We start from the raw sequence: 67,111 nt of genomic DNA on the forward strand, positions 1-67,111 counted from the left end.
CATTTGGTTGTCAGTTTTTTGTATTGTAACACTTGCAATAAACTGGATTATCATCTGGGACAGCAGATTAGCCTTTCATTCCTTTCAGTATTTGATTTTGACTTTATTGCCTTAGACAATCCAAACCCAGCTCTAGCTTAGATAAATTTTTAAAACCACACACTTTGGGGCTTTTTTTTCTATAAATGACATGGACAAAACGTTTTTACAGTGGTTCTATATTAACAAAAAAATTGCCACTCACTGATGTAAGAATCTCCACATTTCAAGATAAATGAACTGATATGAGTGCAAGTACCCATTTTATTGAAAGCTCTCTACTTTCCCGACACACACTAACAACTACATGGTAAACATGTACAATTAATACTTTATAAAAAGAACATCAAATTCTGTGAAAAGCCTTTACAGCCAGCCCAAAGCTTTCTTTTGTCGGCCCATTGTTTTTAAAAGAGGCTCAACTGCACAGAAACAAGCCCAATATGGCAACACTGCTCACAAGTAGGTTTCACTTTAGCATCGGCACTGCTACTAACTAGAACTTGCAAGATTTAGGCACTGATAATACAACTAGTTAAAAAATATATAAGCCAAATTATCCTCTTCCTATATGTGGGAAAATAGCAGGCACCCTTTGTTAATTCCAACATAAAATGTTTAGGAATGATTGATTACCATATATCTACAAATTCTTCTATAAAAACCTAAAGATTGTATTGCTCATTATTTATTACTCTCCAAAATGTCTTTTTTAAAGTGTAAAGATGAGCCATATTGTAAATATAGACTTCAAAGGTCTTAAATAAGTTAAACGTTCAATTAATTTCAGTATATAACAAAAAATGTTGATTGTTCTTTGGAATTGCAAAAACATTACCGTTTCAATTACATTAATAGTCAGATGTAAAAAATACAATCTAATATTATAGGTAATGTTTTATCTACTATAGGATGAAGGGGTTTAGAATGAAAACAAAATGCTACCTAAAGTACTGTGAAATTAAGAACTTAACAAATAATAGGATTTATTAAAAAGATAAATAAAAAGAATAAACAAAAACATTTACGGAGTGTAGAATGGTTAACCTTGGAGGATTATAGGTTTCCTAACATTTTCACTCTTTTAAAGCACTTACACACACACACAGCACATCTAGAGCACAATAAGGGCGGTCAACGTATTCCTCTCTGGGAGAGTGCCAGTGGTTAACAGTACTTTGCGTTGAAGAGGAGGACAAGAGGAGGGCTCACTCCAACACATGACTATTTCAACCTAAATATTAGCGCAGAGTGGGGACTCTCCCACTCTGCGAGCGCACATCCCTTAGTGTGTCTGTGCAATGGAGTAAATGCAATTTTGAGCAGATGAGAGGCTGTTTGGGGGTAAATAGAGTTGCTATTATTCTTTTAACCTGTTAGATTGTCAGGCTCACTGCAACGCACTCAAATGGCTGGGATAAGACAGAAAACAGAGATGAACACATAAGTACTGCATTTAGTGAGAAGCAGAGAAAAACATTTAACTCAAAACTAAATGCTTAAATTTCATTCATAGTTTTTTACTGACAGAAAGGGGATTTTGGTGCTCATTTTAATGAATAGGCTTTATAGACTGCATGTCTTTATAGACTGTATATTTGAAATGCAATATAATTTTATGCATTCAGAATAATAACTGTGGTGTGACACTGAAAGAATGAAAGAGCAGCGCAGGAGGGAATTTATGCAGACATATGTTTTCTAATGCGTTTCCTTTTATTTTGAAACCAATTTAAATGTCCAGGCTCTTCTTAAGGTAAGCGATTCTACAGCTGCAATACATGATATCCTTAGTGTAGTCAGCCGTTTGAGCAGAAAGTGGTCAACTTTAAGAAATACAAAACATAACATAACATTGCATAAGCTCACCGGTACTTTTTAGTTATTCAATATGATATTAATGAGAGATGAAAGATGGATCTTTAAACATTTCTATTTCTACAATATATATATATATATATATATATATATAAAAACTGTTCCAAATTTATATATATATATATATATATATATATATATATATATATATATATATATATATATATATATATATATATATATATATATATATATATATATATATATATATATATATATATATATATATATATATATATAAATTTGGAACAGTTTACCGTTGAACCACCATATGATGAAGCATTTTCAGGTTTTTGGTGAACACTACCAAATTCTATTGTTCTTTCAAAGAGTTCATGATGATAAATGGTCTTATAAAGCTCTCAGTGCATGTACAACAGAAAACAGACCCACAGCATCACAGTTCCTTCATCATACTTAACAATGGATACAAAGTGCTTTTCTAAATACTGTATATACATCACAAGCCCTGGTTTAGAGTCCATATAGCTTATATAGGGTTTTTAAAAGTAAAAAGAATAAAAAGAAAAAAAAACTTTTGGTATAATTGATTAGCACGTTGCTAACATCTTATAGTGGTTATGGAGACTCAGTGACCCCAATTTTCTACAGTATTTAACTCAGTTTATTCATTATACAGCAAATATTGTCTCAAGGCACTTAAAAAAATGTATTCTGTTTATAATTCAGACTAGTAAAAAGCATTCTAAGGAAACCAAGTCTACTGCACTGAGTCTTCAGACATCTCTTAGACTGAGCATGTATGAAGGATTTGTAAAGGAAGGAAGAACTTTTTCTTAACAGGAAACCAAAAACAACAACAAAAATCCTGACTTGGTGTGACGAACTGAGTGAAAAGATACAACTATTTTCTACTATTATCGATTAGTGAGATTTTTTCTTACCTCGTTTACCATCCTGCTGCCTGTGGAGTCAAAAAATACACAACAGTTTATCAAATTTGAGATTCTTTTGAATTTCTGCCCTGACTGAATGGGCACATCTGACAATCTCCTCCCATGACAAATGGGCCCATTTGTCATATTTATACTTCATGCAAACAGGAAGTTTTATAATACAGTTAAGCCTTCGTAACCACCTAAATGATTTAAATATAAAATAAAAATAGCTTAAATTAACTTTATTTTAAAATAAATGATAGATACAATTATAAACTCTGCATGGGGATTTTATAAAAAAAATATGACAATGCTAGACTTTAGAAATGTATTTGAATGACATATTTGATTATTTCTCATCTTGATATTTTCCTTCTTAATTAAAAGATGCATTTATTTAGAATGGATGCTTATAAAAAGAAGCCAGAATTGAAAAATACATTGAGAACAATGTATTTTTAAAGTCTTGCAGAGATTTCAGGTGTAAAATATCCCTCTACGACATATGCTTTGGCACCGTCACTTACATCTAGGTATGCACACAAAATGCTAATAATGTTATCGGCTCAGATCACCAGCTCAGCAGATCCCATCGACGTCCCTTACAATAACTCAACATATGCATGCACACACCTACACACACAGGCACCGGGTTCCATGGCCTCTGTCAATAGGACGTTAAGGGTTTTGGCACTAATGACCAGTGTAGAGATAAGAGAGGAGAGGTTAATGTGTTGCTGTGGGTGATCAAGATAAGAGCGATCCCTTCAAGTCTGCACACAATGAGACGGTGAGAGACAAAAGTGAGAGTGGACACAAAAGCAGAAGCTCCAAGTTAAATGAACATTAAGAAATAAGTGAAAAATAAAATTGTTTGGATTAATTTTTAGGTCTGATGGATATTCATCAGTAATGTGAAGTTTAACATACATAGAGGGAAAAAAAGAACCACAAAAGACACAAAAAAAGCCCCCCAGCTCAATAGTCACTGTCAATCCCACGTTTCCCTGAATGGGTTATCGGTTCAGCTCAAAAGACAAACCAAATATATGACCCTGTCCTGCATACAAAAGGACTTTATTTGACTGCTTGCTTTGTGCGAGTCAGGATATATGTGTTCACACATGAATACGTCTACATTTGGTGTGTGTTTATCTCTGCTGATGCCTTTCTTTGGTGTATTGTTAGCATCAGGGTGCAGGCAATTTGTTGTGATTGCTGCTCCCTTTTCAGTTTCAAAGGCAGTAAATGTACATATACTATATATATATATATATATATATATATATATATATATATATATATATATATATATATATATATATATATATATATATATATATATATATATATATGCATGCATCTATTTCCACAATGGACACACATCCCCACCCTTTAAGTGAAAGTAGCATAAAATCCCCCCCACCTTCCAAACACACACACACACAGACCCCTCCTCCATCTGTGTGGCCAGGCTGGGTCGGCTGACATTTGGACACTTGTCAATCATCTCTTTCAATAGCCAAGCAGCAAGAAAAACGGAGTCAGGGGGTCAGCAACTCAGTGTATCGCCATGGCAACAACTGCACTGAAGTTCATACGCCCGCTGGGCCTGAAGTCCTGAGTGTGCGCGCGTTTGCATGTGTGTGAGAATGTCCATTTTGTGTCTGCCCTAGAGTGTGTGCGTGCCTGCATGCCAGCTTACGTGTCCAATTGTTCCCCATCAGCCGGAGGCAAATATTCCTCCCATTTTAGCTCTTCCACCTCTCACCTTGCTACCTCGCATGCAGCTTTAGCCTTTTCTACCCTCCTTCCACTTGGTCAAGATTTTTTTAACCTCTCTTCTCTAACCAGCAGGTCAAGGAACAAGGCCCCGCAGGAAGTACAGCATCCAAAAAAAGAGAGAGTACTTAACCTTTCACCACCTCCGCCTCTCCCTCTTTTTTGCCCCTCTGCCTCTTGCCGTTTCCCTCCTTCTCTCCAGTGTGTCTCTCTTTCTCTCTAAATCTAATTGTTCTCTCACTCTGCCGTAGTTGTGCATTCATTCTATTCACCTGTGTTCCATTTGGCCTTTGTTTATGAGCGGGTTAGAAAAGCCTGCATTTGTTATCCCATCTTGAGTGTAAGCAGTCCTGCATGCAGCCAAAGCAGAAGAAAACAGAGACTGAGGCACAACAAACTATGTTGAGCCTGCGCCACCGGCGGTCTGTTTAGGGAATGAATGCAGAGGATAATTTGGGTTCTCAGTCTGTGGAAAATAGCTCAGAGGACAATCTGTGGACCTGTTTGTGGAACAGTTATCGCAGAGAGGTTCACCGGCACTATTCATCTCTCTGGAACCCTAGCAGACACGCTATCTGCTCAGAATTTAATGACAGCAGGATAGACACCGACAGAAACCACACAATGAAAACTCAAACCGGTACAAAACTTTTAGCTCTGGGGGAAACAAATAAGGAAAACTAAAAATATCTTACAAAAGAATTAACTTATATGGCACATTCAGAGAGCTTTTAAAAAGTAAGCATCCACATTTTGTCATATCTAAAGAATATTAAACTTATTTTTGTGGGGGTGTTGATGTATGTAACAGGCCCAAATATCTAGAGCATAATTTTTCGAAAAAAATCCAAAAATATTTTGAAGTAAACCTTTGATGGTTCTGGTGTGCATCTGTGTTTAACAACATTTATGCTGGAAGGCAATTTGTTAGAATATAAACTCTAGTTGTGTGTATCTTATCTCATTAAGGTACACACCAATTCTTATGTGAAGGTCTCAGAAGTTTGGTCAGAGAACAATCTCAGGCAGACAAAGGAGCACAGCAGACAAGTCAGGAATAATAATTTAAAAAAAAGTACTGCAATGTTCAAAAACCACAGCAACAACCAATGCAGCTTCTTCACCTTAATTAATAACCTGAGCAAAAGAAGGGTTAAACAGAGCCCAAAGTTACCTCTGGAGGAGCCTCAGAGATCCACAGCTCAGGTGGAAGAATCTGAAGTTATCAGTTGCAACTTACTAAGCCTCACTGCAAAAAAAACTTTTTTTTAACTAAGCAGTTAAGCGACTTATCACTTTACCAATGGAATAAGACTAGATTAAGAATAATAAAGAACACCTTTATTATCCGATTTCAAGTGCTTAACATCTAATTATCCTATTTTAAAGGTGAAACAACTGATATTATTGGCAAATCATCTTATACACCTGCTCAGATTAAAGGCAAGCACACTTTTACTTATATTTAGATCTTTTTTGCAGTATAAAAGGTTCCTGCAATTATCCACAAGCCATGTGGCGAACACAGCAAACACGATGAAGAGTGTGTTTTCATCAGATTGTAGACAAAATAGTCTGTGGTTTGGTTTGCATGCTGAAAGTTATACTCTGAAAATCGAAGTCCTTCAATTTAACATCCCTGCACTGAACCATGGAGTTGATGGGATAAAGGGGGGAAGCAGAGAGTCCTGGAAGAAAACCCTTTAAGAATTTTCCATAAGATCCACCAAACTCAAGAGCTAAACATAGAGGCAGAGAAACGGGGGGCAAGATTTAGATAAAAATTTATTAGTTAATAGATTTGGTCAGAGTCTAGATCTAAATCCAATTAAGCTTGAGCTTTATTTGCAAAGAAATGTGAGTTTAGTGTCTATATGTGTGAAACTGGTAGAGACTTACCTCATACCATTACAATATTAGGGTTGTAATGGCAAAGAAAGGTACTTAAAGGGCTTAAACAAAATGCACAGCACACTATTTACTGATAAACATTTTTTTTTTTAAATATTAGATTTTTACCTCATTAAATACATTTATAGCAGAGGTTTTTGTACAACAATGTGAGACTGTTTGTGTGTTTTTGGGGTCTAAATACTTTTTATTGTAAGATTTTTGCGCTAAAAAAATAAAGTTTTATGCTTCCGCCTCTTGAAAAAAAACAAACAGACAAAAATAACTGAGCAATAGTGATGTAAAGTGAAAGATGCTCTTTAGTTTGCATTTCCTCGCAGCATAACCAGTGATTTTACAAGTAAAATCTGCTGGTAATAGCTGTTTGATGTGGATTAACATGCTCCATTACCCCAATGTACCAACACTGCCAGAATCATTAGAGACATGCAAACACTGTTACACTATACAGAGACCAATTTCGCTCCATCCAAATCTGCCCTACAGTTTGTGTGTAACTGCACCCACACACACCCCTACTCAGTCCAACGCTCTCCCTCTTCCCAGTTGCCATCAATGGTTACTGGAATGGTGTAATTCTGGGGGATAATTCATGGATAATTTTGGGATAATCTCCAGCAAACCATTCGAAACGCCGCCACCCAGTTTGCCCACAGCCTGATTACCAGGCACCAAATGCCAGCCACTTGTAGTGACCAGCATCGCCAGCAACCACTCTGAAGCATGAAAATAAACAAAAACAAGGCAGAAAAAAAAGAGGAAACACCCAATGGGGAAACATCAAGCTCTAGTTACATAGAAAACCAGGAAACAAAAAAAAAAAAATGTTTTTTCTTTCTGTTATCTCCGTTAGTCTTTATCTGCTTCCAAGATGAGTCAAATCTAACCTCCAAATACAAAACCAAAGATTCCAACAGATGACACCATGATAAAGAAAATGGTGAAATATAAGCACACTCCAAAAACTCTAAATAAGCAGAGTTCAAATCCTGTTTAAATATATTTCAATTCTGCAAACCGGCCACATTTCCTTTGCAGAAATCTATATATTTTAAAAGCTCTTTTAAATTATCAAACACAAACTAGTGCAAATTCTCACAGATAGTTATGGGGGGTTTTATTATGCATCATTGCCATCTTGTGGAGAAGTTAAAAAGGGCATAAAAGAAAGTATAAACATATACACAAACGTAATAAATTGCAGAATAACACAAAGCTTTTATCTAATATTTAAATGAGACACTGAAATCTGCAAAATAATAATTATTCGAGCATTGAAATGAGGCATTAGAGTTTAAATTCACCTGCTAATATGTGTATCATGTACTTTCCTGACGCATTTGATCCACGGTTGCTGGAATTTGGTGCACAACTTGATAAATGCTGCCATCTAGTGGATTAAAAAAGACTCACCTCCTCAGGTGGTAAACACTTCCGTTTAAATTGAGATTCGCAAAAACAAGAAAGACAGGAATATCTTCACTACATTTCATGTGATTAATGTCTAATTTTGCTCAGCTTGACTCTCAATTTTAATATTTAAAATTCGTCTCAAAGCTAAACATACATATTTGTACAAACCAGTAGCATGCAAGATTTATTGTAAAATCTTAGTTAATGAGAAAAACTTGAAATTGCATAGAATCACAAGTCGTTTAGTATAAAAGCATGAGACTGTTGGGTGTGTTAACCTCTAACATGTGAAATATTTACATTGCATTCTTCTACAATGTCAAACCAATTCTGTCAATTTTCTGCTAGAATGTGTGGCTTGATCAAAGATGGCAATCTACACTATCTACACTATTTGTACAATGAAAAGTGATCTAAAAAGAAAAAGTTAAAGTTTTATAGTTTCTCACTTTGTGCAAATATATTGATAAACTAAAACACATGGCTGTTATAAGATCTGCTAAAATGATACCAAATTCAAGTTCAAGTGCAGTTTCAGGTCACTTACTGTTTCTAAAGATGAAGTGTAGTCCTCTGTTCAGTTTGAAGTTTTCATTTGAAGCAGTGTTTTCAGGTATTATCCAGAGTATTTTTCCAGGTAAAAGATCTTCTTGGTCAGATATTAAGTGTCAAAGCAGAGTAGATCCTCTTCAGGAAGCAGGGGTCCCCTCGGTCAGCCTGCATCACAGCACACATGTCCAGCTCTGTTTTCTTGTGTCCTTTCAGAAGGATTAAACTCCACATAAATATGCAAGACAACAGAAAGGAGATCATCCTCGCAGATGGATGAGCAAAGAGGAAAAAAGGCTCACCTTTTTTTGCTCCAGGCAGTAAAAAAAAAAGAAGCCTCCTGCCTGATTTCTAAGCTTTAGTGGTAACACCAGCCTCCTCCTGCCACCGCTTCCTCTGCTCCATCCCTTCACTTGAGCGCTCCTCTCTATCAGCTCCTGGCCACTCTAGTTTCAAAGATACTTTTACGCACTTGGCTTCCTCCAAAACCAGTCACCTGTAGCCGATTTCTCCCACCCACCATCTCTTGCTGCATCCTTATCTTGTCCATCTCACTCCTTCCTGTCAGTTTCACCTCCCTCACTCCCACTCACTCTTGCCCACTTAAAGTCCTTTCACTTGCTCTATTAAATCCTTCGCCTCTACCCAACCATTACCAATTTCCCTTGACCCTCTGTTTGCTATCAGCCCCTCGTCTTCCTCCTCCCCTCCACTCTCCATCCCAGTCTATGCCTATCCTCCTTATATATCCTCAGCCTTCGCTTTGCCTTCTCCCCATCTCCAGCGGCATGAATATATTATTATCTACACAATGGAGCCCTGCTTATTGTTTATGAATTACCAGCCTTGCGGCCAAACAAAGCCTATTTTCATAAGAAACCTCCATTTCATTTCAGCTCCAATTAGATTGGGGGCTAAAGAATAGGAGTCCTCAGGCCTCAGCCCCTAAGGATGGCAGGTCCATTCAGCTTCATTCAATGGGGCCTTATTGCTTTCCCATACAAAAGAGCACGTGGATGGGCTTTCAGACTGAAACACCAACCAAAAATGACTGAGACAGTACTGTACAATAACAAATCTTTAAAGAAAGGACACAGAGCGCTTATCCTCCCATCCATCAATTCATCCCTCACTCTTTGCTTTCTTCCTCTCCTCTGTTGGTACATTGTAAGACCTGGACATTAATGACAGACAGTTGAAAGAGGAAAAAAAAAGGAGAGAAAGAAAGTGAAGAAGAAAGAGGCAAAGCAGCTCAGTTTTTCACAATACATGTCAAGTCTAAATGATCACTGGCTGCTGAATAGACGAGGGGAAGGGAGAAGAAATGAGTCGTGTGCTTGGATGTGTGTGCGTACAGCTGATTGATTCTCTGCTTTGAGAAGAGGGAGAAAAAAGTGAAGGAAGGAGAGTGGAAGACCTTGATGCTTTTTCCTTTTTTTTATGAGCTGTGTAACAGTCAGAGGAGGCTGGAGTGCTATTGTGGAGCAGCAGCCTTGACAAGCTGTCACTCCATCCTGGTTACAAAACAGAGTCAAAGTGAGAAGATGGTGGGGCAAGTCAGAAATTTGACAATGAGTCTCTTGACAGGGAGAAAATGGCTCTTCGTTTTGTTTCTGTAAAGTTGGAGTACATTTTTTGCTACAGTGGTTGTAAAAGTCTCTTTTCGCAATTTTGTCACCTTAAACAACCAATTAACTCTATATTATAATATACATCAACACTATGTGAATGTTAAACGTGACAAAAATAATTCCTGTATCTAGTCCTCTTCCCTTTAATATTGCTAAATGAAAACCTGCAAAAGCTATATCATAAACAGACGTAGTGGTACACAAATAAAGTTTTAAAGTACTTTTCAAAGCTTTAAACATCTCAAAGAGCCCAGAGATAGAGTGTGGCACAACAAATTATCTACAAAGACATAGCCAACCACATAAGATGGGATGATGGACAATAAGAACTGAACTCAAAGCTGCAAAGGTCTGTTTGCCTTACCGGGGGGAGGAACTCTGGTCAGAAAAAAAAAAAAACGAAACAAAACCGAGGGTATGAAATTTAAGATTTCTTTCACAACAGGGCAGCTTGCATGTGGGAGAAAAAGGGTAAAACTTAATCACAAATGTTTGCTTTAGATCAAGGTATCTAAAGAGCCATTAAGAGCATAACTGAATCTGAACTGATCAGGGCTGTGCAGGAGTTTGGACAGCTTCTCAGCACGCTTCCTTTGGAGGTTTTTCAGGTACGTGAAACTCTGGGACAACCTGGGACAAAAAATGTGTCCCAGAGACTCTGGAACCTTCCTGTAATAGGATTTCCTTCAAACCCCTGAGAATGAGCAGGAGAGTTTAATTAGGTCAAAAGACATCAGGGTCTCTCTTTTGGATCAGTTACCTTTGCAACTGGATCTCAACTACTTACATCCAAAACAACTGGATAAAGGGTTTGTTTGTTCACAGCTAAACTGGACCTTGTAGAACCAACAATGGTAAATGGCCTGTACTTGTATAGCGCTTTTTCAAGTCAGGAGACTTGACTAAAGCGCTTTACACTACATTCAGTCATTCACATACACACTCACACACTGATGGTGGCAAGCTACATTGTAGCCACAGCTGCCCTGGGGCTCACTGACAGAATTGGGGGTGCCATACACTCGCGCCACCGGGCCCTCTGACCACCATCAGTAGACAATGCAGATGAAGTGAACCAAATACAGAAAATAAAAAGGCTCATGAGCTGAAATGCAACTGGACAGTCAACCTCTTCTGGGAGACAATCAGCAAGTCAGAGTGTGGCAATACAGAGGACTCTTATCTTCCAAGATCTGCTTTCCAATACGAATGTGAATTGTTTCTTTGTTCCGGTGAGAGAATAATAAGCGTGAAACAAAAGGCGCCCTTGTTTTCATTACCTGTGAGGGACAAGGTGAGCGTCACAGTGAGAAGGTTGACATCTGCGCTCATTCATCGGACCAAAGAATCGGATCATGTCTTTCACAAAGCTTGACACAATTACCCGGACGCACAATGGATTTCAAAACCCTCCCAAAAGAAGGAAAACAACAAACTAACAGTGATCTTGTGAACATACATAAGACTCAATACATGCGACAGCCACTTCAGTCTATTGCTCTGCACTTTAGCTGATTCCCTCTAAAGAAACATGACCCTTTAAGGTAGGAAATATAATTAAAGTGCTCCAATAATAAAGCACCGCCCAGGCAACAGTAATCCTGACCTATAAATGTTGGTCATCTCATGAAACTAGTGCAAGTTGATGATGTAATGGAAATCCATATGGGTGAAACAACAGGGCAATAACATGGCAGGTACAACATCAGAACTAAACCCATTTACTGTGCCAATCAATGAACGGATCAAAAAAGTTGTGAAAATGATGGATAATTGAGGACAAATCAATAGACTTCCTCTCAGCTGTCAGGACATTTTTTATAGAAAAAATATCAAGCTCTCTCTAAAGCTCTTAGAAACCCTTCATGCTAAAAGGCTTATTTACCAAAATGTATTCTTAGTCCTTTTTAATTTAAAAAATGCCAAACATCTCAATAGTGGATTTTTATAATAAGCCATGAACAAAGTAATTCTTTATCTTTCCACATAAAAAAAAAAATCCTGTTTTCCCAGAGGGAACTCACTAAAATCCACGATCCTTCATTTTTTAACACTTAAGTTAAAAAAGTTAAGTTAAATACAACGAAACAGGCATTAAAAAAAACTAAATGCATGATGGAAAGGAATGAAGACAGGAATGCAAGTAAGACACAAAGATGGGAAGTAAAGAGATAACAGATGGAAGTATCGTCACAACAGATTTGGAAGATGGAGAGAATACAGGAGGAAAGCACAAAAGGAATATATAAAAAAGACAAAGGAAGAAAGTTCAAATGAAAGAAGATAAAACAAAACTAAAATAGGAACATGAGGGAGAAAGGAAGGACGTAAGGAAAAGAGGAAGGAACAAGCAAAATGCAAAAATGATCTAGACAGAAGTTAAACTTTCTTAAATTAGGTGTATTTACCCGTAACCCTCTCCAGGCAGATGTTGCAGATTTGCAACAGCTAAATGCCACTGAGCTAATTACTCCACATCCATATTTTAAGAGCTTTTGTTACTCAGAAGTACAACAGAAGGACTTAGTTGTGCATTTGCAACAGTTTCTCTCCAGCTCACCAGATAGCACTGCTGACTCACTTTCAACATGGCTGAGTCCTTGGTGTCACAGAAACAGATTTTCTAAGCACCAATTTCATGTAAATTTCACTACCAATTTCCATTATTTTGAAATCAATACTACATAAGATGAATCATGAATGTGTATAGATATGACACATGCCTATTAGTAGATTTTATCTCCTCTGGGTTTTTCAAAAGAGGCATCTTGATTTCAATGTTGTGGATTCGCAACGTGTGCCCAAACAGGTACCAATAAATGCTACATACTTTATCTACTAGTTTGCCTATATTTTGAGCAACAGTTTAATAGAAACGGCCTTCTCAAGAGGTTTTGAGATGTCGGTGGAGAAAAAAGTTTGGGAAAAAGTTGTCTCTCATTTTGTGAAATTGTTTTTTTTATTTTGTTAATTTTTTGTTTGTGACATTAAAATAAAGTTAACTTTCATATCAGATTCAGTCTTCTGTGTTAATTTACCACTCCGGGCCACTGTTGCAAATCTGCAACATCCCAGAATTAATTGCATGTGAAGGTCTCTCTCAAAAAAAAGTCTGAATTGTACATTACTACCCCATTTGATAATTTTCACCAAATATCAGATTTTTCCTGCAACTACAACTTAATTTGAGCCTGAGAGGGTTAATATAAGCAGGTAAATAAGATGATCTGCCAAAATAATTAAAATAATTAGATAATATGCACCTGAAATAAGACAATACAATTGTTTTCTTATTTAAATTTGCAGTTTCACACTTACCTCCTCAATTAAAAAAGTGCACTTATTTTATAGAAAACTGCCTTTTTTTAGATCAAAATTTTTTGCAGCGAAGGATCCACAATAAGGAAATATAGAATGATATAAAAGGAAAAGAAAACGCAGGAAAGAATGAAGGACAGAAGGAAATATACATGAAAAGAAGGACTTCGTTCTGATAAACATTTATTTTCCAAAGGAAAGGGCTCATGTTTTAGCAGTATTTACATCATGCAGTAACAGCTTCATATCTGTACAATTCACTGAGAAGGCCGTACTGCAAAGTGGTCAAACAACAAAAACAACAGATGAGAAATAAAAAAGAAAAATCAGTAAAGGCTTATAAAAAACAACAGATCTAGGCTGTATCAAAGATCCCTGCAAAAATTATTCAATAAAACATTAAATAACATTAGAAAGGTTATTAAGTGGAATTGTTTAAGTAGAAACTTGTCCAAAGCCTGAGGAACCATAAACACCATTAAAGTACCGTTTATGTAGCACATGATGGTCGTCCTGTCAGACTGTAAACAAACGGAGGGAAACAAAAGTCTCTTTTCCAGTTGATCCTGGTGGTAGATCTTGAAATGATAAATCGGAAGAATTATTTTTTTCTAAATACTTTCTTTTTGCTTAAAGGAATGTAATTACAGGGTCAACACAAATTTCTGTCCTCATTGACTGCAACACCTTTTACATCTAGTCTTTATCCTGCTGACAGAACAAGCTTGTACCTTTTTTAAACCAGTGTGCACAATATAAATTTTGCATCATGTCCACTTGACATTTGTTTCTTTGCCAAAGCTACAGATGGATCGGACCGATGAAGATCAAAGGTTAGTCTCATCCCACGCCGGGTCGTTAATACTCTTCAGCACTCTCCGTACGACTTTCTCCAGATCTCTGCGCGCTCTCTGCTCCTCTTCCAGCGACCTCTTCATCTTCTTATTGTCCTGTGACAAGAAGAAAGCACTTATCTTACAGGAAAGCTATACCAAATCTCATTTTTCACCAACAAAATTGTTCATTATGGAATGGTCACTAATGTTTTAAATGGTCTCACTAAACCAGATAATTTTTACTGTTCTCAGGGGGTGTTGTGTCTCAAAGCATCTGTCAGGTATGTAGAGCATCACATTGTTCTTCAGACTCTGATTTCTAAATATGTTCTACTTCCTGTCCAAAATGATCACAGACTACTGATTTTATTTTTTGTCAAAGTTGCTTATTTCCGCTTTATGAATTGCTCAAGCATATAAAGGTTCAAACACATAAACCAGTATTGTGGAACATTAAAGACCTTAAGAACCATTTCTTTTGAAAAAAGAAATCTTTCGTCATGTTATTAAAAGCATAGAGAAATAAATATTAGACACTTGCTCTTAGCTCCAACAAGGTTTCATCTACCATCTAAAACTCACTGAACAAAAATAATGCGATCCAAGTGGAGCCAGTCTGTTCAATTTTGAGCTTGATATTATGGTGCTTTAATAGTTTTCTATATGATGGTTTGTTTTTTTCCAACAAACTCAAAGGCAGTTGAACTTTTTGGGTCACTTCGGATCACTTAACTTTAACCTCAGTGACATCCTATCCTTAATAGGATAGATAGAAGAAAGTGAGAAGAGTGGTGAGAACTGCAGAGGATCATCAGGGCTCTTCTTCCCTCCATTAAAGACATTTCATCCCAGCGCTCTGTGTCCTGAGCGTGTTAACATCATCAATGATCCCTCACAGCCCCACCAATGGACTGTTCTCCCTGCTGCCCTCTGGGAAGAGGCTTTACAGCATTCCATTTAGGACCAATAGATTATGCAACAGCTTTTACCCCACTACCATAAGAATGTTAAGCTGGTGAAACTAATTTGTTTCACAAATCGAGACTCTGCATCACAATGTAAACATCATATTTGCGCTACATGCAAAGTTTTCAAATCCCTTTAAATAGAACTCCACTTAAATGTTTCTACTGCATTCTGCACCATATTCCTATGATCACTGCTGCACTTTATATATGGAAATGATTTCACTGCTGGGAAAGCTGTATGCATGGACATTTTGTTTTACTCTGTGCATACAAAATGACAATAAAGTTTGTCTAAGTCTTTAAGAAGCTAGAATAACTTCAGCTCTCCTGGAAAGACTTCCCCCGAGGTTTAGGAGTTTGTTTATGGGGGGTCTTTTTTCAGGAAAACATGCATGAAGTCAGACACAGATGTTTGATGGAAAGGCCAATAGATTTATGCTCTAAAGCGAACCTGTCCTGTTCGTTCAGCCCCAAACTCATGTCTTCATCAATATTATATTGTGCACAGATCTGACGACATGTTGAAACGTTAAGACAGTTAATCTCCAAACTATTTGCACAAAATTGCAACACAAATTACAACAGAATTACAACGATTAATCAATTCTCTTTTTAGCTTCTACAAACTAATATGAAATGTCCTCAAGAACACAAATGTATTAATTCATTTAAGACTACCATGTGCCCTCTAACCTGTCCCATTTACATATGGTTTCTCCATTTTACAATACAGTTTATTCACTGCAAATCGTTCGAGTCTGACGTCTGCTTTTCTCCTCTATATCTGCATTTTTATTTTCATGGTTAGTCCTGGCAAAAGGACTGGACTAAACATAAACTCTCACTGATTATCTTTGAAAACATCTGCCAACATTTACCTGTTTCAGCTCTTGAACTTCATCCCGTAGGGCGTAAACCACATCCACCAGACTCCTTCAATGAGATCAGATTCACATGAATCGTTAAATAAGTCAGTATCTGTCATATTCAGGCTGTGTTTCACAACTGATCAGACTGATCAGATATTTACATCACCACCTTCATAAATGTCACATATTGGTCTTCTTTAAATAGTCGCCCAACAATGGGAAATACTTTGGTAAGGTTATCTTACATACAACATGTCTTCTGATATATTCTAAAGATATTAGGCAGATGCAGCTCTACAATACAGCTTCTGAATCAACAATATCCTGGTATATTTTTAGTAACAGGCCACTCCTATTGGTTATCATGGAGCTCATCTAAACAGTTTTTCTTTAAAACCTTTTTAAGAGAATTAAAGTTAGTCTGCTCAGAATGCTCAAAAGCATTCACATGTATCAAGCTTTAACCTGACAAATCTCAAGTGATACCCTTGGATGGAAAAAAAAAAAAGATCCCTTCATAGACTGATCAATATAGGGCAGATATCTGACCCATTTGCTCAAAAAGTCAAAATGAGATCCAAATGTTTAGCATATAGGAGGTAGCATTATCCTGGGGGTTTGTTTTGAGAAGACGAATACTTCTAAATGCTCGAGTCTTCCCTCTAATCAGCTGCTAGATGGGGGAGACTTAGACACGATTTGGCAACAAACCAAATTAAACCAAAGATCCTAAAGACTTATAACTGATAGATTATGCTTTCAGGTCTGAACTATTTCAGGAAACCACCCAGTAATATGGTTCTATAAACTGCTGGAAAGTATGTTCAAACATCAAGCCTGAGGTACATTGGAGGGTTATGGCCAGCTGCACTATAATTTTAAAAAGTTTGTTGAAAATCTACATTTAAAGGGGGGAAAAAGCTAAAATTCTGTTATTAAAAATTCTTAAAGTTGTAATTTGTAACACTGAGCCAACATAGAAAAGAAAAGGCTAGCATGCATCAGTGAAATCAACAAAATAAATAAATATAATGCCAAGGAAAAGTGCCTGTAGAAAAAATGTCTGATCACCACCGGCAGTGACTCTTACTTTTCTTCCAGTGCACTTTGTCCGTTGCGATTTGGATCGTCTAGAAAAACTTTCTCGTCACTAGGGATGATCACATGCAGCCCCGTGTCGGGTCGCGATCCTGGGTCAAAACAGAGAAGGAAACAACCACTGGTACTTCACTGTCTGATCTGGTTTTGGTCAGCGAGTGGCAGTGGAGCACCACTCTCTGCTGGGGTTACAGGAAGCATGCTGGTACTAGCACGTTAGTCAAGATGTGAAAACAAGAGTAAGGAAAGTAAAAGACCTGAAAAGTAGGAGAAAGGATCTAATAACCAACAGAAGGCCAGTTTCTATCAACTGATAGATTTATTAAAACTGATAATACAGCATTTGGGACTTTTAACACTTCAGTAGTGTAGAACAAATACACTGTAGGCTGCATTAAAAGAAAGGACACGGTCAGGTGGAACTTTAATGCAACATTAGAGCACACAGAGGACAATGTTGGCTAAAGACAATGTTTGTTTTTCACCCTGTCTGTCCAAGAGGTTGACTAGATTAACCACAGAATACATCTGTCACAAAGTTCAGCACATGATAGAAGAGCAGCCATATTCTTAGATCTTTTTTTCTTGTTGCTATTTCTTTTTTTGGCTGCAAGACAACTATTTACAAAAAGGGACATAATGTGCTCTTTATATGCCAAGTCCACTCTAACAGCCGTCTGAAGTTAAAATAAATTAACTTCTTCATTTCTAGTTTGTTCTGATTTTTTTTTTCTATCTTCAATGCCATCAAACCATTGAAGGAGAGCATTTACACTACGAATAAGTATTCACTTTACAATTACACTGAATACTTAACTCTATCTTTAAGATTATATCATAAAGAGTCTTGGTAGACACTAAAAAGTACTGAATTTCATTGGGTCCACACCTGTTACTCCCTTTCGCGAGTCACATGATTGTGCAAAATAATTAAAACATTTCATTATTAGTTGTAAACTTTAACACAGATCAAATAAAACCGATCAGAAGGGGAAAAATATTCTTCCAGAGATCATTTTGTAAACATTGACATACACCGTTTCAAATCTACAGATAAATAATAAAAAAAGAAATACTAATATCTGTACAAAATTATACGAACAACTGTACCATGGACCCCTTATATACACACATATCTTCCTCGTGTCATTCTATTTTTGCTCACTGTATAAGGATGCTTATGTTGTACTTTTCATAACGATACTGGAAAAATACTTCTTCATAAAAATAGGTATTAATGAGAGAAATAATGGGAGGCCTTACAAGCTAACAACTGTAGGTGGAGCTGATGAGGTGCTACAGTTTTCTGATTTCTGCAGGCGAATTGATCTGACAGGTTAGGCTTATATTTTTTATTCTCGAACAAAAGCAGTGAAAGATGGGATCCATGATGAGCTAACCCACAATCGACACACAGCTTTCAGCTTGAGCTTGTAGGTTTAAAGAGCAGATGCATTTTCCTGCAAACTTTGAATACCATGCTAAACAAATTAGTCCCTCTGATGGAGAAGATCATATATTAGGATGAATTTCTGTCCATAATCGGTGTTCAAATAAAGTGCATTGAGGAAGTATTCACATCAGTTAAGCTTTTTTATTTTTTCACGTCACAACAGCAAACTGCACTTAGTGTCCATCTAACAAATCTTTGTTTAGTTAAAAAGTCTCTGAACCAGTTTTGCGATTAATATACTGAGCAAAAGCGGATTCTGTTAGATTATTAATCTTCTTCTGAGAAGATTTTACATAAAATATGGGCAATAAACTGCAAGTACAGAAAGATCTCTTGTTTTCAGAATATATATCATGACTTCAAGACATCTTACCAAGTGTAAGTGCAACTCCATTTACTTAATTTAGAGAATTTTCTCTAAATTATATTAATTTTCTAACAATCTGTTTTTGCTATGTATATTAATCTTAAAAGAGGATTAAAAAATACCTTTTAGCTAGATATCAGATTGTAAGAATTGATTAGATGGACATTTTTTGCAGTGCAAACTTTCTGTTATTTCAGTAGGAATTAATATGATAAGCTTATGTTGATACTGAAGGAGCAGCAGATTCGTTGTTCAAGAGGAAAATTTTGCTGTAATTCTCTCCACACGGATAAACTTTCTTTTACGGAAGAAAGAAACTACCAGTATTGAAGCTTAAAACCAATTAACCATCGTGTATAAAGTTTGCTACAAGACATGTCGAATAAACAGCGAAAGGATCCTGTTCAGACCTTGTCTTTACATCCATATTGGTTGATTTAGTTCCAAAAGGGCAGCTTTAAGCCCAACTCTTCCCTTCTAGCAGAATCAATCTGTTTCTAGCAACATTACATTATAGGCATTAGCTGAACAAACAAACAGGACAACAGGCCGGATAAAATTTTTAGTGGAATTCCACCATTATCCGTACAAATCAAGTGACTGGTAGCATTTTTCAGAAGTAAATAATCGCAGCAGGTACAGCTATTTCCAGAAACAAATACGATAATGTAAGGAAAACTAAAGCTGTTTTATGTTGACCCACTAAGGGATGTAATCCAGTCCCATCGATACACATTCTAAGAACAAATATTGAATTGTAAAAAAGCTTACTGATGACATCAGATGAAAATTTAGACAGAACAAATTGCTGGAATGTAAATTACTACTCCAGAAAATGTGCTTGTTGCAACACAATAAAAGAATTTACCAAAGAACTACTGCTCTCATTTCAGGTTCGATCACAGACAATGATTTGGAGATATTCACCATTTGTTTTTTATATGTGATTTATGCAAGAGTGAGGAAGAGTTTTCTACATTTTTGGTAAACAAAATCCCAGCAAAATACTTTGAAGATAGTTGTGACTTGAAAAATATATTTTTAGGATCAATGCACCATGAACACCTTTGCAGCTTTATTTTGTGTATTTTAAAATTAGCGACCAATTGCAATAGGACCCATTTTTTACGGTCTATCAAAGAATTCAGCAAAATGCTTACCTGCTCTTGCACTTAAAGAATCTTGATTCAAACTGTGGATTTCAAGGAATCAGATTAGCTCTCAGGATATTCCTGAATACCTTGTAGGAAAGTGCTATAAAAGAACGCAATGATAATTACTGGCCTTTATATTTAGCAACAGATTCACTAATCAAAGTGTGTTATTTTCCTACAGCAGTGGGGTTTTTTTTGTCAATTCAACATTAGGTCATGAAAGACTTAATGTAAAATACAGAGAATCTGCATTTGCAAGCTTTATTCTGCAGACAGGAGAGAGATTTGTGCCTGAACACGTGTGCCTGTTTAGCATGTGCTATCTCTGAGCAAACGTACCCCAAAACTACATACTGAAAAAGAACAAATATATGATCAATTAAAGACACTCATTCTTGAATTGCATCTGAATATCAGACAGGAAAAAAAATAAGTCCACTGTCACTCCCTCCCCTAAACTACTCAGCAAAACATCCATACTCTCCAATCAGAGTCCACCCGATTTATGGCTAAACAAAGAGAGTGGTCACATTCAAGATAAATGAACAATAAATAGCTAACACTTACTGCATGACATCTACAGAAAGAGAGGAGGCACAAAAAAGGGAAAGGCAACAGGAAAATGCAGAAAACATCTTCAAGCAAGCTGTCGAAAAATAATTTAAAGCAATAAATTACCCAAATAAAAGTACAAAATAAATTTATAAATTAAAAAAAATCTATTTCTTTAATACATCTAAGAGGTAAGCGCACTCTACGTTACATTATGTTACAGCCGGACGGCGCAGTACATTCTCTAGTTCTGGTGCGAGATGCAACTCTTTCGCGGCACCGACCCCATCCTGTAACTGTGGGTGGTCCAGATGGAGTCGTAGTCAGAGTCCTCCGACAGGTCGGAGCTCAGTTCTGGCCGGGACACGCTGCTGCGGCGGCCTGGCGAGTCCACGCAGGACTGATCCATGTCGGCGAGCACGTGGTTGTGCATCAGGTCGGTGCCCTGCCAGGCTGGTGGTGCCGGGTTTTTTTTTTTTTTAATAAATGTGGAGGGAGGAAACGGGGAGTTGAAGAAAAGGGGGATGGGGACGGTGTTCGCAAAACACAACAGATGGCAAATAAAAGAAGGAATGAAAGATGCAAAAGGTAAAGATGGAGGGAATTATGACAGGGTATGGTAAATAAAACATTAAAATGGGAAAAAGGTGCTCAAGATAAATCAGGAAAAAAAAGCCAAAAAGAAGGATGCAGGAAAGAGAAAGAAAGGAGAAATTGTTAGAAGGAGCAGCTCAGAATACCAGCGTTAAAGATAGGCAGAGAATAAAGGTCATGTTTCACCAAGCTATGGGCTGACTGATGCCATTAAAATACATCAAGCTTCAACAACAATGTAAAAAAAATGCTCCATAATAATGTTCTTAATTAGACTGCACTGCAACAAAGGAAATATGGATCATACTAACACAACAAACACCAGAATGAGTCTCTATTTCTCCTCTAAATGAACATTTATTAGATTTCTATTCGTCTTACTGGAGTTGAGAGTCTGCCTGGTTTTGGCGCTGGTGCAGTATGCTTCGATGACTTTCAGGATCTGGGCGTCCTCTTCCAGAGCAGCCGTACCTCAGAGGGGGAAAGCAAAAACTTATTTTACTCCTATATTTACAGTTTATGAAAAATAGAAGACAAATCAACAGTAAATAGTGCTGTCACTTTTTTTTTATTCAGATTTCTTGCTTTAGGACCTTTTGGTCAACATATTGCTTTCCTGCAGCTTCTAACTCAACCCAAACAACTAAAAACTCATCTAACAGGGTAGAAGAGACCGCATTCACTTCTCAAGGGGTCAGACTGTCACTTTCTGGGAGAATTAGAAGCACAGTAATAATGACGCTTAAGAGTCAGCCTTTTTATCACTTAAAGAACATTTCCAGGATTAAAGGTCTAATGTCCAAGCAGAACCTAGAAAAACGTATTCATGCATTTATATTTAGAATTGATCACTGCAACAGTGTCTTCAAAGGTTTGCCTAAAAAGTCCATCAGAGAGCTGCAGCTGATCCAAAACGCTACCCATGTTCTCACTAGAACTAAGAAAGTAGAGCACATCAGCCCAGTTCTGACATCCTTCCACTGGATCCCTGTAGCTCAGAGAATAGACTTTAAAATCCTTCTGCCTATAAATCACTGAATGGATCACCACCTCAATACATAACAGATTTGTTGTCAGTGTATCAACCTCTCAGACCACTCAGGTCTTGTAGATCCAGTTTACTCTGTACACCCAGAACCAGAACCAAACATGGATAAGCAGCATTTAGTTTCTACGGTCCACTGATCTGGAATACACTATCAGAACAGTGGAAAAGAGCTGAAAGCCTGAGTTATATTATTTCAATGTTAAAAAATATATATATATATATATATATATATATATTAGAACTGCCTTTGACTGTTAAACTGTTAACTGAGGTATCATCAGTTTGAGGTACTGGTCCAACAGTTTTATTTGATTTTACTACCTTTTTTTTAACTTTATTTGCTGTTATTTTTCTTTTTTTTTTATTCATTAAAAGCACTCTAAGTTTTCTTTGTACTGAATCATGCTTTACAAATAAACTTGCCCTGCTTTTATGTATGAAGTTAGAATAGAAATAAAATAATACAACAGAGGCATCAACACTGAACTTCGGTCTACAGTTTAGAAAAAAAGTCCAAAGATTATTGACACATACTCTTCCTCACAGCAAATTCCTCCTCAGACTGTTTTCTCTCAGGTTTACGTTTAGGAAGGAGTTTCTTCACACTTTTAGGACTTTTACTAAGATCCTGCAAACAGGAAGCAGAAAATATGTTTTATAAGCAAGATTTTCCAAGTAAATGATAAATGAAAAAGGTCAAGCTTAAAAAGAGTCCCTTGCCTCTTTGTAGCAGAGTGCAGCAGAGGGCCGTAGCGGCGGCGCAGGCCGCAGGCAGCTCAGGCTCCAGGGTTTGGGAGTGTTTGGGGGCTCCAGGGGGCCCCACGTCATTGTGCTGTGGGATGTTCCATGAGAGGACGGGTGAGGCAGGGTGTGGTAGGTGGGAGCCACCGTCATCGCTCTGCTCTCAGCGTGCCGGGATTGAGTGAGTGGATGAGATGGAAGCTAAAAAAATGAAATAAAATCTATTTATTATTAAATAATCATTTTAAAAATGTTTTTTGGCAATAAAATCATACTTTAAAATACAACACTGTAAGGCTTCAGATTATGGTTACAGATTATGCAAAGCCATAACAGCGTATTGATTACTAGCATCACAGTAGGTGTGAAACAGACAGAAATGTTCAGTTTATGAAAAAAAAACAACGGGCTGTGTAACGATCCGCTGCTGACCGTGTGGCAGGGGACAGTGAGCGGTTTGTGGCTGGGGGCCGTGGCGGCGCTGTGTTTGATCTGTCTCGTCAGGTGCTCCACCCAGTCCTGCAGGTCCTGCTGGTTTGCGCACACCACCTGGAGACGGTCAAACATTGTGCCTGCACGCAGAGGGAGGGCCGTGTTTGAAAGGATTTCTGTGTGTTCATTAACCTCTTACTCTTCCCTGTCGTCTTACCGTTCAGCTCAAAGGCATTTTTATGGGCTTCACAGTCTTCCAGTTTGGTCACTATCATGCCGTTCAAAGGCAACTTTCTCTGAAAAGGAAAATGCCAAAAGGAGATGATTAAAGGAATAAATTTCCAGTCAGTTGCTTTATATTATACTGATGTACAGAGACGGGGATGTCTGACCTGAAATATAAAACCGCTCATCCTGGGACTAGCAGACAGCATGAGGAGGACGTGAGGAAACAGCATGAGGTAGCGCTCATTCTTTTCCTGGTCATAAAGAGAGAAGTGGGGGTGCGTGAGGATCTTAGGGAGAGGTTTTTAAAAAAATTTAAAATAACTTTGCATATTTTATTGTTGCTTAAACCTCACAGGATCATAAGGAACTGGAACCAAATAAGAATCAATATGTTTTTGGAAGGCTAAAGGAAGGTGGGCTACAGAAAAACAGGGAAAACAAACCAACTCTGTACAGAAAGTTTCAGGATATGGATCTACTTTAAACCCGTCTTGGTACTACATACATGGGTCCCTAGCGCAGCTATAATTATCCATCTAAGCCTTTATATTGTTTAGGGCTGCAACTAACGATTATTTTAAAAATCGATGAATCGGCCGATTATTTTTTCGATTAATCGATGAATCGGACAAAAAATTTTTTTTATATTTTATACTCTTTATTCCAAAATAAACATTTTAGACAGAACAAACAAGCACACAAGTACAGGTTGCTCATTAACTGCACTGGTGCAATAGGAAAAATAAATGTTTGTGTTAAAACTATGCAAACTTACATGAGAAATGTAGCTGTACATCCACAAAATATAGGGTACTTTGTTTCATAAAGCGCAAAAATACTTTTTTTTTTTTTAAAGCCCCTTAGGGGTTCAAACAACAGGCCCCCCCATTTCAACAAATGAGGTTTTTTTAGACTAATAGAGTTCTGCGTTTTAAGACAGGAAAGTATAGCAGTTAAAGTTGCTACTTGAGAAAATACTGAACCATAGAGATAAAAATAGCCCTGTGATTCAAAGTATAAATTGTAATTGGAATAAAAATGAGAGAACTAGGGGTGCTAAAAAACACATCCTCCAAAGACAGATATTTACATGGAAATGTGGCATATAATTAATTGGCATATTACTGATCTTGCCGGATTTTATTCTGCTTCACTTCCATAAATTGCAGGATCTTTACTTTATCTTTGCCAGAAGATTTAAACTTTAAAAGCCTTGTCCTCATAATTTGCAAGTTAATTTATTTATAAAGTAAATATAAACGCTGCTTAAGCTAATTCAAATGAAATTAAAAGTAAAATAAGTAGCCAACCTTATCACTGTCTGTAACCTACTAACACGGTAAGGGAAGCATCAGATGAGCTACCTGAGAAACCAACGTTACGTTTCCCCACTTTAAAACCAAACAAATATGGTGGTTCCGTGCCATGTTAATTTGTTTTGACAAAAGTTGCATGTTACGACTTTTTTCACTGTACAAAGCGCAGTCTATTTTATTTAACGTGATCAATTTGCGCCGTCAATCCCGGTGCATGCACGCTTCATTTGCAGTCTGGACGCTGAGGGTTAAAATCCTGCTGCTCTGACTGCAGCGCTGAGAGGGACTCCTGCGGGAGGTGCCCCGCGGGAGAGTAGGAATGATACATGCTTTCACGTAAGAGTCTCCAAAAGCCACCAGTGACACCGTAAAAAGTCGCCAGATTTGTCGCTAGTCGCTTTTTTTGAAAAATAGTCGCTGGAGGGGTCTGAAAAGTCACTGAGTTGGCAACACTGCACCTGCAGCGCTGGCTCGCTCTGTATTTTTTCTTCTTCAGTCAAGTGGATGTGATGACAGCGGCGGCGGATGACGCATTAATCGCACGACACAACTAATCGATGATGAAATTCGTTGCCAACGCTTTTAAAAGTCGATTTTTATCGATTTTATTGATTCGTTGTTGCAGCCCTAATATTGTTTTTCTTCCTCAGCAAGGATCTCATCTCAGCTGATCGAGCGAGGAAGGGAAGACAATTATGTGAAAAAAAGTTACACCCTGTGTGTTTTAAAGATAAATCAATATTTACCATTAATTATTGTAGCAATATAACAAAACGATACACTCACAAAAAAGAAAAAATATCTGAAAAATACACAAAACAAAAACATCAAATCAGGAGGACATGATCAGAAGATCATCACTCAGTAATGGAAGGAGGTTCAAACCTCTATGGGATTTAAAGATTTTAAAACACTGAAAGAGAACCAATGCTCAATCAAAAAGGAATGGCATGAGATTAACTTCAGCAAAATCATATGCTAACCTGAACACCAGAAAGAAGGCAAACCTTTAGAATAAATAAGAAGTCATTTAGATCAAATAATAATGCCCAAAACAAGAAAAAACATTTGAGGGACAGATGCCTTCATTAAGTTTAAGCTTTATAATTCATGTTTGAGCTGCACTGCTGAGGTAGCACTGCTGCCTTGCAGCAAGAAGGTTTCGGGTTCGATTCCCAGCCCGGGGTCTTTCTGCATGGAGATTGCATGTTCTCCCTGTGCATGCATGGGTTCTCTCCAGGCACACAGCATTCCTCCCACATTCCAAAAACATGACTGTAAGGTTAATTGGCTTCTATACATTCTTCTAAAGGGCTGGTTATGCTACCCGCAGCAGTGTGTCGCAGTGAGCTTGACGCAGACATTTTGGATTATGCTCAATTTTGAGCGTTGTCTGTGCTATACGCTGTGGGTCTAGATGTGGCCGAGGTGGTAAGGAAGTGGGGGCGAGTTTTGCCCCACAACGGAGGGACATGTACCTGGACACATCCAGGTGGAAAAAGGGTCCCAGTGTTCTCGCGCGCCTCAATCTTCTAGCTGGTCCAACTTCACGAGTTGTTTCCCGCAATTTCGGTCATAAAAACAAAACAGGCCGACCTCCTGTCTGCAGCACGGTCTGTGGTCACCTACAATTTCGGAAAGGCGCATCAGAGTGTTTGCGAAGGGGGTGAGGATGTCTTTTTGTTTACTGGGACAAGCGATGTTACATGACGATGTTCAATGTCTCATGCCTGAAAGCAGTGTTACCTCAGCACAGCATTTTATTGCCCGCATATATTATGCCTCAGCTAAACTACATATTTCTGCAGCCACATACATTACTCAGCTGTCATTCTCAAAAGCTAGGCTGCTTCTACACCATAAATCCACAACTGAAATTACAACTATGCATAAACCCACAAATCAGACCAATTTCCACTCCCATGTGTGACCACAAACCAATGCTCACATTTTTCTAAATAACCATTTGTTTATAAAAAAAAAAAAGCCGATTTTAAACGTCGGTTAAAATAATTTTAGAAAAAAAAAAAATTAATCACCAAAGTAGACCTGAAATACTGATAATATTTGCCTCTATTCTTAAACATAAAATAGAAAATGATAAGTTATTTAAGTTGTGTTGTTTCAATAGTATCAACCATTTCTTTTGAAATTACATAACTTTCTTCATTGGCATTCTAAAGTTGTTAGTCAATAAATCATAATAAATTCAAAATGTTCCTTTTTGGAAATGTATTTTTTCAAAGGAAGCTCAGAGTGAAAGACTTTATTTCTGTTCGTTTAAATTATTAAAACTTATGAATGAAGAACATTTAAAAGAAAATATGAATTTTACATAAAACCCAAGATTTTTAAATGCAGGAATGTTATTATGGTTTAAACCAGTTTCCCATCCTTTTTTGACTTGTGTACCCTTTGGGTATTTTGTTGTACAATGAGTACTGCCCCTCAGTCAAAAGTATTGATGATCGTCCAAAAGTGGACCGTATGATAACTGAAATAAAGACTATTAGGACAATGATCTCTGTGAGAAGCAGAATGGAGAGATACAGAAGATCTTTTGTCCCAGCTTTAATTAGACAGTTTATTGCCCCCTAAATGACTGTCATTATTATTTTTTAATCTAATGTTGCGTTTTTCATCCTATTTTATGTTTTTGTCTTTGCTATTTCTCTCTTTCTATCCATCTGTCCATCCAATTATATGCTTTTCATCTCAAATAAAAAAACAACATAAATATGTTGCCTGAAAGTTAGTAAGAAATTGAAATAAATACAAAATAAAATCATATTATAAACCTGTATTTATAAAACTGGAGCTCCTCTGAGTAACTCCCCTACATTTAAACTTGGCAAATTGGGAAAAACATACAGAGCAACATTTTCGTCAGACTGACCTAATTAGTTTTAAACATATAAAAATAACTTACATTTTGGTTGAAGAAGGCTTGTTTAATTTTTCAGTTGGGTCCTCAGAAAGCAAAACAGATCCCAGCCATATTTAATTTTACTTCCTAATAAATAAAATATTTTAATGTACCCCTTGCAATGCTCTCGCAGTCCACTAGGGGTACGAGTACCCCCAGTTGGGAAACACTGGTTTAAACTATCAATAAGGATCAGTGTGTGTGTGTGCAATGATATATAATGTTGACTGGATTCTGTCAGTGTGATATGATGCTGTTGATACCTCAGACATTGGACTCTGGACCAAGACCTGGCTCATATATATCACCGAGCCCAGGGTCTTGATGTCGTCCCCCTCCCAAAGCCGAATGGTCTCAGTGAGAATCTGCAGCTCAAGCTCCTTTCGTTTCCGCACCTCCTGACACTGAGCCTAAACAAATGGGAACAAAAAAAAAGTTTCTTCCTTTTAATCTAGCTGCAGCTAGAGGCTGCATGTGACAGGAGAAGAGCACTGAACTTACAGAGAGATTCTTGAAAGATGCCATGCACTTCAGAATATCCGGTCGGTCAGCATGATTCTCCTAAAAAGAGAAGATGAATAGCTGATAAGGTTGGGTGATATGTAAAAATGACGTGACTTTTGTGTGCAAAGACAAAACAAAACCCTCAGAGCGCTTCTTCTGCACTGCTGCTGATACTGTCAGCAGTAGTTTTAGCCTGTACATACGTACACGGCTAAAACCCAATTTTTCTTGTCAAAAATGTATAAATTTTGTCCAGTGGGAATAGCTTCCTAACTATGTTTAAGATTACTATAGATTTTTATTGTTATTAATTTATCTGAAAGTGCAAAACCGAACAGACTAAAAACTGGGGAGGAGATTTTTTTTTTTTTGATAGAAAGAGCACAGCTTCACTGGAGGGGATAATTGTCTTTTATTTTTTGTTGTTTCATTTTGTACTCGCTGTGATAAAAAAAAAAAAAAAAACTTAACAGATGCAGAATCCAGTAAACACACTGCCTCTCTCTGGTTCTGGTTCGGCTTTTTTTTAAAAAAAAAAGAAAAACACAAATGCAAACAGCTTTTCTCTGGTTTGGATCAGTCTCAAGTTGAAGTAGATAAATCACTGCAGCACGGTGGCACTGGGTAAAATATACTGCAGCTGGAAGGAGTTTGTGTGTACCATTAAAAACAGCATTACATTTTGTTTTGTTTTGGACCATAGGTCATAAAAACAAAATGACAGTTGAAAGGCTGATTCTATCGTTGATGGTAGATAGATTCTTTCAATCGGCCAACCTAATACCTGGTAAAGAAAAGGCTAAATATAGAGGTTCAACAAAATCCAGGCCATAATACACACCTCCATATGCCTCTCCAGCTCTTTGAGTAAGGTGGGGTATTTGTCCAGCCTCATAAATGGTTTACTTAGCCCGGTGGTAAGTGTTAGGATCCCTGGGATGACTGCACCATGCGCCTCCATAAACTCCCCCAGTATATCACTGAAATTGAAGAAACACATAATAATTACAGTCAGCTCCTAACCTCAAAGAACCGGCATCTCTAATCATCTGCATCTGCGTCAGCTCCAATCCAGATTTCTGAGCTATTTCTGACCGTTATATAGTGAGTCGTAGTGTATCGCTTCACTTTTTAATATAACTGGTTTATCCACCTACCTATGTTGGGTCAGCACGTTGACAGCAGAGGGATGGTTGGAACAGTAACCGACGTAGAGGGCCTTCATCTGTGGCATGAGGTTCAGGAAGAAGCTACCTACCCGCTGCTGGCTTTCTGGAAGCCTAAGCAAACAAACAGAAGCATACAAACTGTCTGAAAGCCTGTTAATGAGTGCTGAGATTTCCACGGAACACTTGAACGCCCCATCACGTGATCAGCGCCTGAACAGTGAATGCGGGGCGCAGCTCAGTTTCCAGTTTTATGTGTTGGTTTTATGAACACCAAGTAAGTTTGACGCTGCGTTGGCGTTTTTGTATCTACTTTTCCGTTTATATGTATTTTGATTCAACATAGTTTAGTCATGTTATTCCATGTATTAAGATGCAGAGCGCTGTTATTCATTACTTGTTCTCCTCAATATATGTAGCATGACAAATGTTAAATCAAGCCCTATATCCGTTTATATTAGTTCTGATGTACTTATGTGGTTTCTTTATTACAGTTTCTATGTTGCCAACTGCTCTGATTGTTATAACATTGTCAGTGTTTGATACTAGCTTACAGCAGACTTTAAAGTTTATCTATTGAAAGGTCTTAATTTAACTATATAGCATATAGAGTCCTAACCCTAGTGTTCTTGTTAATAAGGAGGACAAGCAGCATAGCTGTTTGTTACTGTACTTATTTACTTATTATCCTGATTGTATTTTTTACATTTATCTCTTTGTTTTTACAACACATACAAATACCTGTTTATTCCCAGGATCTAATGACCTGCTGTTTGAAATAGAATCCAGTCAGAAAATCTTCTATCAGACTATCTGTAGTGCTCTCACCCCAACCCAAAACCTTTTACCGTATTTGATAAATACAAAAAAAAAAAAAACATATTTTTAGTGCAAGTCTTTTTTATGTCTGAAATCCAAAACCTTTACAATACCAAGCTCCACACGGTCTATATATTGTAATGTTCAACACTAGATGTCGGTGTGTTTATGGCTGAATAAGTTGCAGTCGGTGTGAATATTTAGTGTTTGGGGGGGGACTAACTTTGTAGACTCCTCCAATGACTGAACCAGCATCTGCTGGAAGGTGCTGATCTCCTCCAGGTTCCCAAGAATCAGAGCCACATCGGAGCTGCTCAGCCTGAATGAGGGAGATCATGCAAGTAACTGTGAGTCGGGGGAAGTTTGTCGTTTATCTGTTGCCCAGATAGCAGGTTACAGATTTATCTACATCCAGCCGTACTTGTCAATGTTTTGAAGGGGTCGCAGGTAGTTCGTAAGGAGGCTTTGAAGGTCCTTGGAGTACTCCGTCTCTGTTTCTAAAATGTTCTGCAACACCTATTGAAACAAAATGAGCAAACAGGAGGTGGGTATGTTTAAAGGTGATCTTAAAGCTGGCTTCTCGTTTCCTCTACTTCTCATCCTTTAGATTGCAGAGTACATTTTATGGGATAAAGAAGACATATTAATGATTATGAGCTTATGAGAAAATAAAAGAAATATTCATTCTAAGGTGTTTTAATCAGATCAAAAAGAAATACAATGCATTTGTCTCTGCATCAGACTGTCAACCATTCCTTCCAGCACATCCAGTAATAAAGTTACATACAGACATCAAAGGACCCATCTAGCCCAACTTTATAGACCTATATGTTAAATATTTGCAAGTGTAACAGGCATCCTTACCAGATTATAGTAGGTCTTGCTAATAACAGAAGTGTCGAAGCCTTTCGGTGGGCTCTTCAGGGTGCCAGACTTTGGGGAGACTTGTTTATCCGTTCCCAGAAAGTAAAATAAATAAATTATTATTAGTATTATTAGAAGTTATTATTATTATTAGTTACCTGCGTGTGGAAATAAATAGTTATTTTACTACAAAAATGCCTTTCTTCACATCTTCCGGCTGCAATAAACTAACATTCTGTCAATTTTCATGAATCTATCAATACAGACTAGGAGCAATATCCAGTTAATGAGACCAAGAGAATTAAACAATACAAAAATATGTTTTTTTCTTATATTTTTTAACAAATAAATGCTGTAATCATCACAAACTGTGTTTTTAATCTCAGCAGAATATCTTAGATCACATATTGTGGTTTTGATGTCTGTCTAATTCTAGTTTGGCCCTAATCTAAATAATGAATAAATAATTCCTTTATGTGGAAAATATTTGATAGTGACACTGATTTTGTACGATGTAACAAAGTTAATTATATTTTACCTTCATTTTCTTTGTATAATTTCCCCAGTAGTCTGAGAACTTCAGCATCCCAGATTCTGTCTCTCACCCCTTTATAAGCTTCATTGCTTTTTTGTTAACTGCAAAGGTTTTTATCTACTCTTGTTTTTATGCATCAATGCATTTATTTAAACTGCTATTTGCACCATTTTCTATTGCTCCATAATGTTGGTTTTGTTTTGTGTTTTAAAGCCCAGCATATATTTGCAAGTTTATTTCCATTTTCTGTAACTAAGCTGCACATTTCTCTTTATTAGGCACATTTTTCGCTTGATCCGAGTATGCCACTTTGTAATGACTGCAGTGTTTTTTTTTTCAAAGATCAGGGTTTTCCTTTGCTGCAAAGTCTATTCTAATTTTTCATCAATCTTTGCATGGACCACTATGCTTTTAGTTGCCTGTCTGCTTTAGTAAAGATATAACTGAATGGGACACAAGGTGTGAGCATTACGAAACGACAGAACACATTCAACTGTAATATACCATACGTGTGAGAATGCATGCAACCCAAGACATTTCATCCTTTCAAAAATTGGATTCAAGCAGTCCTTTCTAAATAATATATCAAACATATTGTGCAGCTCAGTTTAACTACAGCAAGGTTCCTTTTTATGGGCTGGTATTTTCCATTTTGAACCAGAGCCTATAAAATGCATTTAAAACTGTAAACCAGGCAGAATTAGTTAGACAGGGTAACTTAATAATTACCTCCTTTCTACTTTATAATGAGAGCTAATCACATGATTAATCATAGTAGCTTATATTTATTTGAGCAATAATTAACAATGATAACAGAATAAACATTTTCACAGCCACACTGATGAATAAGACACACAAGAGTTTAGCTTATTGATTAGAACTGGAAGGGACATAAAGGCATCAATTAGCAACAAGAATGTGGTGAACAGATATGGTAGCTTTATTTTTTATAGCCAAAGAGCCAGAAGGAAAAATCACCCTTTAAGGCCTGCAGCACCAATTTATTAATGGTACCAATTTGGTGTCGATGTATTTCTTACAGAGCAAAAGTTTTACAAATGTGAAGACTTTTAAAGAATGAGAGAAGCTTGCAGACTAAACCAGACAATAATAAATGAAAACATGCATGAGAAACTTTTGTTATCAGACTTATTCAACTGACAAGCTTATATATAAAGTTTCTAAAAAGAGCCATTAATTAGCGCACATCAGCAGAGACAAGTGCTTCACTGGTCCAACTGGGCTGTTTTCAAGCAGAGGTTTTAGTGCATCATTATAAGCTTTTAACAAAACAGTTTTTTTCTGATTCTGTCTCAAGTGGGCAGACATGTATTGAATAATCTGAACACATTCAGTTAGACTTCATCACAACAATATCAACATTTATATGACCAGACATTAGTTTGTGTGTATAACATATGACTCTGATGCTAAATGGCCACCCCGTTTGAGAGGTGGTCTGTCAGCGCATGACCTAGGCTCTCTGTGATGGGTACTACAGACTATGTTTGTCTTTCTTAATAAAAAATAATTATTGCTGTAACTTTAACTTCCAATAAAAAAGGACCACAATATCCAGCAGGGCTTATTCAGCCAAACAAGCAGGCTTGTATTTATCAGACTATGCTTAATACAGCAAAGCCTCCAATTTTCTGTACTTGTTGCGTAGATTTTTGTTTTCTATAAGAAAAATAAAATAAGTCTTTTTAATAAAGTAAATGTGAGACACCCTTGACTTTGGACCAACAATCATATTTATTTCAAGAAAAACAGCCCGTATAGTTTATCATTGTTCAGATAAATATAAAAAAAGCCCACAGATTTACTTTTAATAGATCAAGGGTATTTTAAACTTGCCAGTTTTTGCATATTACAAAAAGTTTGGACACTATTGGTTTAAAGGATTCAGCTAAGCAGAAAAAAAAAATTTGTTTTCTTGAAAAATAACAAAAGAGACATTTTTTTGCCTGTAAAGAAGGAAGACTTAGCTGCACATTGCATTAATATCTGGAACCATGGTAACAGTGTAGGTGGTTTATGCATCGCTGAACTGTTAAAATGCATATTCCTTTTAATGGTTACGGGTTTAATCAGTCCTTATCCAACTCTATGGAGTTCATGAAACTATTTAAACAGCCCCACCCCAAGTATAAACAGCCTCCTGCAGCGTAGATAGTTTCCCTCTCACACCTTTGAGATGTCTAACTTTCTGTTTCAGTTTCAGATCAAAACACAACCTTCGCTCCATCGCACCTCACATAAAGGCCCACGGCGATACCATCTGCCTCCCCTCCAGCTGTCAAGTAAAGCAGCTGTTAAAGAGGTGCCAAAATACCAACTCCCAGGCTTTGCGCAGTTAAGCTCCAAAGTCCCAAATTAATGAGCTATTTAACTCTTACAGTCTATGGGTTTTAAGTTACAAGAAACATAATCTTCATAAACCAATCAAAGAATGCAAGGTAAAGATTACGTTCTCAATACCAAAAGAGATAATCATTAAAAGCTCTCTTGAGGGAGTTCAGAGAAAAAAAACTAACTTGTCTTTGACTTTAATATCAACAATAAATAACAAGATGAAAACCGTTTTGTTTTCATCTCATTTTACTCTGCATCTGTTGACAGAGACAGCTTCACGGCACAGAGGCGTATGCGCAACAGCTGTGCTGCTAAATTACAAGCAGCTTGAATAAAAACGACAAACGGTGTCTTGATGTTGGTGATTCTGAAAGGGGTGTAACGCGCTTTATTCAGAAAAAACATCATTTACTAATGCATGGACACCCAGGAGATCTATATATATAATAAAACTGAAGTTAATCTGTTCATCAATCAATCTAGGACTGGAACAATTAACCAGATTAATAGATTATCATTAAGTATTTTATTAATTGTTTATTAATTGGTTAATTGTTAACAGGAGTATAGACTCTAAAACATGCCTTTGGATGAAAGACCGGCACATTCAGAGCAGTAAATATACCAAAATCAAAAAATACATAAAGATTATTAAGATGAAAAACCTCTATTGTCAATATGTTCTTTCGAGAACTGCTCAAGAACAGTTTTAGCTTCAACTGGTTCAGAGTTTGTGTAAAACCTTTGTTAAGGTGGTTTTCTTGTCATTCGATTATTAATTGATTAATCAAAAAAAAAAAATCGACTAGCAAAATAACCCCTGGCTGCAGCCCTACATCATTCTTCGACTCCTTATCTGGGATTTGGTTGGCCAATCGAGAGGATAACATTTTACCCTTTTCAGACAGGCAGATGCATGCATGTTGGCTTTAACCATGAGTGTTTTATGCCAGAAAAAAAAACACAATCAAAACATCATAAATGATCTCTACCTATCAACTAACATACAAGCAAACATGTAGCTACAACAGTCAGCTCCCATTCTTCTGCAGCATTAGGGAGGTCACCCAATAGAATAAAATCTAATCCACACCATGTGCATTAAAGGGCTGCAACTAACGATTATTTTGCAAATTAATTGATTAATAATTGGATAGCTAAATATTTTTAGAAGACAGAAGACTTTACAAAATTAAAGCAGGTGAGACAAAAACTTTTCCACTTGAGGAGTTCTGGATAGAGAATATTGAAAATTAAATTCAAAATGTTTATGTATTTCTTTTACAATTTTGGAATAGTTACTGCTCTAAGTGGCTCACTCTGTCAGCAATAGGCTGTTTTACAGTCTCTATACTCCTGTTAACAATCAATCGATTACTGAATTAGTTGACGATTATTTCAATAATCGATTAATCACGATTAATCTGATTGTTTCAGCCCTAGGGCATCGTGTTCAGATTAAGAAGAAAAAACTGATAAGAACTTCCAAAACAACCTCTGAAGGAGGCTTGAATGAAATCCAATGGAACCCTCTAAAAAGCACTTTCATGTTTTCCAAAGACTTGGTAAAGAAATTGAATGATCAGGTTTTTTTATTTTTTTTATTTGGAGATTTGAGTTCAGCAAAGCTTTCCCATTTTCCCTTAAAGATGAGCACTTGGTGACTGTTGTGCATCAGAGAACAGGTGCAGCTAAGACAGATTTGCACACAAATATTGCATTGTGGGTGTCAGATATCGCTAAAACACAAGCTTCTTCCCTCAGACAGAAGCTGACCTTATAGCAGAAATAGCAGCACAGATTATGACTTTAATTGATTAAAGATGAAAATCAAAATATGGAACGTTTATATTAGGACTTATTTAGGATTCAGCTGTATTAAAACACAGTTAGTTTAAACAAAGAGAAAAATGAAAAAATTAAATGGATGCAAATAAGCTGGAAAATTGCAATCAGCATATCAACTGGTGAAGTTCAACTTTATATATATATATATCTAAAAAATTCAGGAAAGAAGATAAGGAAGAACTGGCAACATTGAGAATAAAAAAATTTCAAGACTCTTTATGTGAAGTAGGAGCACGGATGCTTTTACTTCTAACCTGCGTTATCTTAATTTTGAACCACTTCTTATGAAAGATAAACTAGTAGAATGTCAGCATTATATTTAACTCTGCTCCTGTTGCAATGTGTATGGTGCTGCACGCCACAGTCAAAGAAATCCTCAATTATAGATCCCTAACTGCTAGACCTCATTCATGTTTGAACACAGCAGGGCAAAAAAATTAGCTTCCTGTCAGAATATAATTCGATTAACATCATAACAGGACTTCCTCATTCTATTAGGCTGCTGATCCGCATCTCATTTCCAATCAGGTTATAATTATTACTCATATCTTTTGTCCCATCTCATGGCACCTACCAGAGCCTTTGACCTCGCGCACATAGTTGCTAGGAAACCAGCCGGTCTTGCCGTTGAGCATCCCCTCCCACCAGCCGCCCTCCTCCTGCCGGGTCACGTTGATGATGTCACCCTTGTTAAAGGTGAGCTCATCCTCGTTGGTCTGCTGGAAGTTGAAACGAGCCTTCACCAGCAGCTGCTGTCCACTGTTCTCTGACATGTCCTGTTGAGGCACAACAGAGACAACTTTTTATTGTATAATAAAAAATATCTGACAACTATTTGACTTTACTTTTATTACTTTTATCCAGAGCTGCGCATTTGACGAAAAGCACTTGCTGTCATCTATAAAAACCTTACCAGGCTTCGAAACTGGTTCTGCAGCAGCTTGGAGGATCGGCCCAGTGAAGCCTGAGAGGACAACGACTCAAAGGACTTGATGCGTAGGGCGGAAGAGTGTCGGGCGCACACCGAATCACTGCCCACACCGATATCTAGACAAATACGGCAGAGTATGAATAAAACAGAGCAGGTATCTGCAACCCACACAAACCGCTTGTCGTTCTTTCATAAAAACAAGCCGACACCTCAATTGATTCACAGTGAGTGTGTGTATTTTAACCAACCTGCAGTGACTTTATTCAGGGCCACCAGGCTGCTCAGCACCTTGGAGAAATTCAGGCCGAGCAGAAGGTCACTGGCCTCGAACGGCTGTGGATGACAAAGAGAAAAACATGAGCAAATTTATTTCTCTTTATGCAGCAGCCATCAGTATGTTCAGTGCCGATCGATAACTTTCACAGAAGCAGAGATCGATACTTATAAACTCAACAGACCGGAAGATTTAAAGCATCTACAAAGACTCTGCATCACACTTGGAAACATATTTGCACTACATGGCGATTTATCAAAACCCTTTAAATAGAACTCAACTCAATGTTCTACTGCTTTTTTCACCACATTTATTAATTTATTTATTTTGCACTGCTCTGAACCTTCCATATCAATGCCTTTTGCACCTTTAAACTGGTTTTCCTTTTCTTCTACACCGTTTACATTTTGATCACTGTTGCACTTTATAAACGGAAATGTTATTTTGAATACTAAGCTGCTCATTCACTGCCTAAAAGCTGTATGCATTGAAGTTTCATATTGTATACACTCTGTATACACAGAATGACAAATTTAGTCTAAGTCTAAGTTAATCTGCTTAATTATTTCAGCCCTAGTTTGAATATTTGATAAGAGAAAGAAGCAACAGCAGATCAGCAGGTTTGTTTTGGAAGAAAAGCAAAATTGGAACAATGTTGCAGAAACATTTACCAACAGCTCACAAATACAAATGTCCTTAAATAGCATCTGCCTGATGTAACAAGATGAACCAACTGGTCTGCTCTCATTAGTAAAAGGACCGGTCAGCTACTAAGAAAAAGGGGGGTGGGGTAAATAACATGTAATAACTCCACTGTCCTCCGCCGCTGCCTTGGCAGGAAGGCCTTCAAGCGTAGCTGATTTAGCACCTTGAGCTGGCGGCCCATACTGATGAGCCCACTGGGATCCAGAAAGCCCGTCTCAGACTGGGATGTCGAAAGGAGAAAAATACTCCACCACAATGGATCCATCTTTAGTATAACTTGCACTACTCTCTCTCATCACTTAATTAAGCAAGCAGCTCTTCCCCTCAAAGCATTTTTTTATTAGCAGCATTGATGACAAAAAGAGAAATATATTGACACACATTTCCCCAAAACCCTGGACGTCACTTAATCTTAAGCTGAAGTAGACGATCAAGAACAAAACATGAAAACCCTGGAGTTTGAAAATGAGAGTAGAATGACAGAGATGAAAACATTTAACCAGTATCTGATTTTTTTCAAGGATGAATGGAAGTGATTGTGTCTGTTGTTGAGGATAACTCTGCTTTCTCTTCCTCCCTAAAGACGTCATGTGATGAGTCGCTCGGAGTTCACAGAGCGACAGGCAGTTATGAGTCTCATCCATCTTACAGATATCCTCGGGGATGAATGGATCAGCGGCTGAGTTTTAATGGCAGAGTTTCAGGCACACATCAAACAGTTTTGACTAGCAATGGTAAATTTATATTATTAGCTATAAAAGATGGTCAGTAAAGTAATATATATGAAGGTAGCATGGTTTAAATAGAAGTCAGCAGATCTGATGGCGTCTAAAGACATGAGAAAAAAGGATGATAAATAATAATTTAAAATTAACTTGTTGAGCTCATTATATTTTTGTTTGAAAAGATTTAAACTATGGCTGACAATTAATCGGATTAATCACGATTTTTCCATTTTTTTAAAGCACTCGTCAACTAATTTGGTAATCCATTGTTAACTTCAGTACTTCAGACTTTAAATCATGCTTTTAGCTGAAAGAACAACCTACACAAAGAAGTAATACCAAATTTGTTAAAAAAAATAAATAAATAAATAAATAAATAAAAAAAATATATATATATATATATATATATATATACAGGTGCTGGTCATAAAATTAGAATATCATGAAAAAGTAGATTGATTTCAGTAATTCCATTTAAAAAGTGAAACTTGTATATTATATTCATACATTACATACAAACTCATATATTTCAGATGTTTATTTTGTTTAATTTTGATGATTACAAATGACAACAAATGAAAATCTCAAATTCATCATATCAGAAAATTAGAATATTACTGAAGACCAATAAAAACAAAGGATTTATAGAAATGTTGGCCAACTGAAAAGTATGAACATGAAAAGTATGAGCATGTACAGCACTCAGTATTTAGTTGGGCCTCCTTTGGCCTGTATTACTGCAGCAATGCGGCGTGGCATGGAGTCGATCAGTCTGTGGCACTGCTCAGGTGTTATGATAGCCCAGGTTGCTCTAATAGTGGCTTTTAGCTCTTCTGAATTGTTGGGTCTGGTGTATTGCATCTTCTTCTTCACAATACCCCATAGATTTTCTATGGGGTTAAGGTCAGGAGAGTTTGCTGGCCAATTAAGAACAGGGATACCATGGTCCTTCAACCAGGTACTGGTAGCTTTGGCACTGTGTGCAGGTGCCAAGTCCTGTTGGAAAATGAAATCTGCATCTCCAAAAAGTTGGTCAGCTGCAGGAAGCATGAAGTGCTCTAAAACTTCCTGGTATGTGGCTGCGTTGACCCTGGACCTCAGAAAACACAATGGACCAACACCAGCAGATGACATGGCACCCCAAACCATCACTGACTGTGGAAACTTTACACTGGACTTCAAGCAACGTGGATGAAGTGCCTCTCTTCTTTTCCTCCAGACTCTGGGACCTTGATTTCCAAAGGAAATGCAAAATTTACTTTCATCAGAGAACATGACTTTGGACCACTCACCAGCAGTCCAGTCCTGTTTCTCTTTAGCCCAGGCAAGACGCTTCTGACGCTGTCTGTGGTTCAAGAGTGGCTTGACACAAGGAATGCGACAGCAGAAACCCATGTCTTTCATACGTCTGTGTGTGGTGGTTCTTGAAGCACTCACTCCAGCTGCAGTCCACTCTTTGTGAATCTCCCCCACATTTTTGAATGGGTTTTGTTTCACAATCCTCTCCAGGGTGCGGTTATCTCTCTTGCTTGTACACTTTTTTCGACCACATCTTTTCCTTCCCTTCGCCTCTCTATTAATGTGCTTGGACACTGAGCTCTGTGAACAGCCAGCCTCTTTAGCGATGACCTTTTGTGTCTTGCCCTCCTTGTGCAAGGTGTCGATGGTCGTCTTTTGGACAACTGTCAAGTCAGCAGTCTTCCCCATGATTGTGTAGCCTATAGAACTAGACTGAAAGACCATTTAAAGGCTTTTGCAGGTGGTTTGAGTTAATTAGCTGATTAGAGTGTGGCACCAGGGGCCATCAATTTTGAACCTTTTCACAATATTCTAATTTTCTGATATGATGAATTTGAGATTTTCATTTGTTGTCATTTGTAATCATCAAAATTAAACAAAATAAACATCTGAAATATATGAGTTTGTATGTAATGTATGAATATAATATACAAGTTTCACTTTTTAAATGGAATTACTGAAATCAATCTACTTTTTCATGATATTCTAATTTTATGACCAGCACCTGTATATATATATATATATTAACATTTTGAGTTCCAAATTATTATGATCTGTCGAGGGGTCTTGAAAAGGTACAGTTCACTTGGTTTAAATTCTGTGTAAAATCTTTAAGGAACCATTTGCCATACTGAGTTGGTGCATACATATATATAGGGGTGGGTATTAGTAGCCTGACGTAGTCCGACTCAATTCTAGGCAGAATATGAGTCTGATACTGCTCCATAGAGCTGTGATTATGGGGCGTGTTTCGAACGAACCAGGAAAAAAAATGCCTCTGCACTCAATTGGATAGATCTACAACCAATAAGAGCAACGTGACGTATGTTAAGCGAGGCATAGTTGTTGTCCACAAAAATCAAAGCGTGCAATTGCACACCTATAATAAGAAGATGAGCCTTGATCGCGTTTCTCTGTTCCTCTTTTAAAATTAATTTGCTGTCGATATCTTCTAGAACAGACCTAATAGCAGAATCTACTCACCTAAACTCTCCAGCGGCAGCCATTATTGTTGTCACCCCAGCACACATTGGTCACGTGGTTGATTACGTGACTGTTGGTCATCTGTCCATCATCGTATAAAGCCCGCCCTGACAATTTGATTGGATCGCCTGACAGTGGGCGATAATACTCGCGCTACTATGGAGCAGAGCCAGACCGAACTTCCCCGACCTCAAACTTTGTGGGCGGGACTAAGTTCGGAATGGCACCCAGGCTAGGGTATTAGCAAAGAAGTTATGATTCGATTCGAATCACGATTCACATGCCACAATGTGATTCTATCACGATGCATCACGATACTTGAAATATTGCGATGCATTGCAATGCATTGCGATATTTTCCTTGAACACTGTAAGAAAAAGATACAGCCCTTACCAGTGGCTGACTGGCTGTGTGTGATCTGGATAGTGTCTTCAATTGATACATAACTGAAAGCAACCAAATTCATACATAGCTGTATTTATTGAAACGACTTTTGGAGGTGTTGCCATGAAAACAAATACTGGACAGAAATATTACTATTACTGGCGTGGACACACTGACAAAGAGATCTTAGGATTCATAAAACTTAAAATAACAAAATAAGGATAATCAGTGCCGTTTACATGGCCTCAGTGGTCCTTTTGCAAATTACGTGCATAATATGAATTTCATTTTTACCTTCTTTGTTTTTAAAGCCAGAATGCATCCAAGCATCTGACTTGAAATGTGATGGAGCCGGGGGGCGAATTTTCTCAGTTTCCTCCATATTTTGTGTACGAATGACTCGTCCCAGTATCCCGCGGCCGGACATGCTTGTGACACAAAGCAGCGAGCGTCAACACATCCGCAGCGACATCTGCTGGACTGGAAGTTGTATTCCACTTGATTTGGCTGATGTGTGCCAACCATTAATGTATTTTATTTGTTCATTTTTTTTTTTTTATATTCGATTCTTGCCTTCAAGAATCGATGCATAAGATCACAAAAATTAGAATTGTGATGCATCGTCATGACGATTATTTTGCACACCCTTACATATATATATGGTTTTAAAAAAGTGAGCTTTACTAAACATTAGAAATTGGTCACATAACCCCAGACCGGTGCAACTAAGCTCCTTTCAGTGACAGCGTGGGTTTTTTTTAATACTCATAATAGTCCAGTGTAGTGTTAATTTTAGCAGCCATTTTTAAATTTAGTTTTAGTCTTAGTCCAGTTTCAGCATCGTTTGTTAGTTTTTATCACATTTAGTCGACATCGCATTTTTATTTAGTCTAGTTTTAGTCGACTATAAGTCAAGCATTTTAGTCTTTATTTTAGTCCAAGACAACATAATTTTATTAGTTTAGTTTTAGTCAACAAAAACTGTCAACTTTTTAGTCTAGTTTTACTCAGGACATAATTTTAACCTTTTACTTTTTTGTCAGCAGATAACGTTTAAGATTTCCTAAAATTATTTCAACATTTTCTCTCATCTTTTTGATAAAAAACACAATTTTAAGGAACACATGCAGACATGGAAGATGTTCTGACAATATTTGCATATTTATTTTGAACATTGTTAAGGTTCAAAGACACAAACAAATGCTTGCATTAAAACAAATAAAACACACCTGGCAAAGGAAACAAATAAATAAAATTAAGTGTCTTATGAACTTAACACAAGTGCTGGCTGTTTAAAGCTAGTTCACATAGAATAATAAAATAAATAGATTTGAGGTCAATGTTGTTAAAAAAAAAAAAAACTCCAACTGATACGACAAAAGTGCTTTCTGTCCAGCTTTAGCTGGCCTGTCATTGTTTCTGGGTGGCTGGTAGGTTGTTGTTGGTGGTGGTGGTGTATCTTTAATCTGGAACAGAAATTAATACAATGTCAGGATAGATGCACAGCATAACAGGAATTCCAAGTGTATAAGTAGCATATAGGTCTCTTTTTTTCCTTAACAAAAACTAAGTCTCTGTAAAAACTACATTTGACAATCCATTTCAAACTCATACAAACAACCTAACTATCATTTAATGCAGGAATAAATTGCAGACATTTTTATGTGTGCAAGCATTTTGGTTGTATTAATATTGATGCCAATTCAATTCAAATGTCCTTGTAATAGTAATATGCAGATAAACAGAGCAGCATTTTATGTCACCAAATAAAGACATCCCTGCAGTGGTTCCCCTAGCAATTGACTATTTTGTATATGAAAATCTAGGTTAAAGTTGCTCTGAATTATGTGTGGCATATTATTTTTATTTTGTCTTATCCTGATAAATAGTTTCAGTTCGTTTTAGCATTTAGCATACATGTGTAGCTGCCAAGGTGCTTTGTGTTAACTATAGTTCACTTGCAGCTCCTAGATAACCTAAAACGTCTGTCTTCTTTAATCAAACTTGCAATTTAACTGAAACTATATCTGCCCGGCCAGTATAACATATCTAAGTTAGCATTTAACTTCACATACAATTCTATCAACAAGTGGCTACGGTCGCTACGTGCTAACAAGCTAACGTAAGGTAGCCAGCCTGGATACTAAATGCTATGAAAGTTAGCCAACATCAGTTAGTTTATCATTGGGACATTATAGCCGTTGATTTAATGTTACATTATAAACAATCACCACCAATCTTTCTGTTAACTTACCGTAATGTCTTTGTGGTGAACTGCGACGTGTCTCTTCAGGTTTGTTGTGTTTTTTCCAGCTATCATGTGGCCATATTCTTTCCCTTCCACTAAAATCAAGCATTTGGGTTTGTTCTCCACTTAAAAGCGAAAATGTGCCCATATATCACGTCTCCTCTTTCTCCCGAGCCCCAGAGTAGGCTACTCTGTGCCGCCCGCTCCAGGTTTGAAAGTGGGTGTGTGGAGCTGACGAGGAGGAGGTGGAGGAGGAGACGAGACAGGATTTGAAAAAAACATAAAATAATAATATATAATTTTCGTCTCGTCTTCGTTCGTGAACTAAAATGTCCATAGATTTTAGTCCAGTCTTTATTTACCGAACTGCATTTTCGTCTCGTCTTTATTAGTCCACGAAAATTATTTCTGATTTAGTCCCAGTTATTGTTTATTAGTGGGGATTTTCGTCTCGTCTCGTCTAGTTTTCGTTCGGTGAAAAATGCGCGTTGACGAAAATATTTTCGTTTAGTTTTCGTTAACGAAATTAACACTAGTCCAGTGGAAGCACAATCAACTACCTCTCCCTCCATTTGACTGTGTCAGCTGCTTCTTTACTGAGTTTTTCACTAAAGCAGAAACAAAGGCAGCAGGTTAGCAACCCACAGATCACCAGGCTACAATCAATGGAGGGAAAAAAGGGCTTGAACGAGCATGTCTGTTGGTAAAATAAACAGCACGCTGTAGGCTGGTACCCAAAACAGACAACATGACTAAACAACCAGCTAGCATCAGCTTGAAAACCTTATGACCTCATGAGGAGAATTGCAAACAAGTTATACATTTGATAAAATCTTCTATGTCCAAAACACAAAACAGCATCTTCTGAGGACCTCTTGCAAGTTTATGCCCGTTTGAAGCAGTGTAAGAAGTCCGGGGCTCCACACTGGTTTAGCACCAAATACTTCTCGAAATGTAAATATTCAACAGCTTAGGATACTGGATGTTGTGCATGACTTCAAAATCACTCTTATGTATGTTTTGCAAAAACAGACTTGCAATGGGTTGAGTCTTAAGCTGGGTTGCATGTAATCTTTGTGCATGCCTGCAGTAAAAACACTCTCAGCTTGGTTGCAGCGTTGCATAGGGATACATTAAGAAGTTCGTGCAGAAGAAGTACACTAAACACTGGGATGTTTCTGTATTTACACAGATAACAGTTCCCCCACATTAAATATGGGACTTCTCTTTAAACCTTTCCTTCTTCTGTTTTACTCAGGAAAACTGTTCCTTCTTAAATCAATTATGACAATTACAGATAGGTGAGGTGATAAGGATGACTAAACTCGCAAGCTTGGACTTGTGTCCTGTTCTCTAGCATCTCAGTGATGAGCTGATCCTTTGGTGCAGGTTAAAACACCAGTACAACGCCTAACTGTTACTCAATCATGAGTAACAGATTATATGTCTTATTAGAGCAAACCACCGTCTTCAGTCACATTTCTAATCCAGATCAACTAAAAACTACATATATGGTTTTTATTTTCGCAAAGTTCCCGTTTGCTGAATTTATCTGCTGTATTTAACATAACTTTAACAAAGAAAATTACTATTCAGGTTTTTCCTGTCTGCATGTATGTCCATTAACCTTAGTGTATTTTCAAATACTAAAATATCTGCATAAAATTAGCTCATTGGCATCATGAATAAGACTTCAAAATAAATAATTATGTGGTTCACAGAATTCGTTATAGATAAAAGAAATGATTTTTGCATTTATTTTGAATAACGCTGCACCCATTTGGATTTTACTTGCAAATCTTCACCTGCTGATTCTGATTTATATATATTTATAAGGAAATTGTTATTATGAGCTGTGCTTAAATTCAACTATTTAAAGACACTTTTACAATAAATTCTTTTGTTGCAGATTACTCGAAAGAGATCAAGCCAATTAACCAAAACAATATATATATCTACTTTTAAGTACCAAAGCGAGAATCTGTCCAATTTAATAAAAAGAAAGCGTTCCATGAATATTCTCATTTATTTTCATTAACTACACATAAAGAAGGAAATAGGTTCGTAATCATGAACAAAAACGTAATGATTATTTTATTGCTGATTACAACTATTAATTTTGTTTTACCTCCACCAAGGTGGTTACGTTTTTAGGAGAGTTTGTGTGTTTGTCTGTCTGTCTAAACTAAAGGATAAGTTGAAAAGCTATGGATGGATTTTAATGACATTTTATCAGAGGTGCCCTTCATGCCGATGAACAATCCATTAAATGTTGTTGATGGTCCAGATCATAATCTGGATATAGGAATAACAGCAAATCAGTCCTGACAAGTCAGGTGAGGTGGGGGTACAGTGCAGGAATACTGTACAAAACCAGAGCCAAACATTTCTTATTTTCAACATCATATGACATTGTTTCCCCACAATTAGATTCATTACTTCCTCGCTATTAATCTTTCACACAGACACTGGAAAGAGAAAAGTAGTTTAGACCAACTGCAGGCAAACTGGAGATCAGGATTCTACCAGACAAAGTGTTAGTCCTCATGGGAAATGCTGTCGTTCCTCAGGAGCCAAAATGGACCAAAACTGAAAGTTTTTTTAGACCTATGTAATACTGAACCAGTGTTGATTTTGACTACATTTTAAATAAGTGATCTTTTTTCCTTTTAGTCTTGTTTCAGTCAGGGGATCTTAGTCATAATTTTGGTCACATTAAATGCTTTTACTTCAGATTTATTCAGGTGTTATACAGAAAAAATATTTTTTCACTAAAAAAGATGGAGGGTTGCCATCCAAAAGCTTTATTTTTTCTTCACATTTAGCTATTTTAGTTGTAACATCAGCTGTGAGAGCTATGCATCCATTGTTCTGTCACGCTTACCCCTGCTGGGGTCGCGAGGGATGCTGGTGCTTATCTCCAGCTGTCTACAGACGAGGGGCGGGTTACACCCCAGACAGGCCGCCAGTCTATCGCAGGGCAACACAGAGACACACGGGAGAAACAACCATTCACACACACACACACACACCTAAGGAGAATTTAGAGAAGCCAATTAACCTAACAGTTATGTTTTTTTTTACGGAAGTGGGAGGAAGCCGGAGTACCCAGAGAGTACCCACACATGCACAGGGAGAACATGTAAACTCCATGCAGAAAGACCCCGAACTCACAGTCACTTAAAATCTAGACCAGATTGTCATGTTCAGATAACTATATTTATGAACCAGGCATAAAAAACAAACCGCCCAAGCCCGAATTTACCACACTGCAAACAAGCTCAGGTCTAATCAAAGCGTTGTGGAAATGTTGGGCATGATTCCAGCAATTAACTTCCAGTTAAAGCAGTTAAGTAAATAAACCCTTCTGTAATCATAGCAATGATGTGCAGGTTTTTCAATAGGAATATTTCATAGGGTGTACAGCTTGGTATGTCACAACTTTAGCTTTTCGTGGCATGTTTCGTGGAGTCCTGCAACCTTTTGAAATTTAGACTCTCTGAGATGTTATTTCCAGCATTTTGAGGTGGATTGCAGCTAACTTTTTGTCTTTGTTACAACGATACTGTTGTCCTGATTATGTGTGCTTGACTAGAGGTTGAAATTCCATAAAGAAGACATGAAATCATTTTCATGTTTGATGTTATGTTTCATAGGTTAATTAAAACAATCACAAAGTGTAATGCTATGTTCACACTGCAATTTGAGCATAAAAAAAACTTTTTTTATTCTTGTACACATTAAGGTCAGAAGGGCCTCAAGAGTATTTTGAGGCTCTGAAGTGCATCCAGTAAAGTGTGAACAGATGCGTCTAATGCTTCTGCTTCTCCTGTGTTCGACTGCAGGTAGCGACTTTGCTATATTTGCTGTGATCAGTGGGTAAAAATTACTTTTAATAAATTTTTATGCGATAAAAGTCCAACTTAAAACATTGTCTGTGCATTCAGTTAATCAAGATCACGATCATGCCTTAAAATATTATTTCGCACATAGCGGCGGTGTGCTGTCACTAGGAATCGCCAACAGCAGCTGCCTCAGGCCCAGTCGCCAATTGGGGGTTTTCTCTACTGTTCTTGGTGGATGGAAATAGATGTTTGCGTTTTTCAGGTATGTGGTACAAACTGCAGGCACCAGAATAAAAAGGGCAAGCATATTTTGCCGGCAGGTTTCGACATTTTAAGTAACTTTAATAGACCGTGTGATATTAGTGATCTGCATCAGCAGTGCTGTGTCTGTCTCCCTGCCAGCTCGCAGATCAGCTTCTCTGATTGGGTGATGTGGTGCGCTGAGCAGCAAAAGTAAAAGTATTGCTGATTCTGAAATTTTGAACATTTAAGTTAAAGTTCCAGGAGAAAAACAGGACCTACAATTTGACATTTTTTTAGTAAAAGCCATACAAAGTACAGCTGTATACATTGCTAGCTAAAAGCCTGATGATGCGGGTATGTGTCAGGGAACACCACACGGCTGTTTGCACCCCTGCAAAAAAAAAAAAGGGCGCTGTGCTCAAAAAGAGGTGGGCTGTGTTTTAGGTACCTCCCTATTTTATAAACAGAATACCCAAAAATGGGTGCAATGTAAGGAAAAGGGCAAATTTATATCACAACATACTCTGATTTTGTATATAAGATTGATATAGTTAAGAACTGTGTATATATATTTGCTTAAGTTGCAAAGAAATACTTGTGTATGTTTTTTATTGATGACATAAGATGTTAAATTTCCAACAAAGGACATGGGATTCTATTTTTTTTCTTTATACTACAGTACTAAATGAATCTAAGTATCCTGTTCAAACAAACAGTTCTATAAAAAAAATGGCTCAAATTTGAATAAAATCAAATAATATTTAGGAGATAAGTTTTATTCAAAGTTCGGCACAAAAACCTGGCAAATCGAAGAGTCAACCATTTTCTTTAAATTGGGTCGTTTTGATCGCAAGTTTGGAACCACTGTTTAGTTTTATTTATAGCAAACAACTTTTTTTTTTATGCCTTTCTAACAATTTCATCTCTAAGAATAATATATCAAGAATAATATCTTAAAAGGATTTACCATATGTGAAAACATGTTGTGGAAGTGGGTGTTTTGTCACAACTAACTATTTTCCCCTTTGATGATAAAAGATCAGTTTTCGCAATTAATCAGAAGGTGGCTGCTTGGGTGAAGGCTAGCACCCACAGGCACCAGGGGGGTCGCGGGAACAATAAAGAGCTCTTCCTGTGGTCAAAAGCACAAGAGGTTAAGAGGTCAGAATAAGCAGGTGCACAAATGCCAGCGACTGAACTAAGAATCTAAATTGGAAGCAAAACAGATCTTCTGCATTTATATAAAATGTGCGCCAAAAAGTACAAACATAATCAACAGCAACCTGGCAGAGATGCTAAAGTGAAGAGCATCTCTCTGCTCTTATGTCACCAGTTTTAACTGAGGAAGGAGCCAACAGAGCTGTGGATGTTCATTTTGGCTCCACAGACAGTGAGAGGCTGACTGCCAAAACACAAATGACTGTAATCCTGCTTTGCTGACCTCACTAAAAAAGGTCACACATATCTGATCTAAATCTTGCATGCAAGAATTCCTGATGAGTAAAATGATTTTGGTCCTCTCTGGCACAGAAAACAGGATCTCCAGCAGCAATTACAGCGTTGGATCATAACTTCCCTTAGGAAAGGAAAATATATTTACTAATGTATTTTTTCTAATATATTATACATTGTTAATAGATGGAATCATATTTTGATAGAACATTTTTACAACTAATAATTTACTCATAACATATTGCGATATATTGAATATACAAATTAATGTCACTTTTCATATGTTGTAATAAATTAATATGAACATATATAGTATCTTTTTATATGCCCAAAAATACATTTAATTTTACATTTATAAATATCCATCATCATGTATAGCAGTTTATAATGGAAAAGATATTGATAATAAATGTAAAGGCAAATAATTTTTTTACATATATAGAAAAATTTATGGAAACAAATTAATCAACAATATTTGGTAGATAATATTGTAAATGTATAAAACATGGAAAAATATGGTAATTTATATGTAGAATACATTCTAAATATGTCTAATAAAATGGAAAAGTGTGAAATATTTATGAGCAAAGCTTTATATGATAATTAACTCAGATTAATGGATATCTATTAGTGATGGTGAGATGAAGCCTCATGAGGCATTGAACCGTTTGGGCTAATTGCTTCAATGATCCCCACAATTCATGAAGCTTCATGTGAACAGAACTACAATTAGAGATAAAATCTGATTTTTTTTTTTTTTTGCAATACTTTTTTTTTCTTGTTTTTTCCCCATTTAAGTTCCTTTGAAATTGTTAATGATTTGTGTGTATAATAAAAACTTTTGTACGTTTTTTTGTGTGTAAAATGTCTTAGAAGAGAACAATCATTTAAGGTTCACGGGGTTTTTTTTGCCATTTTAGTGAAATAAGCTTAAGCAGACTGTAAAAGTGCTTATGCAAATTGGGCAATGATAAGCAAAATGAAAGGTGTTGGTCATTTTTATTCAAAAATAATAGTTTCCCCACAGTTTTAGGTTTCAATCATGTTGGAAGTTATGTATTCAACCAATCTTTTGGCTAAACCAACCAATCTAATTTGGCAGTGCTTTTACCAAATCTATATCTATACAAGGGCAAACCAATATAAATTAGTCACATTAGCCAAAATACTTGTTAAGTATTATTGCAACTTTCAAAGGTCTAATGTGCTCGAACTAACAATCTCAGAATTGGAAGTCAATGTCTTACAGATGATGGTAACCGCTCACTAGCAATACTTTTTACAACTAATATTACAACTGAAAGCAGTGGCTTGCTCAGATTTTGACCATTACATTGTTTAATCTAACCAAAATATCTTTAACCAATAGATTGGTGGTTTTTCCAACCAATCTATTCTTAAATATATCCAAACTCTTACCAACTGACCTCAACTCTTCTACAAACTCCAACATCTTGACCGAGTAGTGAGGCTGTTTAAATGTCTGTTCGAGTTCTTGCGCAGTCTGAACCTCTTCCTGAAGCACTAATGTGATATGGCGCAATAGCGAGGCTTTGGACGTCATCTTTTTTGGCTCCTCCTCCAAATGAAGCAAGCATTGATACGCGTTACGCATAAACACCTCCTCCACTACTCCACACACGCCTCGGCTCATTTAATAATTTCAGTAGTATCCATCAAAAGCTGCCTCCATTTTTTTTTAATCAGAAACAAAACCGGAGGTTGTAGAGATAAAGCTACGTTTTTAAACAGATCAACGGTAATCATGCGCTAACCATAAGACCATTTAGTGGGCTTTTCCATTTCAATACATAGACTTCAGCAGGTAATATTTGCTCTATTATTAGTGTTTAAAGCGTGGAATATTATCTGTTTGAGCCATTTGCCTCTTTGTAAAATGAAGATGTTGCTACTTTAATAAGGGTGACGGCTAAATGTAAATCTTTTTCAAAAGTGGGAGAATTCTGTAGCCGCATTCCTATAGCCAGCTGACAGGATTCCTGTTTTTCTCTCTGCCAGTTTCTCTACCATCTCTTTTGAAGGTCTTTAAAGCACAGAAGAGGAGTTAAGACTGTTAAGTTTAAAACCTTGGCATACCCTGCACCCAGTAACCAAGCCTATTAATGAGAAGATATTTGTCATCACATCAGCAGAATATTTCCCAACAGTGCTTGTTAAAAACCCGGCTTAGCAGCAGGCCACAACAGACAGACCTTCCCCATTAAAGTTGTGATGCCCTGCCTTTGCTTCTTTGCATTCTACATTTTCAATTTGCATGTTTCCCAAAACTCAGTGTGACAGCACTCTGTGCAGCTCTGGCTCTTCTTGCTCAGTGGCCGGAGGCTCTGCAGGGACAGGCGATGCTGAGGAACACTGAGCTGCATTGTCAGACTGGTTCAATGACCCATCTATGCACTGGCCAATACACAGAGAATAAACAACACTCTGTCCTTAATTTGCTTTAAACTGTGTTAGCATCCCCATTTGCCTTATTTGTAGAACCTTAAAGCATCAGCAATACTTAAATGAATTACATATATATGGATTATTGCAAAGTTGGGAGAAAGCTCTATTACATAAAATATCTTTGTTTGCAGCTGCAGGGTGGATGATTGTCTACAAAGGAGCACCAGCCTCTGGATAAAGATTTGCAAAATAAAAAAGTAAACAATGACCAGATGGGAGCAGAAAAGTGTAAACAAACATCGTTTTCATCTAGTTTGTAAATCAGATCTGCTGGTTTCAGGGAAAGCAAAGATCTCCTTCAGCCGGACTGGAGGTGATTGTTCTCGGTTCTCCTCCCCCTTTTCTGTCAGGAGATCCGAGTGTCTTCTGCGTAATAAAGCGCCTTTATCTATCATAAACTCCCAAATAAGAAAGCTTATCTTAACAGAAATATCTGTTTGTTTAATTTTTAAGGAGATATGTTTGGCAAAAAGTGATCCCCGCATTTAGAATAAGAGCAAACTGAACTCACCTCGACGCGGAACGATGTGCAGCCCTTCAGAAACTCCTTTATGTTGCTCAGACACTCGCCGTCGTTCTTCGGCTCTGGATAAATCTGGAACAAAAACAAAAGGGACTGAATCGCTGAGCAGCGATGGGCTGATCCTCTCTCACAAAGCGCCTGTTCGTGGATCTGTAGGCTTTTAAATATCTTTGCTTTTTCAACGCGCACTGGTCGCTTTCTGCGCGCATTGGGCCCGACGCGCCTGGAGGCTGCTGCTGTGAGGAAGTAAAGGAGGCTGGGAGCTCTGGATCCAGGAAGTGACGTCACCAAACAGGGATACCCCGCCGATGATGATGTTGGAAGACTTTTACGAAACATAAATACTTTAAACTAAAAAAAAAAAAAAAAAAAGATTTTTACATTTTATTTCAGTTTAATGTGGGAAAAAAGTCAGAATTCTGACTTTAATCTCAGAAGTCTGAGAAAAAAAGTCTGAATTTAATCTCAGAATTCTGACATTAATCTCACAATTTAAGATACAAAATTCTGAGCTCAAAGTCAGAATTCTGAGATTAAATTCAGAATTCTGAGAAAAAAGTCATAATTCTGAGATTACAGTAAGTATTCAGAGGAAAAAAGTCAGAATTCGGAGATTAAAGTCAGAATTCTGAGATTAACACCAGAATTCTGAGATTAAAGCCAGAATTCTGAGATTAAAGTCAGAATTGTGGAAACAAAAGTCAAAAGTTTTTTCTCATATGAAATGAAATTTAAAAATCTGTTAACTTTTTTTTATTTTTTCAGTGGCCCTAATCCTCTTCCGTAAAGGATACTAAAGGGTGATGTTGTAATCACTAAAATACTAAATAATCATTTTAAAAAGTAACATTTAAACAACATGAATCTAAATCTGTTTTTTTAAGCATGTCTTGGGTCTGAGGGGCTATTATCCCTGTAGAACTGATCTGGGCCTCTCTACCAGGGCCACTGGAAGTCATTTAGAACAGGGTTGCGGTGAAATGTTTTTTTGTTTTTTGGGGACAAAAGACCTATGAGCCTATTGGCCTATTTAAAATACAATACAAATAATAATAATAATAATTAAATAGATTGAGATTCACTACTTTATATTGAAATTTACAATTACGTGTACGCAACCAGGGTCTGTAACACACAGACATCCTCAGTTCTTAGGTGAATATATGCACTATTAATTAAACTTTACTATAACACTATAATAACATAGATTTGGTGAGCTGGCATGAACCTGAGTCACTGTGTTTATGTCACATGTGACTCTATTAGCTCCAAAATCCTTTTACGCAAACAACAAGGAAATACTTATATTATTACACTATGTAAGTTTATTTAACAGTTCTCCACATCCATTACACAAAAAACATGATATAAAAATAACACTCTCTAAAATACGATGGTTATGTTAGATATGAAAGTGCGCAGCGGCACATTGCTATAACTATGAGCTACAGGCAGGATGCCCTTCCTGGTTACAGGTGTCCAAATGTTCAAGTGCGCTCTCAGGTCGTGGAGATAAAGTCTCTCATGAGTGAACAAATCCAAAATGCATTTCTGCGCCATGTTTCTTCCTCGTTTCTGTCATTAAACTATGTACATTTACTAGCAGCCACTGGGGTGACCACTAGCTGCTTGACGTTGCCATGTCAACGTAACGTTGGTGAACTTATGTTGATTAGGCCTCAAAATAATAAAATTTAAATCTAATCTAATGCCGTTGTTTTTGTTTATTGTTTATTTTATTCTTTTGTTTTGTGCCTCCATGTGAAAAGAACAAAACATAAGTGGCCCCACCCTGAACCCCTGGTAAAACCAATGGGTTTGAATCCATACCTAGGGTCTTTAGACATGTTCTCCGAGTGTTTTTATGCATTTTCTCCAGATACTCTGACTTCTTCACGCAGTTAAAAAAAAATAACTGTTAGGTCAACTGGCTTCTCTATCGCCCTGAGTGTGCATGCATGTTGCTCCGCCAAAGACAGGTGACCTGTAAGGTGACTCCCTGAGATAGGCGCCAGAAATTTATTGCAGTTACCATATCCCATTTTATAATCCTCTACATGACATCTTTTATGTGAACTTTAAATTCCAGCAGGAGTTCTGCATAAATATGTAGAAACACAACATTTCACCCCAGCTAGCCATTCTGAACATTGCAGTGTTATAAAGAGTGAAACAAAATCATTTAATACATATTTTACAAATAATGGTGGATATGCTCGCAAATAGGATAACCATACTTTACTTATGGAGGAAAATGAACAAGGACAACAGATTTTGAGATAGATTTTTATATTCATGTTTGTTTGTTGTTGGGACAGAGTGGAGCTGCTTTTTGTTTTTGTTTTGTTTTTTGTTTTGTTTTTTAACAGTAGAAAAAGCTGAAGCACAAAAGAAAATAAAGTTCAAACTTCAAGTAGATGAGGTACAAAATGTAGAGAAAGCATGGCTTTAGCGCACTTTGAAAAAAATATCAATGTCGTTAAAAAGCCTTAATGTCTATTTATGAGTTAACCCAAATTGCAATTTTTTATCAGCTGTTTTACTGCGCAGCTGTTTCTGATTCATTTACTCATGACTTAGTCAAAGTATCACCTTCGGTACTGTAGCCCATTTCACTATAGCTGACTTATGGATAGCTGGGGAACTAGAGGAAGGTCCATCTATTAACTGAGCAAATATTTTTTTTACATAGCTTATATCTAACAGTATGCATTAAAGATTTTTATTTGAAATATTTTTATATTTTTATTTCTACCATTAGGACTCCTTATAAACTCTATTTTTTTGGTGCCTCCCTTAGTGTTTGGTGCCCCTAGCACAGTGTTTGAGGAGTGTGGAGAAACGCCTCAAACACTGTGGACAGGATGAATGAATGGTAGCCTGCGCGCGCGGATGACGTCATACACACTCCGCTTTGTGTTAAAAAAATATTAATATAAAAAATATAACTGCAGATGTCTGGGGGACAGTGATTCGCCTACAAGTTCTGAATGCTGGCGTACCATAAAGAATAAATTATGAACAGATTAGTTTGTGCCTTCAAGTCGTTGCCCATAGGAAAATGTTACTTGGATTACAAAACTGAATATCTTCGGAACAGCTCCAAATGACACAAAAAACTAATATGGGTGAGTAGAACATGATGTAATAACGTAAAATCAAGGGCCCAATGTAAAAAAAATGGTGTTCCCCTTTAATACACACAGTGCTTTAAGTGGGGGTGGTGTGAATTATTTCTGAGTCATGCGAATTATTATTGTAATCCAGATTTAAACTTTGCTTTTTGTTTTGTTTCTGTTCTTTTGGAGTCAGGTTTGGTTGCAGTTCATTAAAAATCCACCCTGTCGACAAATGTTCACACAGTTTTGAGTCACAGGATTTTAACTGCTTTGTAACAATCTGAGATTATTGCTAGTTGTATTTTCTATACAAAGCTTTATCATCTTTAGGTATAAAACAATGTTAATCTACATCTGTTTAAGAGGCTTAATAGTGAACCAGTAAAGCATATAAATGCTTCAAAACATTATGTCACTTTTTCATTCTGTTTATTTCTATTATTCTCTCTTTTTTACCAAATACATTTTTATCTTTATTATATTAGCAGCCACAAACCTAACAAAAACAGTCAGTCATATGTTCCATACAAAGTGTTATTTATACAGCAAAGAAGTTTTAATACAGGCTATAAACTGGGCAGTGAGTAAACAATATTCAGGCTGGATAATATAACGATGGCCTGAATAGATTTATGATAATAAGCTGTGTTGAAATGAGAAGATACTAGTAAAAGGCCAGACAAGAGGGTAGGGAACCGTCTAAAGATCTTTAAATGACAAAAAGGATTGTGCACCTTTAGGACATCACAATGGACGGTTTGCTTCCCATGTGTAATCTGAGAGCAGGTGTCCCAATTCTCCCCACCCATTAGTCAGCCTTAAGGATGAGTAAAATAGATTTGGACATCTAGAGATAGTTTGTATGTATATAATATGTATTTTCAAAGTAATGTCATTGAAAGGTATGTTTATGTTTTTGCGTACAACATTCATGGTTGCCATTTTAGGTAATTCCATTACAAAGCTTATATGCATTATGTGTCATGATCTTGGTGCTGATGACTAGCTTCATTGCTCATTTCATTCACCTGTCTAACTCTGCCTGGTTTATCATTACTACTCATCTGATCCACCTGCTCCTGCCTCTATTTAAAGTGTTTGAATCCAGTTATGATGTCCAGATTATTCTCATTCTCTAGTGCCAGTGGTGAGAGGGTTTTTAGCGTACCTGAGTATTGCTGATTACCTGATCCTGACCTGTTCTGCCTCTCAACCACTGAGCCTGCTTGTTCCCCTCTAAATGGTTTGCCTGAACTGTCTCTGAAATCCTGAACCTCTGAACCTGCCTGTTCCTGTTGTGATCTGTTGGCCAGACCTGACTCCTGACTTTTGGACCTCTGAGCCTTCCTGTTCTGATCTGTTTGCTTGACCTGGCTTCGGACTCCTGCTTGCTCTCCGTTCTCCAGTGCTGCAGCTTCTGGGACACTCTGGGTGGCGCCGGTCACATCTTGTTGGTAGCCCACGGGCTGGATCATTCCTCGTTCTCAGGACACGGGCTGAACTGTTAAACCAGAATTTCCTGTGATAGACGCCCTAGCTGCTGCTACTACAGATTTGCAGTTTTGTTTTAAATAAACACTTTTGAATGATACCACTGTCTGTCTTGCTTCGAATACTGGGTCTTCTGTTTTGAGTCATTTCATTATGATCTGATGTGGCGTTATTGACACGTCTAGGGGAGTTAACTCATCATATCACACAGCCTGTATGCTAGATTTAAACAGGAGCCAGTTATCAGTGGCAAAGTTATATAATTATTCCCTAGCTGGGGGGGTCACTTTCCAGCAGGACATTTCCCCTAAATATCGACAGAGGCAAACTAAACTGACTGAGATTATATATTTACTTTCAGTACTTATCAGGAATACTTTATGATGAATGGGAAGAAATAAATCAATTCAACAGGCCAAATATACTACTTACATGCAGAATTTCCATACAATATTAAATGCAACCTCATTGCATCTGAGCTAGTTCATTGCAGTTGTGATGTTGCACAGATCTAAGGCAACAGGAGATTTCATTAGACATGTTGTGGCTCCGGTTTAGATCAAAACAAATTCATTAAAATAGCCTCGTTCATGTTAGAACGACCTAGTCAAAGTCCAAGACCAAAATCAAAGCAAGGGTTTAAAACTGATATTCATGGAACACTTTGGAATTTTTTTTTAAAAAGATTTTGCCTTCTAGGTTGCAGAAAGCCAAATCCTAAAGAAAGCCTTCAGCTAGTTTAGGAAATCTTTTCTATTCACATTGTATTTATAAAAAAAAAAGAAAACATGCATTTTTTTCATGTCTTCACAATTTCTGCACTAATGCTGTTTAAATGAACCTGATCCCTTTAGGCTGATGTTGGACAGACTCAAACACAGCACTGTTTCTTTAAACTGGGGGAAGAAACCATCTCTCCCTGTGTGTGCCTCTGCTATCAATGGCGGCCTATACTGATGCTCTGTGTACAGATAACATGCTCTGATCCCCCGCTGGTCCCCACAGGACTACAGTATGTCAACTAACATGACATGCAAAATATGGATTATATTGTATATGCTTTCACAGCAGGGGTTAACAATTAATAACAGCCATAAAAATGATTGCATTTTCAGCAACATGATCGGTGGGTCTTATGGAAAATGCAACACTATATAGATTGAATACTTCCTGATGATTTGGATAAACGTGAAGCAGCCTTATTTATACCAGATCAATAGGAGACAGGCGAGCCTTTCTGTTTTTTTACACGCTGACACAGGAAACATATGCGCAAGCTGTTATTGCAGACAATAACAGGAGCCGCCGTGACCTACAAAAGAGATTCAGTCATGGATCAGTGGGCAAAAAGAGAGGCCAGACAGCAACCGCCGCGTCCGTGTCACGGATGTGGACAGACGCGCGGAGGGATGGAGAGGCAGGCCCGCTGGAGGAGGAGGAGGAGGAGGAGAGGAGGAGGAGGAGGAGGGAGGTGTGTTGCGCTTACTTTCTCAGTGGAGCCCGGGCTGAGCCGCTCCAGCAGCTTGCAGAGGACCACTCCATCCTTCAGGGAGCTCTGCAGGAAGCCTTCAGGATCCGAGATGGTCTTCTTTGGCGACTCCAGCACCCCGAGGGTGATCAACCACGTAACCGTCTGTTCCGCTGAATTCATGTCTCTACGGATCCTTTTCAACAAAGAGCTGCAGAGGAGTGTTTGACAGCTCACCGCCCCGGTTATGCTGTCATCTGCAGGCTACCTTAGAATAACATCGTTGTTGCTCCAGAAAAAAAAGGATAGGAAAAGATGCAGGGGGGAGCAAAGACCCCCTCTTTACTAGGCAGGATGCGGATGATGAGTGATGAAAATAGCAGATCTCCTGCTCTGTGTTTGAATGCTCCGTTTCCAGTCCGTCTGTAACCTGGAAAAGCTGTCTGCGACGCTCTGAGGCAGAGGAGCGCGCACATATGCGCACCGCAGCCAGCAGCCGCTCAGCTATTGGATGGTGACATCAAACCTGGGGGGAGGGGTTGGGGAAAGGTGGGGAGAGGGGTTGAAGCCAGTCCAACCAGTTGTTGGACCGCTTCAGCTCATCATGAATAGGTGGCTTTTCATGTCCTGCTCTTTTCTCTTTTTTTGCGTTATAATTAGACCCAAGCCGCAGCCTGTGGCTTCTTTATCTGTTGTTTGTATTGGACAGACACCAGTTCAAAAGAGGATGCATAATATGTTGTTATGTAGAGGATGGGTTCGTAATGACCTGTATGCACTGTAAGAAATTGTATTTTTTTAATATATATCAGAGCAAAGCATACATATTCACAAAGAAGCCCCTAATCTTAAATAATCTTGAGACTTCTATTAATTAATACACTTATGCAACATTATAAAGATATATATATTGATTAGTAAACTCAAATTTAACAAATGGTGGTCAGTCAAGAGATCCCAAGGGAATTGTGAGCCTGCTCGACTTATCTGGAAATAAATTAAATATTGACAAGAGGAAAAAGAATGATCTCCCCGTCATCTTATGCTGATTTTTATATTCTTTTTTTTACCTTGAACTTTGGGCACATTTACTGAGTAGGGATGAAGAAAAAACATGATGAGAAGTAAATGTTTAAAAAAAAAATACTTGGAGTCCCAATTCTTATACTCCTAGTGTCCTTACTTTGTACAGTCTCTGCCAATTTGACACCATAATATGAATCTATAACCTAACTTGAACATATAGACACTATTCATAATTCACTCATCCCACCATCCTCTCTTCTGGTCTCTCTGTGGCTCCTGGAACAGATTTTCTTTTGGGTTTAATTTCTGACCATCTTGATTTAGCAGAATAGTTTCGGATCATTATAACCAATTTTCAGATTTCTGGAGGGAGTTAATAATCCCTTGAAATGTTTCTCTCTTTCATACGATGCAAAATGCATTAAAACACAGATTTAGAGTCTTTGGAAAAGAAAAAGGGGCATACAGCATCACATATCCCTATAAGTTTAAAGAAACTATAAAGTATTAAATAGATCAAAATGTTTCTGTAACATTTATTTTGGAGTGGAAAAAATGTTAGTTGGCTTTTTTCAAGATTTTTTTCCAAGGTGCTAATAGATTTTCCATGTCTATGTACTAATTTCTTTTAAGAGCAGAAAAGCCTCTTCAACAAGATAAGAGGTACATACAAACTGTAATGAATATCCCAACTCTGCCATTTTGAGTCAGAAAGAGTTTATGTCCCGCTACAGTGTGTTTCTTGCAAAGGTAACATGAAACTGACAGTGGGATCAAAAGGCAATTCATAATTTTTATTGAAAGTCCCTTAAACCCATTTAGATATCCCTATAAATTAACTGAACATTTTATATTTAAATATTCATATTTTCCTATTTCGAGCCTTAAAATAGTGCAAAGCCTGAACAACACAGTATTTTGAAGGCAGGGAAGGTTTAGATGCTAACATATGGAGTCTGCAAGAATCTAAGAGTCAACTCAAGCTAAGTGACAAAATGAGTGGCTAAATGATTTTAAAAAATGGTTTAAATTCTAACAAAAGATACATCTATACAGGAAGCCCTTCACTAAAACAAACATAACAGAGCATCAGTAAAACAAATTGAAAACAAAGTGTGTTGGCTGCATTATGACACCAAACACTTCACATCCAGTGTGAGACATGGTGGTGGCAGCATCATTCTGTGGGGATGCTCTTTTCAGCAGGAATGAAGAAGCTGATCAGCTTTAATGGGAGGTGTGTGGAGCTGAGGATGATAGAGCTATGAGAGCATTGATTCACAAAGTTGGGGACTATGGCTCCTTGATCAATCAGTATGCACTCTTGAGACAAACTAACAACAAATAAACCAAACATATCACATTTATGTTAAAGTGCTAAAAATATACAACAGCATCACATAAACATAGACACAACCAGCTACTTTGGTTGTTGATGCAATTTATAATATGATAACACTTGTGGTCCAATGATTTTTTTTTTTACAACTCTTTGTTTCTCAAACAATAGTTTGGGTCCCAAGTTAATTTTATTTCTAGGTAGGAAGAGGAAATGTTTGGGAACCTCTGTGTTATATAATAAATAAGAACTAAGAATGGATTTGACGTTCACCCTCCAGAGAATATCAACTGAAATTCGACTCAGTTTTACAATTTAAGGAATAAAATGAAGGAATGTGTGAAAAAATAAAATAAAATTTGTCCAGCCGTTTGCCGGTACAGTAAAGAGTGCTACATCTTATATTGGCCACAAGATAGAGCTCTCGGTTCGTTGTGTGCCACTCCTCTCCATTGGGGGGTTTGACAAACTCACGCCACCTGCTCCACACATGTATGGTCATTAGTCCATAACCAGAAGTCCATGAAAAAATAAAAATAATAATTCTTATAAAATCCAAGTCATTAATGACAGGGTAAAAAAAAAAAAGTTATAGAAAAATATTTCAAATTTGCATAGTAAGGTATCAGCTAGTTTATTTCTAAAGATATAAACAGTAGCATGGATATACATTCTTGTATAAGGTAAAATAATGTGGGGGCTTATAAGCTCCTCATAACAGATGCTGTTAGCTACAGGAATCTGTATTTCAAACTAAGCAGCAGGTCCTGACAGTTCAGACCTCAACTCAGACTCTTCACAGCTCTATTCACTCTTCTCTATTTCCTTGACTCATCTTTCAATATGCATGTTTAAGAGAGCAAAAAGTAATGTGTCCGTTGTCTGGAAGGATGACTCCTGAGGCTATATATTTGAAACAGGCAGTGTCGAGGGATGCTGCTGGGCCTATGAGGTCCTGTCGCTATGGGTCTGTAACCAGGGGTGCTGCTGTGAGTTCTCTGTTAGATGCAGCCGTAAATAAATCCAGTGTTTAATCAGTAAGAAACAGGAAAAGGTTTATGCCCGACACTCCTAAATGAGGGCTTTATTAAAGTGAGACCTTACTTTTTAAATCTCTCACATATGACTCAGGGACACAGTTCAGATTTTGAGATGCCGAATGAAAGTTTGTAAAGCTCAAAGACACTTCACAGGCTTATGTCCATTTAGCAGAATAACTGATGGACCAGACATAAAATAATGACAAGCTGTCTGGAAGATAAACTATCAAATCTGTGCTTCCTAATAAGAGGATACAGTCGACAGGAGGAAACAAACCAGATTTTTACTCAGATTTATAGTAATTTCATGTGCAGGTCCACCTTGATCACTGGGACCTAAAACTGTGATGGATGAAAAGGAAAAACATAAAAAGAGAAGCATCAAGTTTACCTGCTATTGTGAAACTCAGATAGGAATGTTTTTGTTAAATTATTTTGGGTTAAAACAAACGTTTTACAGTCACAAAAGTGAGCACAACACTTACATTTTAGTTAATATTATATTTATTTGTATTTTATTTCAAGAAGGAATATAAAACGCCTCTTAACACAAAGAGGTCAAATAAAGAGCATACTCTGGACTTCTAGGACCATTAATAGCTGTGTGCTGATTTATTTTGAGAGGACTAAAGATGTACACTGTAATACTAACTGCAAATTGACTACTTTATGTTGTAACAAACTGTCATTTCTTCTTTGTTGAAAGGTTAGTTAAATATTTAAATTACTCTTATAATTGTTAGGTCTTTCCTCATCCTGCCATTTCTTATGTTCATAAAAAGATTAAAGAACAATAATCCTTCAACTTAATCAAACACAAAGCAAAGGCAATGTACTTAACATAAGATGAAAAATGATTACATACTTTACAAATTATGTTGGAATCAGATTGGATACCATCATATCAGTATTTAATAACTAGTTTTGCCCTTTGCCAATTTAGTCTGGGGTCTGAGTCCCTAATACTGGGGAGACTGGAAGGAATGTTAGGAGCAACATCTGTGTTAAACTTCATGCAGCTCATATTTAATGTAAAAAGTTATTTAAAAAATCCAGCTGAAAATAGAATCTCCCGATTGTCCAAATAGGGACACCCTCTTGACTTCAATCACTGGGTTTAGTCTGTGGACTATCAAGGCTGTAGAAAAAGGTTGATTATCAGTGCGAATTTTTTATTTGGCCACTTGCTTTGAAACAATATTTGGCTAAAATAACCTTTGCTTAACAATTTCCAATTTGTTCCCAGGTTCTCATGAGAACAGAAACATAGTATTCAAGGTGCTCCCCTGTGCTTAATGGTGGATAAGCTCTGTCAAAACAGTTAAAAACAACAAAAAAGTTACGTTTTTGATGGTGGCATAAAAAAAATTCTTATCCCGGCATGTTTTTGAAACAATAAGTTGGCTTATGGATTATGTTGAATGTTTTTTTTTTTTTTAGTGTTTAAAACAGACAATCTTTTACAGATCTCTAGTTGCCTGGTCATACCTAAAATCTAAGACTGGGGAACGAGGAAAATGAGCAGAGATGCAGCCAAGAGAAGAATATTAAGTCTGAAGGAGCTGCTTAGATTAACAGTTTACATGTAGGGAAGAGATTGTGTTGACTTGACTTTACACAATGTATTGATGGGGCGGCAAAAAAGAAAGTCATCTCACTTCAGGTTGGCCAGTTCTTTGTGGGACACAATAGACAGGTGGAAAATAACAAGTACAGTAAAAGTTTTTGGCCTCTGTAGCAGAACACTAACTTTGCAAATCAACCTAACCATATAAGCCCTAGAGAGAAACACGGTGGTGGCAGCATTCTTGTGCAGAAGAAGCTTCCCTTTGGTAAGGATTTGGAAGCTGGTCAGAGTTTGGAAGATAGATGAAACTAAATACAGGATAGCTCTCAAAGAAAAACCAATGAGGACTTAAAAACATATGTTAGAATACCATCTTGTGGTACAGACATACCCCAAAAGACATGAAGCTGCATCTGGAACTGAGATAGTTCTTGAAACCATGCTGACTCTGCTGACGGGTTAAATGCATACGGCCACTCCAGAACAAATGAAATAAATGTAGGTAAGTATTGATAATGGACAAGACGTTTTCCCCAGATATTTTGGCCGCTATACCTTTTATTTATGTGTTTACACATATATGTCCAATTGTTAGCAAAGGCTGCAAGGCAGCATAGCTTGTCTTTATTTAGAAAATATGGATGTTGTCCTCGTTCCTGCTGGAACAGTGCAGACTGACCCTGAGGTTCTGGCGCCCATCTGCTTTCGCCCCAGTCGGCCTCAGCAGATGGGAGTTTTTCCTCTCCACTGTCGCTACAAGCATGCTTAGTGTGAGCAATTGCGTTTCAGTCAATGATTTGACGCAATCAACTGGTTTTCGTTAGAAAGAAAACTTTGCATCAATTTGCTTGTATGATCTGGTGAACTCAAAGGCGTAGGTTTGATTTCAACTTTGGTAGGGACACTATTGGTCTGATGTCATTGGTCCTATGCAAAATATGAATGATCGTATTTTTATGCTTGACGTGAAAATCGGGGTGTATTTCGTTTAAAGAGAAGAGCAGCATTTATTGCTACATTTATACAAATTTTATAAGCACTACACACACTAGATGCTGTTTATCAACGACTGAAGCTTAACTGGCTCAGATGAATGTGGAATTAGGACTTTTTTCCACTTAAAGAAGATTTGCATTTGAAATTACCAGCGACTAATACAGTAGGTAAATCTGTGCCTATTTAACAGAATATAGTCTAAATATGTCTGCTATATGTGGATTTAAACTTTTTTTAATTTTGAAGATATAGTATTGTGCAGAGTTAAACAGAGGTAAAAGCCACTCTTATCTTTTAAATGTATCATGATACAAAGCTAACTAAAAGATTCAAGGGATGCCAAATAAATGTATTGTATTTACATGTGCACTGGAACTAGAAGAGGAACTGACATTGAGCATTTAATATATTAACTTAACTCTACAAGTTGTAGATCTAGGTTGCAGTTACTCTGTTTAACCCATTTCATGTATTTTATTTAGGGCTGAAACTATCATCGGATTAATCAATTATTGAAATAATGTCAACAAATTTAGTAATCGATTAATCGTTAACTTGAGTATAGAGACGCTAAAACATGTCTTTAGCTCACAAAGTGACCCACTTAGAGCAGGAATTATACCAAAATTGTAAAAAAATAAATAAATAAATTAACATTTTGCATTTTAGATAAAACATGTTTTCGTCTGTGAATATTCTCCATCCAGAACTCCTGTACTGCTGTTACTACGATGTATTGTAAATTATAAGCATGTTCTTCACATGTAATTTTTGGTAGGGACAAGAAGGTCGGTCCAAATCTTCGGTAGGGACATGTCCCTATAGTCCCTATGCAAACCTACGCCCATGGGTGAACTGTAAAGTGCCTTGAGATGGCATGTGTTGTGAATTGACGGTATGTAAATATACTGACTTGAATTGAATAGTAGATTGACCCTGAGGTTCTGGCGCTTATCTGCTTTCGGCCACCCCTCAGTGTACATTGGTTATTGCCTGGCCCCCCCAATTAAAATTTTCTGGCTACACCTCTGCCCCTGTCTAGAACCACTCATGGTTTAGTCAGAGGCGTAGCCAGAACATTTTTATAAGGGTGGCTAAGCAATAACCGATTTACACTGAGGGGTGGCACCACAACCTCACGGTCAATCTACACTGTTCCTACAGGAAAATTAATAAGCATAACATCCATATTTTCTAAATAAACACAAACTATACTTTCCTACAGGCATTGCTAACAAACAGATGCATATATTTAAACATCTGTGCTTTCTAGATAAAAGGTAGAGTGGATATATTTTCTTTTAAGTTTCAATTCATTTGTTACTTCAAGGCTGGACTATTGTAATTCTTTACTATCAGGAAGTCCACAAATTGTATTCAAAAGCCTTCAGCTGATCCAAAATGCTGCAGCCAGAGTTCTAATGAAAATTAAAAAGAGAGATCATATCTCTCCTATCCTGGCTTCTCTTCATTGGCTTCCTGTTAAATCCAGAATAGAATTTAAAATCCTCCTTCTCACATATAAAGCCTTAAATGGCCCAGCTCCATCTTATATCAGAGATCTGATTGTTCCTTATGTTCCTAACAGAGCACTTCGCTCTCAATCTGCAGGTTTACTAGTGGTTCCTAGAATTTCTAAAAGTAGAATGGGAGGCAGATCTTTTAGTTATCAGGCTCCTCTCCTGTGGAACCAACTACCAGTTTTAGTCCGTGAGGCAGACACCCTGTCTACTTTTAAGGCTAGGCTTAAAACTTTCCTTTTTGATAAAGCTTATAGTTAGAGTGGCTCAGGTTATCCTGAGCTATCTCTATAGTTATGCTGCTATAGGCTTAGACTTTTGGAGGACATAGGGACCCCCATTTCATCATTCTGCTTCATTCTCTCTCTGTTCTCCTATTCTGCAGAATCTGTTAGTTCAATCTCTAACCTTCTGCTCTCTCGGCTTTTTCTCAGAGTAGCTTTGCCTCGTCTGTTCCTGTTTGGCTGTGACGTCATCCTGGAAAGAAACATCAGCTGTGCTGCTTCTATCAACACCCTTGTTTATAGATGTTGGAGATTGGCCTGTTTTCCAGTGTGGTCCTGTTTCTCTGACCGTGACTGAGTGGATGTGCTCTCTTCGTCCTCTGGCATGGGAGCTGCCTTGGAGCTTGTCTGCCTGGCTGTGTGTTTCCTGGACGGGGCCGCCTTTTACAGCTGCTTTTTGTATCTCTGCTTCTGTCTCCTTGAACCCCAGTCGGCCTCGGCAGATGGCCGCTCACACTGAGCCTGGTTCTGCTGGAGGTTTCTTCCTGTTAAAAGGGAGTTTTTCCTCTCCACTGTCGCTACAAGCATGCTTAGTGTGGGGGATTGTATTAGAGTCAATGCAATCAACTGGTTTTCCTTAGATAGAAAACTTTGTATCGATTTGACTGTATGATCTGGTTGAACTGTAAAGTGCCTTGAGATGACATGTGTTGTGAATTTGGCGCTATATAAATAAACTGAATTGAATTGAATTCTGCGGCAAACATCTTTTCCATTGCCATTACTTACCTACTTGTATCAATAATCATTCTGCATAAAATAGATATTTACAAGCACTAATATCTACATAAATTGATTATTTAATAAGTTTTTTATTAAAATACTTATTTATCTATTGTTAGGAATCCAGTTTTTGTGGGTTGTTTGTGT

The 67,111-nt window shown here is 37.3% G+C and overlaps 1 protein-coding gene across 3 annotated transcripts; it reads right to left on the reverse strand.

The window, feature by feature from the left end:
• Positions 1–14,074: 14,074 nt before the first annotated feature.
• On the reverse strand, positions 14,075–58,939 carry LOC119794723 (rho guanine nucleotide exchange factor 7-like). Of its 3 annotated transcripts, XM_038302388.1 has the most exons (22): positions 58,488–58,939; positions 52,380–52,463; positions 37,273–37,357; positions 37,007–37,140; positions 36,668–36,869; positions 31,356–31,435; positions 30,913–31,007; positions 30,715–30,810; positions 29,664–29,786; positions 29,348–29,486; positions 28,504–28,563; positions 28,266–28,412; positions 23,925–24,011; positions 23,750–23,828; positions 23,533–23,672; positions 23,080–23,301; positions 22,894–22,987; positions 21,693–21,782; positions 20,985–21,170; positions 17,184–17,283; positions 16,103–16,157; positions 14,075–14,370 (listed from the first exon to the last, which is right to left on the reverse strand). In XM_038302388.1, the coding sequence occupies exons 1-22, from the start codon at positions 58,650–58,652 to the stop codon at positions 14,248–14,250; spliced, it is 2,586 nt and encodes an 861-aa protein (XP_038158316.1). In that variant the 5' UTR covers positions 58,653–58,939; the 3' UTR covers positions 14,075–14,247. The 3 variants fall into 3 exon arrangements, with proteins under 3 accessions (XP_038158316.1, XP_038158314.1, XP_038158315.1); XM_038302386.1 differs by lacking the exon at positions 20,985–21,170 and having other exon boundaries at positions 58,488–58,938; XM_038302387.1 differs by lacking the exons at positions 14,075–14,370; positions 16,103–16,157; positions 17,184–17,283 and having other exon boundaries at positions 20,349–21,170.
• Positions 58,940–67,111: the final 8,172 nt, after the last annotated feature.

Source organism: Cyprinodon tularosa, unplaced genomic scaffold (genome assembly GCF_016077235.1).
Source record: "Cyprinodon tularosa strain WSP-4 unplaced genomic scaffold, ASM1607723v1 ctg49, whole genome shotgun sequence".
Classification (NCBI taxonomy): Eukaryota; Metazoa; Chordata; class Actinopteri; order Cyprinodontiformes; family Cyprinodontidae; genus Cyprinodon; species Cyprinodon tularosa.

Excerpts from the sequence above, each read along its gene's own strand:
- LOC119794723 (XM_038302388.1), bottom strand. The coding sequence starts at position 58,652 with ATGAATTCAGCGGAACAGACGGTTACGTGGTTGATCACCCTCGGGGTG. Across the intron at positions 36,870-37,006 it reads AGAACCAGTTTCGAAGCCTG|GACATGTCAGAGAACAGTGG; the intron begins GTAAGGTTTTTA and ends GTGCCTCAACAG. Across the intron at positions 30,811-30,912 it reads CCCCTTCAAAACATTGACAA|GCTGAGCAGCTCCGATGTGG; the intron begins GTACGGCTGGAT and ends TCCCTCATTCAG.